The 72089-nt window shown below is 48.1% G+C and overlaps 1 protein-coding gene across 1 annotated transcript; it reads right to left on the bottom strand.

The window, feature by feature from the left end:
* Positions 1 to 37712: 37712 nt before the first annotated feature.
* aipl1 (aryl hydrocarbon receptor interacting protein-like 1) lies at positions 37713 to 62425 on the bottom strand. The gene is made up of 6 exons (XM_072469545.1): positions 62014 to 62425; positions 60246 to 60425; positions 56038 to 56226; positions 53695 to 53871; positions 46069 to 46210; positions 37713 to 39253 (listed from the first exon to the last, which is right to left on the bottom strand). Exons 1-6 carry the CDS (start codon positions 62107 to 62109, stop codon positions 39048 to 39050), a joined length of 990 nt encoding a protein of 329 aa, XP_072325646.1. The 5' UTR covers positions 62110 to 62425; the 3' UTR covers positions 37713 to 39047.
* Between the last annotated feature and the right edge of the window lie 9664 nt (positions 62426 to 72089).

The raw sequence follows: 72089 nt of genomic DNA, 5'->3' as shown, positions 1-72089 counted from the left end.
GTGCATAAGGGGTCAAAGCTTTAGGAACAATAGGAAATGGTTAAGCCTCTGGAAAAAGTCAGAAAAGAGTTGGCAAGGGAGGCTCCAGGTTTCATCTTTTGAGGCCTGGAGGAACCCCCCTGGTCCACGGGAAAATCTGAAGTAGAAAAAGCTGTTTCCATTAGCTGATTGTACAAAGGGCTAGATGACACAGGTTTAAGGTTTTGAGCAGGAGGTCAAAGGAAAATGTAATGAGGAACTGTTTTTTTTGACACAGCGAGTGAGAATCACTTGGAACTTGTTACCTAGAGAGGCGGTGGAATCAGAGTCAGTGAATGATTTAAAAAGGAAATTGGTGCACACAGGGATTGAGTGGGGGGTGGGGGGGGGGGGTGGGGGAGGAGTGACTGGATCGCGCTGCAGAGAGCTGGCATGGATTCAAAGGGCAGAAAGGTCTTTTTCTATGCCAATATGAATGTATGACCTTCAGGGTCTCTACTGGCCCACGACCTGCCACCGATCGGCTTGATCTGACATGGGGAGCCTACACTCCTCCCCCAGCTCTGACCTCCAGCTGCGGTGACAAATAAGGGGCGGGATTCTCCGACCCCCGCCAGGTCGGAGAATCGCCGGGGGTCGGCGTGAATCCAGCCCCCGCCGGCTGCCGAATTCTCCGGCGCCAGAGATTCGGTGGGGGCGGGAATCGCGCCGCACCGGTCAGTGGGGATCCACCCCCGGCGATTCTCTGACCCGAGATGGGCCGAAGTCCCGCTCGTTCTATGCAGGTCCCGCTGGCGTAAATTGGACTAGATCCCTTACCGGCGGGACCTGGCGGCGTGGGCGGGCTCCGGGGTCCTGGGGGGGGGGGGGACGCAAGGCGATCTGGCCCCGGGGGGTCCCCCCACGCTGGCCTGGCCCGCAATCGGGGCCCACCAATCCGCGGGCCGGCCTGTGCCGTGGGGGCACTCTATTCCTGCGCGCCGGCCGTGTCAGCCTCCGTGATGGCTGACGCGTAGGTTAAAACCCCCCCGCTGCGCATGCGTGGGGATGACGTCAGCAGCCGCTGATGCTCCCGCGCATGCGCGGACCTGCGCTGGCCGGCGGAGTCCCTTCGGCCCCGGCTGATGCGGCGCCAAAGGCCTTCCACGCCAGCCGACGGGGCGCCAACCACTCCGGGGCGGGCCTAGCCCCTGAAGGTGCGGAGGATTCACGCCACTCCGTCCCGCCGGGGCCCCCAGCCCCGCCGGGTATGGGAGAATCCTGCCCATGGTCCTGATGATGGTATTGGACAGAGGCTGCACACTTAGAGTAGGAAACGTCCAGCCCCGATTTCAGTTCCTTCGCTGACGAAAGTGGATCAGAGGGAAGTTTGACGTGCAAGATTATTTAATAATGAAGCTCCATGGTATTAATTCGGATAATTCCATTAACCAGCCCATCAACTGTTGAAGCCATAAGCAGGGCCTCCCTGTCAGCGCACATTTTGTTCGGAGCACAAGCCACAGCGACGTTAATTAGCATTTTCAAGTGAGAAGACTAGTTAAAGTTGTAAGTCTGCTAATTGGCTGATTTATAAAACATTTATGTTGCTAAAATGTCTACCCTCTGGGCAGATGTATGATGCAGAATTATTTAGCTTTCTTGGGCACGGGAGTGCTTTTGACAACACTGCCAAAACAAAAATGCCTCTTGTATCATCACGAAGGTTACTGGCCACCCGTCTTTATGGAGAGGTGAGGAGAATGAGAACAAAAAAACGGCAGATATACCCGAGAATCTTATCTGTTAAAAACAAGGATCTTGAGGTTATACTTGTGTGAAGAACAGTGCAAAAAAAAAAGCAGAGGAATTAATTTATAGAAACACGGCAAACGCTGTAAATCCGAAGACGCAAACAGGAAATGCTGAAAACTGGCAGAAGATCTATCAGCGTCTGCAAAGAAATTGCTTTGGGTATAACCCTTTGCCCCTGACAAGAAGTGGTGTGTTCTCCCGGTTGACTGCTGTGTGTTTCCTGACTGTTTTTTTAAACAACTGAGCCTGTATTCACTTGGAGCTCCTCTGCTGCTTATTCACTTTGTTGCTTAAAAATAGAAAGCAAAACATTTTAAAAGGTCTGCAACTTGGAAACATTGATATTCAGAGATGCAAGAAACACGGAAAGTTAGCATGCAGGTACAGCAAGCAATTAGGAAGGTAATTCTGGCTCACAATTCCGGGGGTTTAGAGGGACGAGGGGCGATCTCATTGCAAGACATTCAGAGGATGATGGAAAACTGTGCCACTTGTCAGAAATTTCAGTACAAACAACGAAAAGAACCATTGCTAATGGGCGAAATAATAACGATTCCGTGGCAGAAAGTGGGAGTGGATTTTTTCTTTCTGGCAGGAAAAGAACGCCCGTTAGTGATCCACTATTTCTCTAACTTTGCGGATGTAGTACAACTAGTCAACTCGTCATCAAGGCGTGTCATCAAACATACCAAGGACATATTTTCTTGTCATGGACTACCACAAGTTGTCATGAGCGACAATGGCCCATGTTTTAGCAATCATGAATGGACCAGAGATCGCACAGGGCTATGATTTTCGGCACATTAATCCAATTGGAAGGCTGAAAACGTGTTCACATTGTGAAGCAGCTGCTCAAAAAAAGCTATGGACAGCTGGGAAGATCCATATCTTGGGTTACTTAGCTCTAGAGCATCACCGTTGAATAATGGGTTATCACCTTCACAATTGTTGATGAATCTATAACTAAGAACTACCTTACCATATATTTCGCAGGAACCAACCAATCGGAAACTTGTGAAGAAACTCACATTTCAAAAAAGGAGGCAGAAGAGGTTTTATGATAGATCCACAAGATGTCTGAAACCGTTAGCAAAGAATGACACATCAGGGTAGAAGACCCTGATGGAGGTGGATGGTTGAAGTGTGCAAAGGGAGTAAGTACAACCATCTGGCCCGCAGTCACCGATGAAGGGCAGGCTCTAAGAAGAAGCAGGACAGCCTTACTGAAGGTTCAGCAACCCGCTGTTTCAGAACCACCGAATGATGTAGAAAACAATCTCAGGACACCTGAACAAACGCTACCCCAGCACGCAGAAACAGAACAGGCTGAAAATGTGCAAAGCACAAAAACACAGCAAGAGTCATCTTCAGAAACAGTTGAAAGCAAATCAAATTCACAAGCTCAACCAGTGCTTAGAAAGGCGACAAGACACAGATGAAAGCCAGAGAGATTGAATTTGTGATGGACATTGAACAAGTAAATAATTGAAGTATTATGCATATCATGGGCTGGATTCTTCAGTTCTGGGGCTATGTTCCCACGCCGGCGTGGGATCGGCAAGGAAAACTGGCACAAAACGGCCACCGATTCCCCGTTTTTCTGGGGGCTAGCAGGACGGCAGCGTAGAGCACCCGGCTCTAGCTGCCGATATGTCCGGAGAATTGCCAGGTCCATGGCCGCGCAAGCGTACGGCGGCGACCTGCAGCGGCCGCACCATGCTTCTTGGCGAAATAGTCCCCCCCTTTGGCCGCCTCGCGCACCCCGAACCGCCCCACCACAGTGCCTCCAGCCCCGAATAATGTCCCCCCCTGCCTGCGGATCGGCCCTCCCGTGACTGTGGCGGTGCTGGACTGAGTCTGCAGCCGCCACGCTGAGTTGCCGATGGGTGAGACCATGAGAGAGAGAGAGACCCACGCCGTCGGAAACTCGGCCGGTCAGGGGCGGAGCATCAGGGGGCGGGCCTCAATCGAGTACGCCGCGTTGGAGGGGGCTGAGCATCGCGAAAGTGGCGCAGCTCCCGATTTCATTGGGAATTTGGATTCTCCAGCCATTCGCCCAACATGATTTTGGCGTCGGCGACTGGAGAATCCAGCCCTGGATATATTGTGAATTGAATTTGAATAGGTATGTAAATATTGTTCATTTCCAAAGGAAAGGCGATGTGATGATATGCATAAGCAATCATGTAAGTATTAACAGATACGACCTCCAACCAACAGGTGGAAGAAAAGAACAACCACATGACACTGTTACCTCGGGGAGTCTGGAGATAGTCGTTGTAGTGGATAGTCGCATTGGTACTAGATTGGTTCTTAGATAATTATAACAGTAATATAATAGTTAATAGATTTTGATAGTTTTTCCTGTTGTTATCTGACCCATGTTATTGCTTAACAATAAACATTCAACTAGTCACCAACTAGACGTTCTCTAGTGCACTAATTCTGTCCGGCCAAGCACCAGAGCGTAACACCGACCTTCCGACTCAGGCTGCATAAGATCTGTGCAGGGCGGTGTGCTTCTGCAGTTTGCAGGATTGGATGTGAGGAGGCCACATCAATTTTTATGGCAGTAGATGCTAGAATACCAAGTAAGTCAGAGAGGTTCAGCCAAGCTTAAATGTATTTGACAGGCCAGGGACAAGATATATGTCCAAGGTAAGTGGCATTTGGAAGGAAGGGTGGGATTTTGGTGGGAGGGGGTGTTGAACCATGTTGGGCATTGGGGGGGGGGCAGTGGGGTTGGGTCAGGCCTCAGGGGAAGAGTCAGGTGAGGTCGGGCCTTGAGGAGACAGAGGTTGGACTTGTGGGAGAGGGTTTGCGGGGGGGTGGCAGATGTTAGTGGTGAGTCGGCTCAGGCCTAATGGGGGGGGAAGATCAGGGTGGGGTTGGGTAATACGTTACGTCTCAGGAATGGGAGTGGGAGGGGCCAAGGTTCGGTGAGTGTTGTATCAGTTCAGGCCTCAGCAGAGTTGGTCTTGTTGGATCAGACCTCAGATTGAAGGTGAGACTCGTTGGGTCAGGCCCTGTCCCGGGGGGGAGGGGGGGTGGGGGGCATTAGTGTCAGGAGTCAGGCCTTGAGGAGGGAGTGGTGTGTAGTTGGTGAGTGGAGGCTGTTTGCTGGAGGTTCAGGGGTGGAGGTGAATGGTTCAGTCAGAATCTATACAATAGTTACCCAGAAGTTAGATGTGGTTTTAATCCTAACTTTCTCTCGCTAAATATTGATGTAAGGCAGTCGGAACCGTTCCCCAGCACATCCTCTACCATTCCCCAGCACATCCCCTACCATTCCCCAGCACATCTCCAACCATTCCCCAGCACATCCCCTACCATTCCCCAGCACATCCCCTACCATTCCCCAGCACATCCCCTACCATTCCCCAGAACATCCCCTACCATTCCCCAGCACATCCCCTACCATTCCCCAGCACATCCCCGACCATTCCCCAGCACATCCCCGACCATTCCCCAGCACATCCTCTACCATTCCCCAGTACATCACTTATCATTCCCCAGTACATCCCCTATCATTCCCCAGCACATCCCCGACCATTCCCCAGCACATCCCCTACCATTCCCCAGCACATCCTCTACCATTCCCCAGCACATCCCCTACCATTCCCCAGTACATCCCCTATCATTCCCCAGCACATCCCTGACCATTCCCCAGCACATCCCCTACCATTCCCCGGCACATCCCCTAACATTCCTCAGTACATCCCCTATCATTCCCCAGTACATCCCCGACCATTCCCCAGTACATCCCCTACCGTTCCCCAGTACATCCCCTACCATTCCCCAGTACATCCCCTACCAATCCCCAACACATCTCCTACCATTCCCTAGTACACCCCCTACCATTCCCCAGCACATCACCTATCATTCTCCAGTACATCCCCTACCATTCCCCAGTACATCCCCTACCATTCCCCAGCACATCCCCTAAGATTCCTCAGTACATCCCCTATCATTCCCCAATACATCCCCTACCATTCCCCAGTACATCCCCTACCAATCCCCAACACATCTCCTACCATTCCCTAGTACACCCCCTACCATTCCCCAGCACATCACCTACCATTCCCCAGTACATCCCCTACCATTCCCCAGTACAGCCCCTACCATTCCCCAGCACATCCCCTCCATTACCCAACACATCCCCTATCATTCCCCAGTACACCCCTACCATTCCCCAGTACATCCCCTGCCATTCCCCAACACATCCCCCATCATTCCCCAGTACATCCCCTACCATTCCCCAGTACATCCCCTGCCATTCCCCAACACATCCCCCATCATTCCCCAGTACATCCCCCACCATTCCCTAGCACATCCCCTACCATTCCCGAGCACATCCCCTACCATTCCCCAACACATCCCCTATCATTCCCCAGTACAGCCCCTACCATTCCCCAGCACATCCCCTACCATTCCCCAACACATCCCCTAACATTCCTCAGTACATCCCCTACCATTCCCCAGTACATCCCCTGCCATTCCCCAGCACATCTCCTACCATTCCCCAGTACATTCCCTACTATTCCCCAGCACATCCCCTATTATTCCCCAGCACATCCCCTACCATTCCCCAGCACATCCCCTATTATTCCCCAGTACATCTCCTACCATTCCACAGTACATACCCTACCATTCCCCAGTACAACCCTTACATTCCCCAGCACATCCATTATCATTCCTCAATACATCCCCTACCATTCCCCAGCACATCCCCTACTATACCCCAGTACATCCCCTACCATTCCCCAGCATAGCCCCTACCATTTCCCAGTACATCCCATATCATTCACCAGTACATCCCCTACCATTCCCCAGCCCATCCCCTTCTATTCCCCAGTACATCTCCTACCATTCCCCAGTACATCCTCTAACATTCCCCAGTACATCCCCTACCATTCCCCAGTACATCCCCCACCATTCCCCAGCACATCCCTTACCATTCCCCAGTATATCCCCAAACATCCTCCAGCGCATCTTTGGTGTACAACCCCAAATATAACGCCCTGGATCTCAAACATTACAGGCCAGTTTCTCTCTCCCTAGATTCAGTCTGGCTGAGCATTTCCAGCACCTGTTTTTATTTCGATTTCCATCATCTGTAATATTTTGCTTTTGCAAGATTTAACACAAGTCCAGCATAGACCACAGCACCACTTTTGTTGGAATTGTATCCATCTTTCAAAAAGAGTGTAAAACAATATGAGGGAAAGGATTGGGAGTCGAGATTTGTGTAGAACGTAGAACATAGAACATACAGTGCAGAAGGAGGCCATTTGGCCCATCGAGTCTGCACCGACCCACTTAAGCCCTCACTTCAACCCTATCTCTTTAACCCAATAACCCCTCCTAATGTTTTTTTTTTGGACAGGGAGCTCCAGTTGAAGTGAAGCACCAAGAGGAATATGATTCACTGAATGGCCCCTGTCCATGTTGTAATCTCTGCCAGTCTGTGATTTTGGCATTCACCGGCGAGGAGTGGTGGTCATTATAGAAAACAGGAGCTCCTTTTCCGGCAGGCAAAGCCACGAGGGTTTGCAAAAGCAAAATGCCGCAGATGCTGGAAATCTGAAATAAAAGTCCTGGAAATGATACCTGACTAGCTGAATGTTTCTTTTTTTCGCTGAAGGACCTAAGTTTTTCTTCACACTGAAAATTTACACAGAACCACCAAATAATATTTCCAAAACACAACCAAGCTTTAAAAAACATTCGCCCATATTACCCTAATAAAATGTGGCTAGCATGACTTTTCGGAAATAACATAATACGGTAGTTTGTGAGTATGGGTTGAAGAGGGAAAGTTCAGAACCTTCAGGGCCCTCATACCTTTTCGAAAGTAAACTAACAGCCGAAGCAGAATTGTGTTTTGATGTTTCCATAAAAGCTACCAGATCGTGCTCACAGTGAGTCGCTCACAGTGAGTCAATGAGTTTAATGTTGTATAACAGGGGTGTTTATGCCATGTCAGGGAAAACACCAGGGTGATTGGTTCACAGTGGCTGAATAAGTTAAATCCCATTTTCCTAATGGATCCTGAGATTCGTGTGGCTGCTTTGGGGATTGAATTTTGCAACTCCGTCCATGATCCTGGGAAAATTGCAATTGAGTCACCTTATCATTTTATCATGTGATTATACATGCATGATATATATCCTTGATTTATGTTTTTTGTTAATCCTTTGCCATTCCAAGGTAGTCGGTTGGAGGCCACTGATGTTTAGCAGTGCTCAGGGGGATCAATGAGGTTAGCCGGACCAATAGCAGTCGCAAGTTAAGTCACATTGCATGTTGGTCAGAGGATTAGATGGGACTGGAGTGAGGCTATTGGAGTTTTAAAGTATGGTGCTGCGTGTCCCTTGAATTGGCCTCACCCACGAAGCGGAATCTTGAGGTTTGGCAGAAGTATGGAAATGAGAGCCTCAGGTTTGGCACAAGGTGCGGGTGGGGATGGGTGGTGTGTGCAAGGTGTGGTTTCCAAGTGAATTGCTGTCAGCCACTAGTGTGGGGAGGGGCTGGGAGTGGGCCTAACGGCATTGTTTTATGGGTGAGAGTGGGAAGCACCCCCACCCCCACCCCCTCCCCATCGAACTGATCTATTAATATTGGAATTGGTGTTTTTGATCTTTAGGTACGCATCATTGTGTCTGGATCATTTCGGTCTCCATATAATCTGTGCAGAACTAGAAACTGTTAGAACCCCCACGAGACCCACGGGTCGAACTAATTAATCTCCTTGTGGAGTCCGAGCTGCCTGCTGAGGGGCGGAGGCCAATCTGCAGGCTCGTTAATTCCACAGGACAGACCCTGCCCAGTAGGAGCTGGGATCCCAGGATAGTCCCGTCTGGGATTTGGACAGTTGCTTGTACATACTTTTCCGAAAGCAAGGGTTGAAAATAAATCGTTTTTGACTCTCCTTTCCGGATTCCTCCTCAACTACTGGAGAAACCAATGTAAAATGGGCAACAGGGAGGGGCCATTCACCTGACGGTGGAGGCCTGAGGTTTGCCAGGCATTGGGCTCAGGCCTGATCTGCACAAAGCCAGAGAGATCAGTGGCTCATTCTGTGATCTTGGACAGAAGGCCAGGAATTGAACAAAGACGGGTTAACAGAACATGTAAATGATTGGTGGATGCGATTCAATGTGGACACGTGTGAGGTACATTTTGGGAGGAATGGGAGCATACACTCAATGGAAAGACACTTGAGGATGACATAGAGGGTGACATAATGAATAAAGCAACCCAGGGGTTCACAAACGTAATTTGGTGAAAGTGAAAGTGCAGGTTGATAGAATCATAAAAAGCTAGCGACACGTGTTTAGTTAGGGACATGGAGTAGATCACAGGAGTAGTGGGGAATTTATACAAAGTATGGATTAGGCCTAAGGGCCATTTGTTCCACGAAAGGACATTACTAGTGAGGCTTTCGCTCAGAGAGGGTCTGTGTGACAGGGAGGGTTTTAGCGGCAGTGTGTGTTCTTTGTTTGGGGTGCACTCTGCTAATCCCCTGCTCCGCACATCACAGGCCGGGTTGTGGTCACTGGTGGAGGCAGGGGTGCAGTGCAGACTACATCATCTCGAAGGGGCTGGTGGAAAGGTTAGGGGTGGGAGGGGAACATGTTGAGGATGGCGCAGCAGTAGAACTCAGGGTGACCATTAAACCTGGTGGCATTGGATGGTCAAGGGAATCTTGATCTTGCTGACATTCTCGGTCTCTCCCCATCCCCTGGCAGAGACATGGATTTTGAACTGCAGCCGAGGGGAATCTGCCCCAGGAGAGCAGGGGCCAGCGGTGAGGTTCAAGTGCTGGTCGTCCGATAGGCTGCGGAGGTGGTGAGAAGGAGACCCCGCTGTCCTTTGAGGAGATGCCGGACCGCGTGTGCTGCCGATGATTCTGACTTACCAAGGAGCCTGTGCGCCACCTGTGCTAGATGGTGGCTTAGCTGGTGCCGCAAAAGCTCCTGGCCAAAGAGGACAGTACATGGGGTTGGGGTTTCATGGAGGGTGGGTTATTAGAGAGATGCTGACAGGTGGGGTGTTTTGGCATCTCAGGGATTGGGGTCTGATGAGATGAGTGAGGGACGAGAGTGATGCCAGGGGCGCAGAGGTTGTTCCTTACCCGAGCTGCTCTAAGGATGTTGTTCATCTTCTTTCGGCATTGTGTGCCATTCCTCCCGGTGAGGTTGGCAGCACTCAGCCTCAGCCACCGCATCCCAGGCCTTGTTCAGAATGGCGGGTTTGGGTCCCCGCCGCACCCTGGGCAAGAGGGTGTCCCTTCTCTCCTCAATGGTGCCCAGCATTCTGTCGATCTCCCATCTTCCTGGCTGGAACAGCCATCTCCTTGGCTGGAATGGCAATCTGTGGTGAGGGGAGCACTTAAAGGTTGCTCCAGCTTGTCGGGTTCTGAACGCGAATCCTGACCCCAGTGAATTGGACGCCAGAGTGACCAGGAAATGGGCGGGTTGCAAGTGGGCAGCATGCTGGCGCATTTGCGTAACCTGAATTTCTCCTGGCCGGCGCTCCTAGCAGGAGCACGCAGTTCCCACGATTCTACTCCAGGGCAGCGCTTGGTCTTCACAACAGAGAATCCAGTCGACTAGGGCTAGTTCCACTAAAGTATAAATGTAAAAAGGAGATTTAAAGGCTGTTTTTTAAAGTTCTAAAAGGGTTTGGACGGAATGAAAAGAGACACTCCGTACCTTTGGGGAGCCAGTGATAAGAGGTCACCAATTGACTCTCAGTAGTTCTGACCAAATGTACTCCTCTGACACCATTACCTCTTTGACTTGCCTCAAGAGGTCTCCTCACATGCAGCACGGTGGCGCAGTGGTTAGCATTGCTGCCTCACGGCGCCGAGGTCCCAGGTTCGATCCCGGGTCTGGGTCACTGTCCGTGTGGAGTTTGCACAATCTCCCTGTGTTTGCGTGGGTTTCGTCCCCACAACCCAAAGATGTGCACGGTAGGTGGATTGGCCACGCTAAATTACCCCTTAATTGGAAAAATGAATTGGGTGCACTTAATTTATAAAATAAAAGAGGTCTCCTCACTATTATACTGTCGGCTCCTTTGAACTACATAACATTCTCTCAAAGTAGCTCTCAAAGTGATTCTACTCCAGTGAAGCACAGTTTGCGCCATTAGCAAATGTGACAATCCCATGTCTACCACATTTACATAGAAGATATATTTGGACAATCATCACATGTGACGGCAGCTTGCAAGACAAAGAGGGAAAGTTGAATGCCAAAACTGCACAGTGGAACACTTCAAAAAAAAGAGGCAATATACACCAAACATACATCCCTGTACGTCATGGATAGTAACAAAGCTAGCTCATAAAATTGCTGAATATATATGAGGAGGCTGCTTGATTCTACATGATACTACTTTCTGACCGTGTATTTTCCAGCAAGATTGAACGTGGTTTTAACCATCTGCTGTGCTCTCAGATGAAGGCAAACAATTTTTACCTGCTTAAGGGATTATCTGGCAGAAAATCTCCAACAGATGAGGCACTGAAGCCACAGTCTAACATGTTCAGAGTCAGTTCCAACTTTTGCCAGCTGAGATTTAAATTGACAATCTGCTCACTCTCAGATGAATGATTCCATTGCCAACCCTACCCTGAGCCTCACCATATAGATTTTTGTACTGTGTTTTCCTGTTTCCAACAGCTGAATAAACTTTAATACTAATGTAATTTCCTTTGCCGAGTGCATTGTCACTAGGTACACTAATGCAATGATGGAGTTAGGAATGAATTATTGATTATATCCTTAATAAAAAGAAAAAGCCAATAAAGCGGATACTACACTACCTCTGTCAGAGACACAAGCGACATGAATGATTTATCGTCTCTGACTGCATTCTGTTGACCAGGGATGACTTGATACACAATGCTCAGTCGGGACCTATGTGAAAGTTTAATGAATGAGCAGCTTAACTAGGCGGAGAGTATTGTCAGGGGTCTTGAGTCCCCATTTCTATTGATGCTTGTTGGGGCCATGTATTGAAACTTATTCAGCATTAACATTGGAAGGTTCCAAGAGCTCAATGTGTATGTAACTGTTTTGTTTATCAGGCAGTTTAGTACCTTGTTGAGTTGCAAAAACTTGGTACCTTCATACTTGCAATTCCTTTTATTTCTATGCACATCGATTGTGCAGAATACAATATAAAAATTGAATATCCACACACCTTGAACTATATTGTCTTCCGTTTAGTCATCTTACAGCCATCAGGACTCAAAATTGAGATCAACAACTTTAGACTGTGATCTTTCTCCTCCATCTTAGCCCCTTCACTTTTTGTCTCAATGAAAAACACTCCTTCCCCATACCCATCCAGAGCACCTGGCCATCTCTTTCTTGTTCTTAAGATTGCTATACTTTTGTTGCAGTCTCTTCCAGCTACAGTATATTGTCTGACAGATTTGACCTCTCTTCAGTTCTGATGAAGAGCCAAACGGACTAGAAACTTTAACTCTGTTTCTCTCCCCACAGATGCTGCCAGACCTGTTGAGTTTTTTCAGCGTTCTTTGTTTGTTTCGGATTCCAACAACTAGCAGTATTTTGCCTAAATTCCTGGACTATTCTGTCGGTGTTTTTTTAATTTAGTGTACCCATTTATTTGTTTCCAATTAAGGGGCAATTTAGCGTGGCCAATCCACCTACCCTGCACATCTTTGGGTTGTGGGGGTGAGACCCATGCAGACACGGGGAGAATGTGCAAATGCCACACGGACAGTGACCTGGGGCCGGGGCCGGGATCGAACCCAGGTCCTCGCCGCCGTTAGGCAACAGTGCTAACCACTGCCCCACCAAGCCACCCTTATACTGTTGGTTTACACAAAACAATTTCTCATCCTTTTGGTCAACTGGTTTTAGATTCAGGGGTACAAAGGTTATGCTGTAACCTGCACAGATCTTCTTGGTAGAGAGAATTAGTTACCCCATGGATCTCGGGGAATATGAGTTCCTTCAATACGGCAGCAGGGCAATTGTTAACCTTTTCTGTTCTGTAACTAGAGCCGGCCAGTTAGGTACCAGCTAAATTGAAGGCCAGGAGCAAAGTACTGGTGCTGTGTAAATATTAGTGAAAATAAAGTTAAGTTTCGTTTGACTCACAAACTCGTGTTGGACTCTTCATGGCCTTCACAAAAGGTTCTATCACTGAATTGGCTCCGTGGAGGCTTGGATTGATAATCCAGAGAATGAGAGTTCAAATCCCAACATGGCCGTTCGAGAATTTCAATTCAGCTGAATGAGTTTGGAAATAAAGAGTTGATATCTGTGAAATTGACCATAAAAGCTGTTAGATTGCTATAAACATCCAGCCAGTTCACTGACGTCCTACGGGAGGTCGATTTGCTCAGTTGGTTGGATGGCTGATTTGTGATATAGAGCAATGCCAACAGCATGGGTTCACTTCCTGTACCGGCTGAGGTTACCTTGTAACCTTCTCAGCCTTGTCCCTCGCCTGAGGTGTGGTGACCCTCAGGTTAAATCACCACAAGTCAGCTCGCTCTCTCTCTCTCTCTCTCAAAGGGGACAGCAGCCTATAGTCCTCTGGGACTATAGAACATAGAACATAGAAAAATACAGCACAGAACAGGCCCTTCGGCCCACGACGTTGTGCCGAACCTTTGTCCTAGATTAATCATAGATTATCATTGAATTTACAGTGCAGAAGGAGGCCATTCGGCCCATTGTGTCTGCACCGGCTCTTGGAAAGAGCACCCTACCCAAAGTCAACACCTCCACCCAACACTAAGGGAAATTTTGGACACTAAGGGCAATTTATCATGGCCAATCCACCTAACTTGCACATTTTGGACTGTGGGAGGAAACCGGAGCACCCGGAGGAAACCCACGCAGACACGGGGAGGATGTGCAGACTCCACACAGACAGTGATCCAAGCCGGAATCGAACCTGGGACCCTGGAGCTGTGAAGCAATTGTGCTATCCACAATGCTACCGTGCTGCCCTTAAGAACAAATAAATCTACACTATATAATTTTACCATAATCCATGTACCTATCCAATAGCTGCTTGAAGGTCCCTAATGTTTCTGACTCAACTACTTCCACAGGCAGTGCATTCCATGCCCCCACTACTCTCTGGGTAAAGAACTTACCTCTGAATCCCCCCTATATCTTCCACCATTCACCTTAAATGTATGTCCCCTTGTAATGGTTTGTTCCGGGGGAAAAGTCTCTGACTGTCTACTCTATCTATTCCCCTGATCATCTTATAAACCTCTATCAAGTCGCCCCTCATCCTTCTCCGTTCTAATGAGAAAAGGCCTAGCACCCTCAACCTTTCCTCGTAAGACCTACTCTCCATTCCAGGCAACATCCTGGTAAATCTCCTTTGCACCTTTTCCAAAGCTTCCACATCCTTCCTAAAATGAGGCGACCAGAACTGTACACAGTACTCCAAATGTGGCCTTACCAAAGTTTTGTACAGCTGCATCATCACCTCACAGCTCTTAAATTCAATCCCTCTGTTAATGAATGCTAGCACACCATAAGCCTTCTTCACAGCTCTATCCACTTGAGTGGCAACTTTCAAAGATGTATGAACATAGACCCCAAGATCTCTCTGCTCCTCCACATTGCCAAGAACTCTACCGTTAACCCTGTATTCCGCATTCATATTTGTCCTTCCAAAATGGACAACCTCACACTTTTCAGGGTTAAACTTCATCTGCCACTTCTCAGCCCAGCTCTGCATCCTATCTATGTCTCTTTGCAGCCGACAACAGCCCTCCTCACTATCCACAACTCCACCAATCTTCGTATCATCTGCAAATTTACTGACCCACCCTTCAACTCCCTCATCCAAGTCATTAATGAAAATCACAAACAGCAGAGGACCCAGAACTGATCCCTGCGGTACGCCACTGGTAACTGGGATCCAGGCTGAATATTTGCCATCCACCACCACTCTCTGACTTCTAGCGGTTAGCCAGTTCGTTATCCAGCTGGCCAAATTTCCCACTATCCCATGCCTCCTTACTTTCTGCAGAAGCCTACCATGGGGAACCTTATCAAATGCCTTACTAAAATCCATGTACACTACATCCACTGCTTTACCTTCATCCACATGCTTGGTCACCTCCTCAAAGAATTCAATAAGACTTGTAAGGCAAGACCTACCCCTCACAAATCCGTGCTGACTATCCCTAATCAATCAGTGTCTTTCCAGATGCTCAGAAATCCTATCCTTCAGTACCCTTTCCATGACTTTGCCTACCACCGAAGTAAGGCTAGCTGGCCTGTAATTCCCAGGGTTATCTCTAGTCCCTTTTTTGAACAGGGGTACGACATCCACCACTCTCCAATCCCCTGGTACCACCCCTGTTGACAGTGAGGACAAAAAGATCATTGCCAACGGCTCTGCAATTTCATCTCTTGCTTCCCATAGAATCCTTGGATATATCCCGTCAGGCCCGGGGGACTTGTCTATCCTCAAGTTTTTCAAAATGCCCAACACATCTTCCTTCCTAACAAGTATTTCCTCGAGCTTACCAGTCTGTTTCACACTGTCCTCTCCAACAATATGGCCCCTCTCATTTGTAAATACAGAAGAAAAGTACTCGTTCAAGACCTCTCCTATCTCTTCAGACTCAATACACAATCTCCCGCTACTGTCCTTGATCGGACCTACCCTCGCTCTAGTCATTCTTATATTTCTCACATATGTGTAAAAGGCCTTGGGGTTTTCCTTGATTGTACCTGCCAAAGATTGTTCATGCCCTCTCTTAGCTCTCCTAATCCCTTTCTTCAGTTCCCTCCTGGCTATTTTGTATCCCTCCAACGCCCTGTCTGAACCTTGTTTCCTCAGCCTTACATAAGTCTCCTTTTTCCTCTTAACAAGACATTCAACCTCTCTTGTCAACCATGGTTCCTTCACTCGACCATCTCGTCCCTGCCTGACAGGGACATACATATCAAGGGCACGTAGTACCTGTTCCTTGAACAAGTTCCACATTTCACTTGTGTCCTTCCCTGACAGCCTATGTTCCCAACTTATGCACTTCAATTCTTGTCTGACAACATCGTATTTACCCTTCCCCCAATTGTAAACCTTGCCCTGTTGCACGGACCTATCCCTCTCCATTACTAAAGTGAAAGTCACAGAATAGTGGTCACTATCTCCAAAATGCTCCCCCACTAACAAATCTATCACTTGCCCTGGTTCATTACCAAGTATTAAATCCAATATTGCCCCTCCTCTGGTCGGACAATCTACATACTGTGTTAGAAAAACTTCCTGGACACGCTGCACAAACACCACCCCATCCAAACTATTTGATCTAAAGAGTTTCCACTCAATGTTTGGGAAGTTAAAGTCATCCATGACTACTACCCTGTGACTTCTGCACCTTTCCAAAATCTGTTTCCCAATCTGTTCCTCCACATCTCTGCTACTATTGGGGGGCCTATAGAAAACTCCTAACAGGGTGACTGCTCCTTTCCTATTTCTGACTTCAACCCATACTACCTCAGTAGGCTGATACTCCTCGAACTGCCTTTCTGCAGCTGTTATACTATCTCTAATTAGCAATGCCACCTCCCCCCCCCCCCCACCTCTTCTACCCCCCTCCCTAATCTTATTGAAACATCTATAACCAGGGACCTCCAACAACCATTTCTGCCCCTCTTCTATCCAAGTTTCCGTGATGGCCACCACATCGTAGTCCCAAGTACCGATCCATGCCTTAAGTTCACCCACCTTATTCCTGATCCTTCTTGCGTTGAAGTATACACACTTCTACCCATCTCCGTGCCTGCAAGTACTCTCCTTTGTCAGTGTTCCCTTCCTCATTACACGCTTTGGCGTCCTGAATATCGGCTACCTTAGTTGCTGGACTACAAACCCAGTTCCCATTCCCCTGCCAAATTAGTTCAAACCCTCCCGAAGAGTATTAGAAAACCTCCCTCCCAGGATATTGGTGCCCCTCTGGTTCAGATGCAACCCGTCCTGCTTGTACAGGTCCCACCTTCCCCAGAATGCGATCCAATTATCCAAATACCTGAAGCCCTCCCTCCTGCACCATTCCTGCAGCCACGTGTTCAGCTGCACTCTCTCCCTATTCCTAGCCTCGCTATCACGTGGCACCGGCAACAAACCAGCGATGACAACTCTGTCTGTCCTGGCTTTTAACTTCCAGCCTAACTCCCTAAACTTGTTTATTACCTCCACACCCCTTTTCCTACCTACGTCGTTGGTACCAATGTGCACCACGACTTCTGGCTGCTCACCCTGCCCCTTAAGGATCCCGAAGACACGATCCGAGACATCCCTGGCCCTGGCACCCGGGAGGCAACATACTTTCCGGGAATCTCGCTCGCGACCACAGAATCTCCTATCTATTCCCCTAACCATTGAATCTCCTACAACTATTGCTTTTCTATTCTCCCCCCTTCCCTTCTGAGCCCCAGAGCCAGACTCAGTGCCAGAGACCTGGCCGCTAGGGCCTTCCCCCGGTAGGTCATCCCCCCCAACAGCATCCAAAACGGTATACTTGTTTTGAAGGGGAACGGCCACGAGGGATCCCTGCACTGTCTGCCTATCGTGACGTTCATCGGCCTATATGTGACTACAATCGTGCACTCTTAACAACATCCTGAGGTGATCTATCAGATGGTGGCGTGGTGATAATGTCGCTGGACTAGTAGGCCAGAGGCCATGCTCTGAGGACTTGGGTTCAAATATCACCATGGTAACTGGTAAAATTTTAAATTCAATGAATAAATCTGGAATATGAAACTCGTTTCAGTAACTCTCATCGATTGTTGTCAAAACCCATCTGGTTCACTAGAGTCCTTCAGGGAAGGAGGCCTGCCGTCCTTACCCGGTTTGACCTACATATGACTCTGGACCCACAGCATGGCAGTCGACTCTTAACTGAACTCTGCAGCGGCCTAGCAATCCACTCAGTTCAAGGGCAATTAGGGATGGGCAACAAATAATGGCCCAGCCAGTGGCACCCCCACCCCCACGTGAAAGAATAAGAAAATAACAATCAATTTTACGAGAGGGATGGACAATAAATGTTGACCTTGCCTATAATGTTGCATCCCAAGGAGATATAACACAGAAGGAAGAATCAGTGGAATCGGGCACACGGCCAGATAGTAACAGTGCCAGCTGTGGTTTGTATTGAGCTCAGGGACAAAGGATGCCTGTGCGCATCGTACGGTTGACTGACTTCTAATGTTATGAGCATCACTTCTGGCATTACATTATTAAGAGAATTGAGTGAGTTTGTAAAGTTCTTGGCAGGACAAGTGAATATTTTTTCTAAAGTGACTTCCACATCAGGCTGCAGTTACAGTGTAAAGTCTAAATTTTGTGAGGCTGTCTATTCGAGGAGGTCACGCAACATTTGCCAGGAGTTAGATTGTAATCCAACATCCAAATTGCATCATCGTTTTTGCACCTAAACTGCTTTGTTTCTGCCTAAATATAACAGCTTTATTTTATATAACAGCATGAATAAAATTGGTCTTATTAGCTTTTAAAAGATCGACCTCTAATTAACAAGGGTGTGAAATATAAGCAGGAACATCACAAAGTGGATCATCGAAGCAGGAGTAAGCCATACCCACTCAAGCCCATTCCACTCTGGAATGATCATGCTGACCCCAGCCTTAACTCTGCCCACAACCTGCATTGTCCCTACAGCCCTGAGTACCCTTGCCTAACAAACATTTATCATTTTGAGATTTTCAATGGACACCACCCCTGGCCTCAACCTCTTTTCACAGGAGAGAGCTCCAGATAGTTTTTTATTAATTCAGCGGATGTGGGCATTGCTGGCTAGGCCAGCATTTATTGCTCATCTATAATTACACTTGGGAAGGTGGTGGGAAGATATAATTCTTGAACTGTTGCAGTCTTTGTGGTGTAGGTACATCCGCAGTGCTGTTAGGGAAGGGGTTCCAGGATTTTGACCCAGCGACAGTGATGGAATGGAAATATATGTTTTGTCTGCATTAGAGCATGGCTTTGGACAGCAAGAGAGCGCTAAAGTTGATGTTTGGTGACTGAGGGAGTTTGGTGAGGGGAGAACAAGTTGATCCTTTCCTTTTTCTACCTTTCCTCAGAAAGAAGAGTGGCAGCCTTTTGTAAGTAGGACCTGGTGAGTATTTCTGCTGTCCTTAACTAGGGGAAGCAAAAGTAAAGGGAGTGATTTCAGGCTACGTCATGGCAGGACAGCTCAACCACGTGGAATGCTCCTCCTTTGCGACAAAGGAAGTCATGGACACTTCCAGTGTCCAGAGTGACCAAATGTCTCCAGTTGGAGCTGGAGCGGTGACTGGAGTCACTGAGGAGCATCCGCAAGGATGAGATCTTCATGGATGGCACGTTCAGTGAGGTGATCACACCGCAGGTAAGAGTGCACAGGCAAAAAGGTACTGAGTGACACCCAGACTTGCAAAAGCACTGGTCAGGTAATGTAAGAGACCCCTGGGTCCATCTCCCCCTTTAACAGCCTTTCCATTTTGGATTCTGTTGGGCAAAGTGGTTTCCCAGGGGAATGCAGCAAGAGCCAGGTCCACGGCATGATGAGTGGCTCAGCTATACAGGGTGGAAAGGAAAGAGTGCAAGAGCAATAGCGATAGGAGATTCTATCCTACGGGGAAAAGGTAGACCTTTCTGCAGCTGCAAATGTGACACCAGGATGGCATGTTGCCTCCCTGGTGTCAGGGTCAAGGGTGTCACTGAATGGCTGGCAGACTTTCTGAAGGGGAAGCTGAAAAGCCACAGGTTGTGGTCCATATCGGTACCAACAACGTTGATGAGGATAAAAGGTCCTGAAAACAAAAAATAGGGAGCTAGGAAACAAATTAAAAAGCAGGTGCTCAAAGGTAGCAATCACAGGATTGCTCCGAATGCCATCTACTAGCAACATCAGGAATAGGAGAGTAGACCAGATGAATGCGTGGCTGGAGAGGTGGTGTAGGAGGGAAGGATTTAGACCTGAGGCATTGGGACCGATTCTGGGAAGATGGCAACCGTGCAAGCTGGACAGGTTACACCCCAGCCACACCGGGACCAATATTCTCGCAGGAATCTTCACTAGTACTGTTTGGGAGGGTTTAAACTGGAGTGGCAGTGGAATGGGAACCTGAGCGGGGAGATACAAGAGAGGGAAACAAAGATAGAAATGAAACACAGAAAAGTAGGAAGCAAAAGGGGAAGGCAGAGAAATCAGTGCAATAATGAGAGAAAATATTGGCTCAGAAAATCTAGATATAGAATCAGTCTGGGTGGAGGTAAGAAGAAACAAGAGGTGGAAAACATTAGTGGGAGTTGTCTATAGGCCTCCAACCAATAGTGGTAAATTAGGGGATGGAATTAAACAGGAAATTAAAAGTGCATGGATCAAGAGTGCCACAGTAATCATGGGTGACTGAAATCTACATTTGAATGGACAAGCCAAATTAGCAACAATATTATGGCGGATTAATTCCTGGAGTGGATCTTTTTTTAGACCAGCATGTCGAGGAACCAACAAGGGAAAATGCGATCCTGAATTTGGTATTATACAATGAGAAAGGGTTAATTAATAATCTTGTTGTGCAGGTCCTTTAGGGAAGAGTGACCATAACATGATAGGATTCTTTGTTAGGGTGGAAAGTGAAGGAGTCCAACCTGAAACTAGGGTCTAAACAAAGGAAACTGCGAAGGCATAAGACATGATATGGCAAAGATAGATTGTGGAACTTCTTTAAAAGTTAGGCAATGGCTAATATTTAAGGAACTAATGTAAGAATTGCAACAGTTATATATTCCTTTCTGGCGTAAAAGCGTGACAAAAAAAGTTATCCCAACCACGGTGAACAAAAGAAATTAAGGATAGTTTTAGATCCAAAGAGGAGTCATATGAAGTTGCCAGAAAAAGTAAGCACCCTGAGGGTTGGGAGAAGTTCAGGATTCAGCAAAGGAGGACAAAGAGGAGAAAAGACTTGCTTGAGGTGTGGTGATCCTCAGGTTAACTCACCACCAGTCAGCTCTCCCCCTCAAAAGGGAAAGCAGCCTATGGTTATTTTTATTGATATTTAAGAGGAGAAAAGTATGAGAGTAAGCATGCAAGTCACATAAAAGTGGACTGCAAAAGTTTCTATAGGTGTGTAAAAAGAAACAGATCAGTGAAGACAAAGATAGGCCCCTTACTGCTCAAAACCAGAGAATTTATAATTGAGAACAAGGAAATAGCAGAGCAATTAAACAACTACTTTATTTCTATCTTCAAAGAGGAAGACACAAATAACTTATCAAAAATTTGAGGGAACTAAGAGTCCAGTGTGCTGAAGGAATTGCAGGAAATTAGCATCACTGAAGAAAAAGTGCTGGAGAAATTAACTGGACTGAATGGCGATAGACACCCAGAGCTTTATAATCTACACGCCAGGGTACACAAGGAGGTGACCATGGAAATGGTGGATGCGTTGGTTGTCATCTTCCAAAATTCTGTACACTAAATCACTGGCTTTGAAAGCAGACCAAGGCAGGCCAGCAGCACAGTTCAATTCCTGTACCAGCCTCCCCGAACAGGCGCCGGAATGTGGCGACTAGGGGCTTTTCACAGTAACTTCATTTGAAGCCTACTTGTGACAATAAGCGATTTTCATTTCATTTCATTTCTACCACTGTTATTTTTTTTTTAAGTGTGCAGATTCTACAGCACAAGAGCAACAGTGACTACACTTCAAAAGATGGCTTTGAGTGTGTGGCCACCTTGCCCTGAGAATGTGAAAGATGCTACAAGTTCTTCCTTAGCATTACTTATATGCCCTTGTTGGCCTCCTCTTTTTAAAATAAATTTAGAGTCCCCAATTCATTTTTTCCAATTAAGGGGCAATTTAGCGTGGTCAATCCCCCTATGCTGCACATCTTTGGGTTGTGGGGCGAAACCCATGCAAACACGGGGGGAATGGGCAAACTCCACACAAACAGTGACCCAGAGCCAGGATCGAACCTGGGACCTCGGTGCCGTGAGGCAGCAGTGTCTACTCACTGCGCCACCGTGCTGCCCAATTGGCCCCCTCTTTAATGCAGAGCTAGACCTTATTTTTATGGGACCATGAATAATTTAAGTGAGAGAGAGAAAGCATTGAAACAATCACATACTTGATGGAGCAGCTTCTGTTACGATGCTTATGTGTCCTGTGCTTAATGCTTCCTATGAGGAAATTAAACTGCCATCATCTGATAGTCACGAAAATCTCATTCTCTAAATGTAACATGATCTGCCTCCTGAAAGGATGGAATTACAATTCTGTCAGTCTAATTTTATCCCTCCGCCCCAATATGGTCAATGAAAACATTCAGGATAATGAATTAATGAAATAGCATACCTTGTTACGGGGTGTGCACTGCCCTCTAGTGAGTAAGTGGAGCATTTATTGCATTGAGAGAAGACAATTGTCTGAAATGTCTCTTGCAACAAAATAGTATAATTTCCCTTTGCTTTTTAATGCCAGATATGGTTTAACCTCAGTGGCCCTTCTTGCGGATGCACCTCATGTTCTCTACCGTGTAGAGTACACCATTATCCAGTTGGATGAATGAAAACTAGACACAAACAGGCAACATTGACTGTACATCAATTATTAGAATGTCCTTTATGTGTGAATTGGGCCCTGGTATACACCACTGTGAACTCTTTTATCGTTGAAAAGTGGGCTAAATAGGTGCTCTTACCAGATTAAGACTCCAGCTCAGAACCAGAGTTAATGGGAGGCACAGTGGTTAACACTGCTGCCTCACAGTGCCAGGGACCTGGGTTCGATTCCAACCTTGGGTGGCTGTGTGGAGTTTGTACGTTCTGCCTGTGTCTGCGTGGGTTTCCTCTGGGAGTTCCGGTTGGGTGGATTTGCCTTGCTAAATTGCCCCTTAGGGTGTGGTTGCAGGAAGAGAACTGAGGATTGGGCCTAGGCGGTGCAGACCCGATGGACAGAATAGCCATCCTTCTGCATTGTAGGGATTCTATGATTCTATGATGTGTAAGTTAACCATGGGTGCTGATGAAAGGTCACCACCCTAAAACGTTAAATCTGGTTCTCTCTCTCTCTGCAGACGCTGATTGATCTGATGAATATTTCCAGCGTTTTCTGTTTTTATTCCAGATTTCCAGTGTCTGGAATATTTTGCTTTCCTCACCATTTTTATAATCATTGGACCACGCAAGTAAATAAATCAATAAGCAGAAAGCAGATTTTTTTTCCCATATCCTGTACATGAGTTGTGAATCGCAATAGAACAATGTGCAGCTTTGCATTATATCTGAGGGCATGATTTTGGCTGGGGTAAGTGGCACACTTCAATGTTTGTTTACAGAGGCTTTTCACACCCTGAAGTGATCAGATACACATGACTGTCCAAATGGCAGGTTCTTACATATTATAGCATGTATTTAACTACTCTTTATCCTTTAATACCCTAAAGGTCATTTGTATCCAGCCACTTGCCAACAGTTGGTGCTGGTGTTCCAGAAAATAAATGGAACTAGTTTTTGCTCAATTCGATCTTGGATGGAATAGAATGACCAGTACATTGCCTCTTGCATTTAAAATACGTACAGGTAAATAATTGTTTGTAGATTAGTGAGATCTTACTTTGCACAGGTAGCCTTGTGGATAGCACAATTGCTTCACAGCTCCAGGGTCCCAGGTTCGATTCCGGCTTGGGTCACTGTCTGTGCGGAGTCTGCACATCCTCCCCGTGTGTGCGTGGGTTTCCTCCGGGTGCTCCGGTTTCCTCCCACAGTCCAAAGATGTGCAGGTTAGGTGGATTGGCCATGATAAATTGCTCTTAGTGTCCAAAATTGCCCTTAGTGTTGGGTGGGGTTACTGGGTTATGGGGCTAGGGTGGAGGTGTTGACCTTGGGTAGGGTGCTCTTTCCAAGAGCCGGTGCAGACTCGATGGGCCGAATGGCCTCCTTCTGCACTGTAAAATTCTAAAAAAAAAAATCTAAATTCTATCAAGAAGACAATAATAGACATTGCTGGATCCTAAAAGGAAATCTCTCTTCCTGTTAGTAAATAGACAATGACAAAAAAGCAAAATAGGAAATGACTGAACACATTGGCAGTAAGGTGGTCAATGTCTCCAGTTTAGTAAGGTCAATAAGTTAAAGTCACTCTAATTTATAGAAGACTTCACTGATGCAAAATGGATTATTTGACTGTCTCACTGATGAAATCTTGTGACTTGTACATTCAAACATGAACCATTTACTGGTAGACTTTTATTTTCAGATCCTAGTTACTATCATGCATGGTGCTTCTTCCATGCAGCTAGGTAGCTTCAAGACTGTTCTCTCTGAGTCAATTGGCATGTGAATCATACCATGGGTGGTGCTGTACTCCAGTCCCACATTAACCTTTGCTCTGCCAAGCACTTTTATATTATAATGTTCCAATATCACAAAACTCAATAGGGCATCTAGGAGATTGGAGGATCTATCCAGCAGGCGGATAATGCTACTGCTGATTTCGTTAGCTTCTGCCTAAGGTATAGAGGAAAATCATCATCAAAATAGTGATATTGTAAAAGAACCATTTTCCCCAGTTACGTTCAAATCCATTCCACACAAAAGCAAGAGCCTATCACACCTCATAAAAGCCGCATAGTTTCAAAGAGGTGAAGTGAAAATGAATTGGACAGCAACCCTAACGTTGAATTCTCATAAATGATTAATACTGAGTCACTTCAAACTCTCAGGCTCTCAAGGAAATAATGTGTAGTTCAAGGAAAGCACATTCACTGAATGTTTCGTTGCTGCGAATTAATCAACTCTAATATGTACATTAAGCTATTTAATAGTTATGTTTAAATGTTGCAAAAACAGCTATTGTGTTCTTGAAATAAAACCAGAAAGTGCTGAAAGTGCCGTCAGGTCCAGCAACATTTGTGGAGAGAGCATGAGTTATTTTAGGTCAATGACTGGTTGAGCAAAGATCACTGACCTGAAAAGTTAACCCTGTTTCTCTTTTCACAGATGCTGCCAGACCGGATCCATGCTTCCAGCACCTACTCTTTCAGTTTGGAATTTCCAGCATTTTACAATATTTGGCTTTTCTTGAATGTGTGTTGAAAGAGTTCGATTTTGCCCACAGCTTTACCAAACCAAAGCAGGCCGATCGGCGGTCACTGTTTTCTCCGGATAGCCCCAGGATGAGCTACTTTGTCCCTATGCAGGCAAATAAAGTTCTTTGTTCATAATACTCATCTCTGACTTTCCTTCGCATTTAATTTGTCTAATGTGTCATATGTGAGGTACAGCACAGAGATACGATGGGAATCACCTTGGAGAAACGTCCCTGTTAAATGTCTAAATATTAATTATAAATGCATTAGAGAGAAATGTCCAAGGTATTTCTATTACTACCAATATTAGCTGTAATATAGATGGTGTGGCATTACTGCAGCTGCCATAGCTATGATGCTGACTGAATGGCATTTGACAGAACATGTGCAAGATTCGGAGTAACGTGATAACGGCATTGTCAAACAAGCATCTTTTCTGCTATGCTTCAAAAGCATTTTTCATACTTACAATAAAACAGAACACGGACACATATCTTTTGTTCAATTTGCCAGTCAGTATTTTCCATTTTGAGGGGAGGCAGGACATTGATAAAAGTACATGAAAATCCCACTGAATGTAAAGTTGTTCTGCCAACATGGGTTATTTCAAATTCAGTTACTGAACATTTTTTCAAGTTGGGCAAAAGCAGACTAGGCAGTAGAGGCAATGACTACAAAATCCCTGAACAATGTTATTGCATTACTTATGAATTGTGTCTGAGGGCAGGATTTTCCACAAAGGTCCCAATGGTAGGTATCTTTCCCAATAATGAGATTAGAAGGCAATTTGGATAGTAATCAGGTGTGAATAGCTTATGAGGAAACAGCTTAAAGACGATTGGGGAGGTCAATGAAGTATACATATGTAAATGTATAGTCAAGGAAGTTGATAGGGGCAGACAGCCGAGTATACAGAAGGCAAAATCAAAGAGGAACAAAGGTTTCATTGGCCTGACGATCAGAAGGCAGAGAGACAGTTAACAGCTAGCAGTCTCAGAAAGAAGATAGGCCCATTACCAGCCGCAACGCCTGAAAGTTAGTCTTCCAGCTGGCAGCCTAGAGGTCAATTTTATATGAAACAAGCCTCTAAATCTCAGAGCCGAGGCAGTGCAGAAAACCTTTGTAGCGGCAGTTTTAAATATCTTTTGGAACAGACTTAAGTATCATCCCTGTATTGTGTGGTAACTATAAACTGGTTATTTAATTTGGATGTTGTTTGAAGAACAGGGGTAGTCTTACGGAGTCGTGGCTATATTCTGTAACAAGGAGTATGTTCCATAGAAACTTTGTGTGTTGAGCAATTCATACATCTTAATTGCATGAAATTGGAATAGTGCTGCTTGTTTGTATTTGTCTTTACTTTGATACATAGGGCATGATTCTCCGATTGCCAACGCCAAAATCGCATTCGCCGATTGGCCAGAAATCCCTTTTGATGGCAAAATTGGGGGCAACGCCGTTTTGCGGATGCTCCACTCCCTCCAAAATGGCGTCATCGCTGTGTATGTCATACGCCGTTGGGATGGCCTCAGGACGTCATCTGAAGGCTCTCCCTCGATGCTTCGCCTCCGATGGGCCGACTTGCCGACAGTGTGGATCACTTGTGGTCTGAAGTTTCGTCAACCTCGCGTGGCGGCTGCGGACTGTGTCCAGCGCCGCCACAGTCGAGGGTGGGGGGAGCCATTCCGCTGGTCGGGGGGCATCGGCGGGGGCTGGGGGGACTGTGGGGGGTGGTCCAGGGTGGTCCAAGAAAATACATAATTGGGCAACACAATGTAAATATCCAGACACTGGCATCGGGTGAAGCATACATGAGCGTATATTAATCAGGTCAGTCCATAAGACAGTCGTTTAGGAGTCTGGTAACAGCGGGGAAGAAGCTGTTTTCGAATCTGTGTTCTTAGGCTTTTGTATCTCCTGCCCGATGGAAGAAGTTCGAAGAGTGAGTAAGCCGGGTGGGAGATGTCGTGTTTGGTGGTCCGATGCGGCTGTAAATTATACAACTCTGTTTTATTGTCTAATCAACGGTAACAACTAACTACTGGCTTGGGTCCGTGCTTCACCAGCTAACCTGTGGACCCAGCCCTATCACTATCTTAGTGAGGCACTCAGCCCATGGTCTATGTCTGAGTGACGCGCTGTGAGCTCTGTGCTCTGAGCTATCTCCTGGTAGAACGAGCGGGAACTGTGGTGTTCCCTGTTTTATAGTGCGTATGCTCTCACTGGTGATTGGCTGCGACATTATGTATGTACTGGTTGGTCCAACTGCCTGCCCATCAATGTGTCTGTGATTGCACCATGATATGCTGATGTGGATAACATGACATCCCCCCCTTTCACAAAGGATATGTGCCTACATGATAATAAATAGAAATGTGTACTGAGTGCATCTGAGTATGTGTGTGCAATATTTACAACATGTACATGAGGCTAAACTACATAGATGAGGAAGGTGTCAGGTGCAACAGAGCAACAACGATGTACCAATAACAGAACAAATGCAATCAACAAACGACGAGAGAAAACTTCTGGAACAATGAACGACAAGAAAAGAAAAATTGTTAACAGTACTGTAAAACAGTTCAGTGAGTCCAATGTGCTAACAGGCTCATAAGTCAAGTCTCGCAGGTGGGCGACGAATTCGGGTTGACCGCCTCAAGGGTGGGTCAGGATCCACCGGCTGAGGAATGGGCCTGGCCACAGGCGAGAGAGGAAGAGGCAGAGTGGCAGGAAGCTCAACAAAGTCGACATCAGGGACAACAGGAGGGCGTGGCACCGGTGCATGATCTCGTAGCGAGCGTGGAACCAGACGAAGGGTCCGCCGATCACGCTGGCGAATGGAGCCATCAGGTATGCGAACCAGGAACGAGCGGGGAGCCACGTGGCGGAGAACCTCGGCGGTTACTGACCAGCCACCCTCCGGTAGGTGTATGCGGACGTTGTCTCCAGGCACCAGGGCAGGAAGATCAGTCGCCCGAGCGTCATGTGTCACCTTCTGCTGAGCACGCTGCTGTCGCATCCTCCGCAGTACTGGAGAATGGTCGGGTTCAGGAACATGAATGGGCGGCACAGTGGTCCTGAGGGTGCGACCCATCAACAGCTGGGCTGGTGAGAGGCCTGTGGTCAGTGGGGCCGAGCGATAGGCCAGCAGGGCTAAACAGAAGTCAGATCCGGCATCAGCAGCCTTGCAGAGGAGCCACTTCAAAATGTGGACGCCCTTTTCCGCCTTTCCATTCGACTGGGGATGCAAGGGACTGGACGTCACGTGCGTGAAGTTGTTTGAAGTGGCAAAGGAAGACCATTCTTTGTCGCAAAGCAAGGCCCGTTGTCAGACATGACGGTGAGCGGAATTCCATGGCAAGCAAAGGTTTCTTTGCATGCCCGGATGACAGCTGATGATGTCATGTCGTGCAGGCATATGACCTCCAGATAATTTGAAAAATAGTCAATTATAATGACGTAGTCCCTGCCGAGCGCATGAAAGATGTCCACACCCACCTTCGCCCAGGGGGACATGGCCAACTCATGGGGCTGAAGTGTCTCAGGGGGTTGCGCTGGCTGAAACCTCTGGCAGGTGGGGCAGTTGAGCACCATGTTGGCGATGTCGTCGCTGATGCCCGGCCAATACACCGCCTCTTGGGCCCTCCGCCTGCACTTTTCAACTCCAAGATGGCCTTCGTGCAGTTGTTCGAGGACAAGCCGGTGCATGCTGTGTGGGATCACGATCCGGTCCAACTTCAGGAGGACACCATCAATGACGGCCAAGTCGTCCCGAACATTGTAGAATTGTGGGCACTGCTCCTTGAGCCACCCTTCCGTCATGTGGCGCATTACAGGCTGTAGAAGCGGGTCAGCCGCAGTCTCACGGCGAATGTGGGCCAGACGTGCGTCAGTGGCCGGCAGATTGGCCGATGTGAAGGCTACTTGTGCGTCGACCTGACAAATGAACCCCTCCGATTCGGGCGGTGTGTTAACCGCCCTGGACAGAGCATCTGCGATGATGAGGTCCTTCCCCGAGGTGTAGGCAAATTGGAAGTCGTACCTCCGGAGCTTGAGCAGAATGCACTGGAGGCGAGGGGTCATATCGTTGAGGTCATTCTGAATGATGCCGACCAGGGGGCGATGGTCGGTCTCCACAGTGAACTGCGGAAGACCAAACACATAATCGTGAAATTTGTCGATGCCGGTCAACAGGCCTAGGCACTCCTTTTCAATCTGCGCATGGCGCTGTTCTGTGGGGGTCATGGCCCGCGACGCATAGGCGACCGGGGCCCATGGTGCAGTGTCGTCCTGTTCCAGGAGTACCGCCCCAATGCCGGACTGGCTGGCATCAGTTGAGATCTTCGTTTCCCGTATGGTATCGAAAAATGACAGTAACGGGGCGGTGGTGAGCTTGACCTTGAGCTCCTCCCATTCACTCTAGTGGGCGGGCAGCCACTGGAATTCCGTTGTCTTTTTGACCAGGTGGCGAACAGCCGTCATGTGCGAGGCAAGTTTAGGAATAAACTTCCCCAGGAAGTTGACCATCCCGAGAAAGCGTAGCACTGCCTTCTTGTCTGTCAGCTACTGCATGGCTGCAATAGCTGCCACTTTGTCAGCATCCGGCCGCACCCCTGACCGGGAGATGCGATGGAACACCTCGGAGGCCGAGATGATGCCGAACGGCATCCTATTGTAGCAGTATCTGCCAAATGGAGTGTTGAAAGTGCACAGCTTCCTGCTGGACTGATCCAATTGAATCTGCCAAAAACCCTTTGAGGCATCAAGCTTGGTGAATATTTTTGCCCGAGCCATTTCGCTCGTGATTTCTTCTCATTTGGGTATGGGGTAGTGTTCCCTCATAATGTTATTATTCAAATCTTTTGGGTCGATACAGATCCGGAGCTCGCCGGAGGGCTTCTTGACGCACACCATGGAGCTGACCCATGGCGTTGGCTCTGTGACCCGGGAAAGCACTCCTTGGTCCTGCAGGTCCTGCAGCTGCTGCTTGAGGCGGTTCTTGAGTGGTGCTGGGACTCTATGAGGTGCGTGGATAACCGGGGTGGCGTCCGGTTTGAGCCGTATTCTATACGTGTAGGGCAGTGTGCCCACGCCCTCGAAAACCTCCTGGTTGTGCGTGAGGAGTGAGTGGAGCTGCGCCCTAAAGTCTGCAGCCGGGAAGTCGGATGTGCCTTCTGGAGACAGAGTGTGTACCCGCTGAACGAGTTGGAGGACCTTGCACGCCTGTGCGCCTAACAGAGAGTCCTTCGAGGATCCAACTATTTCAAAAGACAATGTGGCTTTATGTGAGTTGTGTGTAACCTCGAGCTGGCAGGACCCTGTGGGCGGGATGATGTTTCCATTATAGTCAACCAGCTGACAGTGGGATGGCAGAATCGGTGGTTTAACCTTCAAGGTCTGGAAGGCTGACCATGTAAGTAGATTGGCGGAGGCACCAGTGTCCAAGCGAAATGTGATCTGTGATCGGTTAACCGTTAGGGTGGCGCACCACTCACCGCCCGGATCAATGCTGTGCACTTGCATTGGCTGGTGGTTCCGACTTGGGGACATCCGGATCTTGTGGATTACCGCAACGCGGAAGGGTTCCCTGTCTTCGGTATCACTGGTCTGCATGTTGTCAGGATATGACTCAGTATATGAGGGCTGAATAGCCCGCACGTCCCTGCGAGGCTGGCGGAATTGTTGAGAGTTGGCAGGTTGAGCTGCTCGACAGCAGGCAGCATAGTGGCCCATCCTGCCACAGCGGAGGCATTGTCGCGCTTTGGCCGGACATTGCCGCTTTAAGTGGGCGGAGCCACAGTTGCCGCACGTCGTGACATCATGGCATTTGTTGTGCCACTGCTCATGTGCGGTGCGGTCTTGCGTAGAGCCGCTGGCACAGGGTATCCGAGATAACCCCAAAAACTATCTGATCCTGTATCATGGAGTCGGAGGTGGCCTCATAGCCGCAGGACTGCGCGAGGATACGGAGGTGTGTCAAGTAAGATTGAAAAGGCTCATCCTTACCCTGCAGGCGCTGCTGGAAGAGGTACCTCTCGAAGCTCTCACTGACTTCCACGCTGAAGAGTTCCTCGAATTTTAGAAGCACCGTCTTGTATTTTGTCTTGTCCTCGCCTTCCGTGAATGCCAGGGAGTTGTAGATGTGGATGGCGTGTTGCCCCGCCGTGGAGAGGAGGAGGGCGATCTTCCTGGTGTCTGATGCTTTCTCCCTGTCTGTGACTTTGAGGAAGAGCTGGAAGCGCTGTTTAAACAGCTTCCAGTTGACGCCAAAATTTCCAGCGATTCGGAGCGGCTGCGGCGGGCTGATGTTGTCCATGGAGCAGGATGGTGGATTTCTGAAAGGGTGCAGGTAGGTCTCACAGTCGCTGGTTAGCTTCCACTACTGGTATCATGTCGTGTTGGGTGTTCCGATGCACAAATGATCCAACACGGCTGTAGATGGTACAATCTGTTTAATTGTCTTAAACAATAACAACTACTAACTGTTGGCTGACGTTCGTGCTTCACCAGCTAACCTGTGGACCCAGCCCTATCACTATCTTGGTGAGGCACTCAGCACATAGTCTATGTCTGAGTGGCACACTGCGAGCTCTGTGCTCTGAGCTATCTCCTGGTAGAATGAGCGGGAACTGTGGTGTTCCCTGTTTTATAGTGCGTGTGCTCTCACTGGTGATTGGCTGCGATGTTGCGTGTGTGTTGGTTGGTCCAACTACCTGTCCATCAGTGTGTGTGTGATTGCACCATAATATGCTGATGTGGATGTCATGACAGGAGGGGTCTTTGATTATGCTGCCCTGTTTTTCCACAGCAGCGGGAGGTGTAGACAGAGTCAATGGATGGGAGGCAGGTTTGTGTGATGGACTGGGCGGTGTTCACGACTCTCTGAAGTATCTCGAGGCCTTGGGCCAAGCAGTTGCCATACCAGGCTGTGATGCAGTCAGATATGATGCTTTCTATGGTGCATTGGTAAAAGTTGGTAAGTGTCAGTGTGGACATGCCGAATTTCCTTAGTTTCCTGAGGGTTAGAGTCACCTACGTCTCCATCATGTTCAGTTAATATAGTGCACCCTGGTGTGTCCTTACAATTCTGCTTATGCTTTTGCAGTATCCTTTTCAGATGTTTTAGTTGTTTTTTTAAATAGGCAAACTCAGCATATATCTGTTCTAGTGTTACCGTATTTGCCACTCGTATCACAGGCAAGTTACTCTGTGAACTATCGATCTCTTCCCCTATCTCATGCCTACCACCTCTGTCTTCCTCCACTACTTCTACCACCTGATACACTTGTTCCTTCCTACTTTCTTTTCTATGATGATGTATTTTCAACATATTTATGTGGCATAATCAGTCCCTCTACCTACAGTCTGGAGTATCTATTAGACAAGTCACCTTGCTCACCCTCCGAACTACCTTACAGCAGAAATTTTGCTTTCAGAAGTTCACCTTGCAATGGCAATAATACCAGTACCTCATCTCCAGCTTGCAATGCACCAGCATCTCCCCAATATATGAATGGTGCAGGTGTGACACATAGAAAGCAGGGAGCTCATTTAAAGAAAGATTTAAAGTGATGAGTTTACTTTGCTCAAATTGTCCTTGAAGATTTACACTGACGCAAACACTTAGTGACAGAGCCTTGTTTAAGCCTCTTTTCCTGTGACTTAAAATCCTATGATAAAGTGGTTGCAAGCATACGACAGCTGTTACACAGCTCTGCATAATTTCTGGAATAAGGTATCAGTGGATAGTTTACATTATAGAACCTCTTAAATTCTTCCATGTTATAAATCTAGTTTTGATTCACAATTATATTTATAGCAGGGTCGAAGTGTGTGCTAGATTGAGTGTTTAATGAAGCAAATCGACACTGAGATCTGCATTAACATTACGCATTTGATCTGCAAATATCAACAAGCATTTGTTCAAAATATTTTTTTTTTCTGCATAACCCTTCAAAGGGGAAAGCAGCCTATGGTCATCTGGGACTATGGCAACTTTACCTTACTTTTATCCTTGCTTAATTTTAATTATATACCCTCCTTTTCCTTTTATACTGTACTTGCATACTGAGCGATATCTCTCTCTCTCTCTCTCTCTCATCTCTGCTGTAACTCCCTATTCAAATGTGTGCAGGCATGTCCCTGATGCCTCCTTTACTTCCTCCAGCTGTATAGTTACACCTCCAGTGATGCTGGATAGGCACAGACGTTGAAGGTAACAATTCATTTCCCAGTACCATCGACGCCCAGCACGCAGAGGGGGAGAGTGGGCAAATTTCTGATTGTCATGCACGTAACACAACACAAAAGAAAGTTCAGATTTCTTTTTGTTTCATTCTCCCTTGTGATTATAGTTAATTGCTGCTATTTGATATTTCCCTTTTCCTGCAGTAACAATACAGCCAAGTGGTTCAGTTTATAATCCTTGGACCCCAACGTGCCAACAGTATGATGGATCGATTGAACAAAAAACAGCAATAAAGAAAATGATTATGAATCAGACTCTGGTGGGCTAATATTTACTAGAAAAGCATTTGAAACAGGTGAGTCGGATAACCCTGCAAGGATAGTTAGAGTTAACACTAAATCATCAGCCAATTGTGCAGTCATCATTTGACTGCTGCCTAAAGACGTTAGCATTGCGCACGTAACAGGACAACCCGAGTTATTCAGTTTGGAAAAGGTGACTTCATACTGCCATATCTTAATGAGCTCTGATTATGTTCATTGGGGCGGCACAGCGGCACGGTGGCTAGCACTGCTGCCTCACGGCTCCAGGGACAGGGGTTCAATTCCAGCCTTGGGTAACTGTGTGGAGTTTGTACATTCTCCCCGTATCTGCGTGGGTTTCCTCCGGGTGCTCCGGTTTCCTCTCACAGTCCAAAGATGTGCAGGTTAGGTAGATTGGACATGATAAATTGTCCCTTAGTGTCCAAAGGTTTAGGTGGGATTACTTGGTTATGGGAGAGGGCAGGGGTGTGGGCCAAGATAGGATGCTCTTTCAGAGAGTCGGTGCAGACTCGATGGGCTGAATGGCCTCCTTCTGCACTGTAGGGATTCTATGATGATTACGTTTCTGTGTAGATGATTTCCTGAAACCTGGGGTTGGATTCTCCGATCCCCGACGCCGAAATCGCGTTCGGCGATGGAGCAGAGAATCCCCGATGACGCCGAAATCGCGTTCGGCGATGGAGCAGAGAATCCCCGATGACGCCGAAATCAGGGGCGGCGCCGCTTTCCCGATTTTCTGCCCCCTGAAAAGTGGCGTACTCGCAGAATACGCCGTGCGCCGTATCCATGGTCTCCGTACGTTGGCTGAGGCCCGCCCCAATGCCTCGCCCTCGACCAGCCGAGTTCCCAACGGTGTGGGATACGTGTGGGCTCACCTGTCCGGAATTCAGCGTGGCGGCTGCGGAGTCAGTCGAGCACCACCACAGTTGGGGGAGGGCTGATCCACGGTCAGAGGTTGACATATTCGGGATTGGGGGCACTGTGGTGGGGTGGTCTGGGGCACCCAAGCCGGTCGAAGGGGGGTACTATTTTGCGGACCGGGTCCGCGTGCGGCATCCGCCATGAAGCACGGAGCCACCGCTGCAGGCCGCCACCATGCGCATGCGCGGCCATGGACCCGGTAACTCTCCAGGCCGTATTGGCAGCTAGAGCTGCGAGCCTAGCTACTAGCCCCACCCCAGAACAGGGAATCGGTGGCCGCTTTCGCCAGTTTTCCTGGCGTAAAAGGCCACCGATTTCACGCTGGCGTGGGGACTAGTCTTCAGAACGGAGAATCCAGCCCCTGGTGTTCACTGAACAGTTTGCTGCGACGTGGGGACCTTAGATCTGTTCTGGATGGATGGGCTAAGAATGAGCTGAACTGTGTTCATCATCTGTATCTGTCGTGTGACTTTGTGATCATGCCACAAGGACAAGTTAAACATTGCGCGGGGGGGAGGGGAGTCTGATCGCAGCCTGCAGTTTGGACGAATGTACCGTAAAAGTACATCTCTGGATAAATTTCTAATTTTAAAATGAAAAGTGTTCGACGATGCATCGGTCATTAGACCAAAAGAAAAATACTCTCGTCCCCAGATTTCACATTGACTTTTCATTGTAGAAGCTGCATCTTTCTATCTCATTCTTTGCTTCACTATAATTCAACCCATTTCCGAAGAGTCACCTGTCACATTTGTTTTAATTGTTTTGCTGCACACCATTGATCTTAATCATGAAATGAGATTATTTCTTGATACTGCTCACCAACAGATACATTTATTATGTAGTTATTACCATGAGTATAAATGAAGAGCATCTCACATTACTTTGTCACGTAGATATAAATTAACAGGGTAAATGCATAATTCTGACAGTTCAAGAGAATACATCCTTGTTACTTTCCTGAGCTGAAATAGCTCTATTGTAATACTCAAAGTTTTTTAAAATAAATTTAGAGGAGCCAATTATTTTTCTTCTCCAATTAAGGGGCGATTTAGCGTGGCCAATCCACCTAATCAGCACATCTTTTGGTTGTGGGGGTGAAACCCACGCAGACATGGGGAGAATGTGCAAACTCCGCACGGACAGTGACCCAGGGCCGGGATTCGAACCCGGGTCCTCAGCCCCGCAGTCCCAGTGCTAACCACTACATGCCGCCATAATACTCAAAGTTAAATAAATAAAGTGGACGCTATTACAGCACAGAAAGGAAAGCATAGGCCTGTTTTTAAAAACACACAAATCTAAAATAAGAGCAGGATTCATTCACATGCAGTAGTTGGCAGCTAATGGCTCAATCATATCACTATCTTTCTCAACCCAATTCAGCCAGTTGAACCAGGAACAATGATTAAATATTAATTGGTCCCCCGTGGAATTGCTCGTGGGCATTGGCATTTCTGATTGGAATTGTATAAAATCCCAGCAGCGGAGGTCCCTTGTTCAGAAAAGGATTGTACCAAGATTGAGTCCCAGGTTTTTGTCTGAGCCAGCAAAGCCTGATCAACTTCATTCAAAATTTCAGTGAAGACATTTCAGTGCTCCATTAACTTTTCAGTTTTGTAGTGAAATAGATGTTCCGGCCGTTCACTTCAGCGGAGCCTTCCAGTCCTGCAATGGCGCACCATTGCGACGGGTTTCCCAGCGGCATGGGGTGGATTCAATGGGAACTCCCATTGATAACGACGGGACCAGAAGATCCTGTTACCAACCAATGGGGGGCCGCCTCCTGCTGCTGAGAAACATGCCGGGAAGGGGGGGGGGGTTGTTGGGATGGGGGGGGGGGGGGGGGTGGTGAGGCCGGAGAATCCCGCCCTGTGTGTTTGCTCTGAGTGTGCCGTGGAATGTGATTCTCGGGCCTATTTCTGATTTGGGTTTGTAAAAAAAAAAATTATATAGCATTCATATTGTGACTTCCGCAAACTCAGAACAAGCTCTTTACAGTTGATTCAAGTACTTTTATTTTTGAGTGCATTTACTGCTACAAGGTGGGCAAATGCCCAGCCAATTTTCATATTTAAACACTTCCTTAACTTTTTGTGATAAATTGAAATTTCCTAGAAAACGCACTAAGTCACCTGTGGTCACCCGCAAGTGTTACTCCACAAACATGCAGGTTCTTTTAATACAGCTGTCAAGTGACTGTATTAGCAATATTATATATCACTGTCATTTATACAGTGGGCGTAGAAACAAGGGTGGCATGGTAGCACAGTGGGTAGCACTGTTGCTTCACAGCTCCAGGGTCTCGGGTTCGATTCCCGTCTTGGGTCACTGTCTTTGCGGAGTCTGCATGTTCTCCACGTGTCTGCGTGGGTTTCCTCTGGGTGCTCCGGTTTCCTCCCACAAGTTCCGAAAGACGTGCTGTTAGGTAATTTGGACATTCAGAATTCTCCCTCAGTGTACCCAAACAGGCGCCGGAGTGTGGCGACTAGGGGATTTTCACAGTAACTTCAGTGTTAATGTATGCCTACTTCTGACACTAACTAAGATTATTATTGAATATTTGAGTTGAAATCTGGGGCGTCATTCTCCGACCGCTCCGCCGGGTCGGAGAATGGCCGTTGGCCGCCGTGAATCCCGCCCCCGCCCCCGCCGAAGTCTCCGCTCCCGGAGATTGGGCGGGGGCGGGAATCCGGCCGCGCCGGTTGGCGGGACCCCCCGCTGGATTCTCCGGCCCGGATGGGCCGAAGTCCCGCCCAGAAATTGCCTGTCCCGCCGGCATAAATCAAACCTGGTATTTACCGGCGGGACCAGGCGGCGTGGGCGGGCTCCGGGGTCCGGGGGGGGGCGCGGGGCGATCTGACCCCGGGGGGTGCCACCACGGTGGCCTGGCCCGCGATCGGGGCCCACCGATCCGCGGGCGGGCCTGTGCCGTGGGGGCACTCTTTCCCTTCCGCCTCCGCTACGGCCTCCACCATGGCGGAGGCGGAAGAGACTCTCCCCACTGCGCATGCGCGGGAAACTGACAGCGGCCGCTGACGCTCCCGCGCATGCGCTGGGAAACTGACAGCGGCCGCTGACGCTCCCGCGCATGCGCCGCATTTCCGCGCCAGCTGGCGGGGCAACAAACGCCATTTCCGCCAGCTGGTGGGGCGGAAATCCCTCCGGCGTCGGCCTAGCCCCTCAATGTTGGGGCTAGGCCGCCAAAGATGCGGAGACTTCCGCACCTTCTTGCCGGCGCGATGCCCGTCTGATTGGCGCCGGCTTTGGCGCCAGTCGGCGGGCATCCCGCCGTTGGGGGAGAATTTCGCCCCTGGTGTATCCTGGCCTCTGTATTCTATGAATAATTGGTTTAAGATCACACATGATGAAACAATGGATAATGAGAAGGGGATATTTATTTTGAGTGTTAACACAAAATAAAGCAGTTTCTCTCAATCCTCAATTGAATCGACTTCTGAGTACATTCTACGCATCAGATTACAGGTTGATACATTTTTTTTCATCCATTTCCCTTCCTTATGACTCGTTGCAATTCTCCCAACCTCAAAACAGGAAGTCATGGGTCAAAACTCATTAACTGAACTTGAGACTTGTTGATATTTATCATTTATTTTACCACAATGATCAGATTTTTTTTGTGAGGATCTTCAATCCACTGCATATTTCATTTACTTTCTCAAAGACTGTGATTTTAAGGAGCTTTTCAAGCACGACCAAAAGATCAGGGGCGAAATTCTCCTACCCGCCCCGCCACATTTCTGCGCTGACCGGCCGGCGGGAGTCTCCGTAACACCGGCCGGTCAATGGGGTTTCCCATTGTGGGGCAGCCCCACGCCGTCGGGAAACCCCCCGGTGCCGGCAGAACGGAGACTCCCGCCGGCGGAGAATGACGCCCCAGAGCCGGAATTCTCCGGCTGTTCGTTGGCGGCGGGATTCTCTGCTTACCACCGGCAGCGCAGCCCCGTCTGTGGGTGTATCAGCAGTGTGGGATGGCTGCAGTGGGAATTCCCATTGACAGACGGGAGCAGGGAATCCCACCGCCAGCGAACGGTGCGTCGCCTCCTGCTGTCAATAAGCAAGCAGCTAGGAGGTCGGAGAATCCTGCCCCAGGTGACATTGCTTATGGGGAGGAGGTCTTGTGGTGCAGTGGGTAGCTTCCCTGTCCCGGGGCCAGAAGCTCTGGAGTGAGGTGCACTCCAGGATTTGATGGCAATGGAAGGTGCATTCATAATATGGCCAAATCAATTATGGGCCTGTAAATCTTTCCAATGTGCCTATGGAAGGCGATAAGGGCGGGAAGGTCTCCGCCATGCCCCTCCAGCCGCAGCCTCTGGCAAGCTCTTCCAGGGAAATCTGGCTACGGAAACAGTCGTAAGCGCAGGCTTTGACTACCTCATGTGCGACAATCATGAGAAAGAGAAGAGTCTCTTATGGAGATTATTATGGTGTTCCATTAACATGAGCCTAACCTGGCAGGCACACTTACTGCTATAGTTCTTGCCATTTACACTTCGCCCAGAAATATTTTACAAAATTTACTTCATGTAAAATTTATTGTCACATGTTTAAAATAGCTTTATCGTGTAACAAGATTTCTTTAATAGAAAATGAAACAGCCCACTTTAAGGAAAGCCTACCCCCAAAAAAGATGTCAACAAGGATCTGTCGTGCTTCATTGATTTCAATGATGCATTATAAAAGACACGACAAATTCATTTGTGAAACATCCTTTTAAATTGTAGCTTCTCTTCCTCTTCCTTATCCCTCATTCTGGAATCAAGGATCAGTAGTTGTTTTTTCACTTGCTTGGTCATTCCACTATCGTACTCGAGAACTTTTCCAAAGTCTGCTTTGGCCTCTTCTTTATTCCATACCTCTGCGTGAGCTTTGCCCCTGAGAAAGTAGGCTTTTACACTGCCTGGTAAAAGGAAGATAGAAATTCACAAGATTATGAAAGATGGGGGTAAAATTACATTGTAGACTTGGTATTAATTTGTGGAGGTTCATTGTACATTATCTAGCAGCCGTGCTCAGACTTAAAAACAAGACAACTGTTCCTGTATTCTTTCTGTTTCTCACTCACAAATTCTATGTTTTTGTTGAAAGCAAATTACTGTGGGTGCTGGAATCTGAAACACAAACAGAAAACACTGGACAATCTCAGCAGGTCTGACAGTATCTGTGGAGAGAGAAGGGAGCTAACGTTTTGAGTCTGGTTGACTCCTTGTCAAACCTGGAGAGACTAGGAAATAGGGTCAGATGTATCCTGTTGTGGGGCAGTGGGAGTGGAGTACTGGGGCTGAATAGGGGGCCAGCGATAGCTGGAGATTGACAAAGATGTCGTGGACAGAAAGACACAAGGAATGTAAATGGAGGTGATTATGGCTCAGAAGGGTGCTGATGGCGGCACATAAAGATGTGCAAATGGCAGAACAAAGGTGAGCAGTGTGTCAAAGGGCAACTAGGCCAAAGTGGGGTGGGGGGAGGGGGGACAATGGTGAGGGAAAAACAGATCGATGGAAGAATCTCCACCTGTCGCTGGCGGGAAGTTTCACATCGGCCTCGTTGGTCAGATCGCAGCCAGTATTGAAAGGCTAAAAAATGAGCCCCACGAGAATCTCGACATTAGTGGCTCCCTTACCGTCTGATTTGCCAGACTTGTGCCACAGCTGCTCACCGCTAACAAGGGGGAGCCACTTTTGAGCGCTCCCTTACCGCTCATTGAAAGTCAACACACCAGCATGGCAGCGCCCCGACCTGGCCTGGCTTCGCGACAGTGTGAATGAGAGTCAGGTCACCCTGTTCCCCCAAGGAGGTTGGAGGACCAGCGACAGCATCAGCAATGCTGCCTGGGAGGCAGTGACAGCTGCTGTCATTGCAGACAACATGACCGGGGGGCTGCCGTCCAATGTTGGAAGAAGACAAATGACGTCCAACGAGCTGCAAGGGTACGTTCCCACCTCTCTCCTGGCATCAGTTCTGCCTGTAACCATTCAAATTCCCAAACCCCCCTCCTCTTCCCCCAATCCACTATCTGGCACTTCGTACCCTCCCAACATCCGATCTTCAAGCATGTTCCTCATGATGTCCTGGCACCCACCAGCACAACCCCTTCATGCCCAGGTGTGGTGCCCACACATGCCACCTGCTATAGACACCCTGGCCCATCAAGCGTGTGGCTCACAATGCCCTCTCTTTGCCCCCGCAGAAGAAGTTAGACCATAATAAGCGAGAAAGGGCCAAGACGGAAGGAGGAGTACCAGAGATTTGAGTCCTCACCCCCTGTGAGGAACGGACCCTGGAAGTCGCGAGGATGCCCAAGGAGAGAACGGTCACGGACAGCGGGCAGCCCCTTCACCCAGATAACCTGTCTAAAGTGAGTTGTTCATGTCTGACAAAGTTATCCTTCCCTTTTACCGACCACGTGTCCATTGTCTTGCAGGATCATCACCTGATGAGGCTGGGCCATCCGGAATCATGCCCCTTTGCCACCCAAGAGAACACATCGGAGGAGAGCTCTGAGGAGACCACTGGCAATGCATCACAACTATCACCCGCACCTTCCACCAGCGCAAAGAGCCATACCTCGGTGAGCGACAATAGTGGACAGTCTTCGGGGACACAGACTGGTGAGCACTACTGAGCTGCTGATGCACATCGGGTGGAGGCAGGAACATCCAAGGGAGTCAGCAGTCGGTATTCTGCTGGATCCCAGGACAAGCTGGGTGCCAGACAGATGTCAGGCCTCTGTACCAGGTTCTCCCAGAGCTGATGCAGGTGATAGGGCTCAGCCGTGACATTCAGGAGGGGGTGTCAGCGACATTCCAGTGACTACAAGGCTGATTGGAGGAATCTCAAAGGTTTCAGGCACAGGAGACGGTGCCGACAGTGCCTGGCACCGAGGCCAACACTGCTAAGGTGACAACCGCAGTGGAAAACCTGGAGCGCGACATCTGGCTCTTGAGTGGTGGTGTCCAAGGCATGTCTCAGTCTGTGATGACCATATCTGAGGGCCTCGACGTCATGTCACAGTCTACGGGGGATGTGTCCTGACACAGGTGGACATTACCGAGCTCTCTAGAGTGTGGCCCAGTCACTGAGGAGCATCACTGAGTGCATCAACGCCATGGTGCAGACAATGGGCATTCTCCAGGACTGGCTAGGCTAGATTACTCAGAGGCTTCTGGGGCTCACTCCAGCTGCCCCTCCATTCCGTGGAGTCCCCCGGAGTCCTTTTGGCATCTTCATTGAGGAGGAGGCGCTGGAGCCCAACCCGGGGCCTGCCACGGCGGTCTCCAGTTCTTCCGATCCCCCCCCCCCCCCCCCCCCCCCCCCCCCCGATACCGGCTCATCTCAAGGGTAGGGGGAAGAACAGGGTGGCATGGAGATGCCAGTGACACCAGTAATTTGGCTCCGCTCCCTCCAAAGGCCATGTGGCACAGCAGACAGAAGGCTGCCTCCAACACTGATGTGCATCCTGGGAATACACTTTGACACAGCAGTAGAGCATGAAAGACCAAGAAGAGGAGCACTGAGTGGACACTGACGTGGTCATTATCTGTAGCTGGGCGAATGGAGATCTGTCACAGTAAAATGTTCACTACTAAAACATGTGTTAAAGCACGGTGACACAGTGGTTATTTCTGTTGCCTCACAGCACCAGGGACCTGGGTTCAATTCTGGATTTGGGTAACTGTCTTTGTGGAGTCTGCCCGTTCTCCCCGTGTCTGCGTGGGTTTCCTCCGGGTGCTCCAGTTTCCTTCCACAGCCCAAAGATGTGCAGGTTAGATGGGGTTATGGGGATAGGGCGAGGAAGTGGGCCTTGGTAGGGGACTCTTTCAGAGGATCGGTGCAGAGTCGATGGGCCGAATGGCCTCTTTCTGTACTGTAGGAATTCTATGATTCTATGTCGCACCTTCACTGGTGTCATCAACCATGTCCTGAGCGGGTACTCCTTGACCACTCCCCACGAGCCAACCCATTACCCTGGGATGTTCCTCAAAGACACGAGGGATCTCCAATTGCCCCAGCATATAGGTGTACATATAGTCATGTACACTTCTAGGGTAGCAAGCACACAGTGCATGATTCAGAGGCAGTGACCGCACACAATCTGAACATTCAGGGTGTAGAACCCCATCCTGTTAATGTAGTACTCTCTCTGATGCCCTGGTGCTCACAGGGTGACACGCATGCCATCGATCGCCCCATGGACCTGGGGCATTCCAATGATGGTGGATGATTCTGCAGTCCGGGCATCTTGGTGGGCCTGGTCTAGCTCGAAGGTGATAGAGTCTGATGCCCATACGGGGCATACAGAGCATCCTTCACCTCCAGGATGCACCTTTGGGCGGAATATTGGGATATTCCCGCTCAAGCCCTGGAATTACCTGGTGACGGAGAGGTTTAGAGCTGCAGTGACCTTCGTGGCCACTGGGAGCGGCTGTTCTGTTCCTCCACAGAGCACCATGTCCGCTTGGTCATGCACAGGTGCCGCATTGTCTCTCTGCTGAGACAGAGTCTTCTGTAGCATATACTGTCCTTCAGCTCATAGAATGACCAATGATGCCTGTCCACCTTGGACAGTCACTGGTCTCCCCTTCTGAGTCACTTCTCAGTCTGATGGGTCTTCAGGGTGTGCCTGAACATAAAGTGCCACCTCCAGCCTCTGTTGGCATTGCTGCCATCGACGGCATCTGCCCGCCTCAGATGCCACAAGCTCAGCGAGGGCAGCATCCGTAGGATCCACACCAGTAAACATTGTTTTATCTGGAAGGAATTGGAGGAGGAGAAAGACTGACTATCAGTCCGGACTTGCATCGCGGGACCATCAAGCTTCCCCCACCCTTACCATGATTGTCCCGCCTTCTCTCAGATGCCATCCATCAAGCAAGTTGCGCTGACAAACCTTGATCTGCACACTCACCCCTGGCCACATCAGGAGCCCCTAGAGCCCAGGCCTCTGCCAGGAACATTAGGGAGGTGGTGCTCAGATGTCGTTCGCTCATCCACACACTTACCCTTTGGCCACAAGAGGATTCCCAATGCTGAAGCCCTGCTCTTTATTGTTTGATTGTTGGAAGCTGTCTCTATGGTGCTGACGTTCCTAGAGTTCAGACACACTGTTTAGGCATCAAAGATTGCTGGACATGCAGTATCATCCTCTGAGACATTGCACCCAATGCTTTCGAGGATGCACTTGAAAATTAAAAGGCTGGATCCTCCAGTCCCCTAGCCTGTTTCTTGGCCGTTTGCTGGCAGCGCGATTCTATCTTCCCGCTACTTGTTAATGGGATTTCCCATTGTAACAACCCCACGCCGCCGCAAAACCTGCTGGCGGGGCTGAGCTGTCGGCGCAAAAATTGAATCGCAACAACTGGAGAATTCCAGCCCAGGAGTGTGAAGTGTTCCCACAACTAACAAGGTAATTCGTCATTGGAAATATCCTTCCACTGTGAAGTTAGAGGCTACTTACAGTCAAAGGGAGTGAAATTAACTTTCAGGAGAGAAGCAGCAGCAGGGCTCTGTACTGGGAGAGTTTGGTAGGACAGACAGGCTGCTGCTGTGGTTGCCCTTGTTATGGGTCTCCACAATATTTAATGTGGCTTGAAGGCCTCACAGATACAAAGCCCCTCAACCCCCCCTCGCCCAGGGGCGAACTCCAACCTGGAACGCTTCAGCCCCCGACCAAGCCCAATCCCCATGAAGGCCCGGTGCCCTTGAGCTGCAGAACGGAAAATGGAAACGGCTACTCACCTCCTCCCCTCCCCTCAGCAGGCATTGCGCCAGCTGCACGTTTTTAAAAAAGAGTGCTAAATGACACTCGTATGACTTCCCGCTGGGGAGTCGAGTAATTTCTGTGAGGTTGCTGCATTCAACTCCAATCTCCTTAATGAGAATGAAATAAATGCAAATTAAGGTTAATGATATTCTCGCCATTTCTGGTGTGATCTGAACTCGCCATCGGGATTGGACCGGGTGAATCACAAAATGGTTAGCACCCGGCGGAGTCTCGGTTTTTGCCCTCTCCCGCTATTCACCCGGCATGCCCGAATCTGAACCAGGCGCAACGCGGTCTCTGAATCATACCGGGTGTGTAACGTGGTGGAGACCTTGGAAGTGGTGGTGTTCCTATGACCTCACTGCTGTTGCTCTTCTCGTTGATGTCGATGCAGGGCCAGGAAGGGACGGGGCCGACAGTTTCATGCCATGGAAACAGTTTTGTGACAGAAACTGAGTAACTGCTTTTGTGATCCGTCAAATCAGGATTACGATAAACATCTGGGGCGTGATTCCCTGATATCGGCGCAATGTCCGCCGACCGGCGCCAAAAACGATGCAAATCAGTCCGGCATCGCGCTGCCCCAAAGGTGCGGAAGTCTCTGCATCTTGAGCGGCCGAGCCCTCACCTTGAGGGGCTAGGCCCGAGCCGGACTGATTTCCACCCCGCCAGCTGGCGGTAAAGGCCTTTGGTGCCCCGCCAGCTGGCGCGAAACTGACTATGCCGGGCGGCGCATGCGCGGGAGAGTCAGCGGCCGCTCACGGCATCCCCGCGCATGCGCAGTGGAGGGGGTCTCTTCCGCCTCCGCCATGAAGGAAAAGAGTGCCCCCACAGCACAGGCCCGCCCGCGGATTGGTGGGCCCCGATCGCGGGCCAGGCCACCGTGGGGGCACCCCCCGGGGCCAGATCGCCCCGCGCCCCCCCTCCCCCAGGACCCCGGAGCCCGCCCGCGCCGCCGTCCCCTGCCGTCCCAAAGGTGGTTCAATCCACGCCGGCTGGCGGGGCTTCGGCCCATCGCGGACCGGAGAATCGCCGGGGTATTCCCGCAGACCGGCGCGGCGCGATTCCCGCCCCCGCCGAATCTCCGGTGGCGGAGAATTCGCGACACGGCGGGGGCGGGATTCACGCCGGTCCCCGGCGATTCTCCGACCCGGTGGGGGGTCAGAGAATCGCGCCCCTGGGATCTGATAGGCTGAGGGACAGTGGTCACCAGGATCTCACTGGTCAAAGTTGTGAGATTTGATTGCTTAAAATTGCAATGAGCCCTGAAATCTGTTTGGCCCAAGGGACACTACATCATTCATCTCATATAATCTTACCTATGTAAAATCATGAATGATATCAATTGATCTTTTCCGATACATTCTGTGAAAAGTTCCTGATATCATAAATAAACATGTGGAATGAAAATCAGAGTTGAGATCAGAAAGCATTGATCACACAAAGAGCAGTGGAACTCTGCAATGCTGCACTGTTGAGATTAAGTCAACCGAACATTTCAAAATTGAGATTCGACAATGATCATGAGGATGATGTAACCAAGATGGTAGGTGAAGTAATGATCGAACTGAGTGGTGGAACAGGTTCAAGGAGCTAAACGGTCTATATTCCTGTGTTCTTATATTTAGCCGACATGTATAAGACGTAAAATTATAAGAATGGTGTCTCTCTGGAATGAAGTTGAGGCTTTAGGCATTGTAAACTTTGGGTCTTGGTAATGGAAGTTCCAATCCCAATTCTACCCTCTGTACCAAACCCTCCTTGAACTTCCGCGAATCACAGGCACATGACCATCAAATTAAGGGCTAACGTCATTCGATGTGAGAAATATTCGGTGCAGTTTTAATGAATTTTAACATAACAGTGTTCAATATCCTCATTGTTATGCTGCCATGTTTACTGCAAAGTTGAATAATGAGTTTCCGTGTCTTACCTCAGTGATTTGCCCATACCTGGATGCTTGTTGAGGATATCGGTTGTTTGCTCCAGCACTTCATAGTATTCTTCCATCTTTAAAAGACACTGGCAGTAGTTCAAGACTAATGTGACAATCATCTTCTCCAACTTGAGCCACTGAATCTCCCAGGGCTTGTGCTACAATTAAAAATAGACGTTATTCTCCAACATCTTGTTTACAGTAACATTGCTTTATATTTTGGGGCCCTCTATTGATTGGGAGTGCAAAATGCAGTGCTTATTATTTATTCCTTAACATTTTCAATTCATGAATACATTTAGATGTATAATTACGTGGTAAAATAATTGTACAGACATCGTGATGCAGCTTATAATATGATCTCTAAGTTATCAAAACATCAAGGAGACAGGAAGAGGTGGTGGTGGAGTGGGGATTCGGAGCGGAATACTTTGGCTGTGGGCCTTTCATTGAGCACTAACAATACACTGACATATTTAGCTACAGGAAGCATGATGCAGGTTGACACGAGTTAACCATCTTTTCTTGACCCATAAGTGTTTATTTTCATTTGGCACTCCCTCTAGTGGTCTGATCTAGGGCTAACCAAAGAAAATACAGACAGAAAAGGTTACAGAGGTAAGTTAGCCCGAAACAAGGGCATTCCCCTTGCAGCCTCAGTAACCATATAAACTAAAAGTAAAATGTTCTCTTCTTCAAATGGCAGATTACTTATTGCCCCTCAAAATATGTAACACAGCAGTCGGTGCGCACAATGCAGTTTACAATTTAACATTGGCCAGTGGTTAAGGCTTTAGAAGCACATAGTATTTTTAATGCAGAATGCTAACATATGAATATTGTAATATAATGCTAATGGGATAGACAGAGCAAAATATGGCAGATGTATGGCACGTAGGTATCTATTTAAATGTACCTAGTGTAGCATTTACATTGTAGCCAGTAAAAAACATGTAAAAGTGGAAATTTCATCTGTTTCCTCTGTGGTATCAGGTGAGCAATTTTAATATCAGGAAAACTTTATTTAAATTTAAGTTCTTTAATCAAACTTACTAATACAGGCCTGGATTTTCATCAGCAGAATTCCCAGCCTTGCGAATCCGGCCTTTGAAATCATAGAATCCCTATAGTGCAGAAGGAGACCATTCGGCCCATCAAGTCTCCACCGAGCCTCCAATAGAGCACCCTACCTAGGCCCACAGCCCCACCCAAACCCCTTAACTCCACCTAACTTTTGGATACTAAGGGGCAATTTAGCATGGTCACTCCACCTAACCTGCACATCGTTGGGCTGTGGGAGGAAACCGGAGCACCCGGAGGAAACCTACGTGGACACGGAAGAATGTGCAAACTCCACACAGTCACCCAAAGGCGGAATTGAACCCGGGTCCCTGGTGCTGTGAGGCAGTAGTGCTAACCACTGTGTCACCATGCCGCTTATACTTGGTCTGGGGTTGGACTAGATTCGAAGTCAGGGTGGGCGTCGCTGGAAGTAGTGAGAAGGATATCAGCTGCAGAGGCATGTTGGGTGAGCACTTGCCTTGTGGCTCCAGCACTATTTCCAAAAATTTAAAAAGTAAATAAAATATAAAACCTCCCTCCAGCCCTAACCCCCATTCCAACCACCCACGCACATCCTATGCCAACCCATGCTACCTCATTCCTTGTACCCACATACTATTCCCTCGTGCCCTCCATGTCACCCCATGACCCACGACAATTACCACGGAGGGTGGAACATTTAAGCCTAACTTCGCTATATTGGAAAAACCCAGTTACTATATTAACATTCCTTCAGCTACATAAAGCCTTATAACAACAAATGTTTAATTCAAGTCCACAATCCCTCATAACAACAAGTACTGGAACTCATAATCCCATGTCAAAGAGTCCAGAACCAGTTGGAGCTGTCAGTCAAACTGAAATGGCAGGCACCGTCCTGTGATAATGGATGATTGTCAAATGAGTCATGCAGCACTAATCAAGTAATTAAAAACCCTCAACCTTATGTCAACTGACAGAGTGAGATAGAAATAAATGATTTTTTTTACACTCCAGAGCTTTTATTAAAGGTTTAAAAAGTAGACTTTTAAATGCCTTGTCAGCTCCCCTTCCAAAGCTGCTTTCGGCACATTGACATGAACTCTGTCACTTTTGACAGGTCCTCTTGACAAGTACTTTTGACACTTCAGTTTGGCAGGTCTGTCGAGAGTTCCAATGAGTTTGACAGTTAATGACAAATGCACTTTTCATGCACCTTCATGTCAGTTTTTACTTCCGCCAAAGAGCACCTTAATCTCCAACAAAGGGACCCTAGGAACAGGATATTTGCATTTCATGCCCATCTCTAACTTTCCTGATAAGGGATGGGCCTTTGTGATAATTTGTGAAACTGAGTGGCTTTCTAGGATGGCTTCAGAGTACTTTACAAATCAACCATCCTACTTAGACTCTAGTCACATATATGTCAGAGTAAGTGGGGGTGTGGAGTGAGGATGGCAATCTTTATCGACCATTTTTCCAGTGTTAGCCCACAAATCATCAAATATTGAATTAAATTTCACAATTTGCCATGGTGGAATTCAAATAAGCAATCTCTGGGTTATAGTAACACACCCACCATATTACCATACCCATCTATTTAAATCATACCTAACTATACTTACTATATTACCGCAAGCCCTACAATTGTTATTCTCACTATATTACACACCCGTCCATTACCATACTCGTGAGAGGCGCACGGTCAGTGAAGGGAGACTTCGACCGGAGTGAGACAGAGACCGAGCATATATGGGAATTTGTTTCAAAATGGGATTGGTAAATCTTTTTCAAGTTGAATTTTAGAGTAAGATTCAGATGGGCTAGAACTAACAACCTGGCACTAACAACATTTAAGTAAGTTAAATAGCTTAAATAAACAATCCAGTTAAACTGCCTTAGTGGCAGTGAAAGCCCTTGCCTGAATAGGACCTGGGGCAGCGGGTGATCGAGCGGGTAATCCGACCGGACAGTCTGCCCCTCTTCCATGTCCATGTTCACAGCTGGGTGTCCCTGGAAAGAGAGCATGCAATGTCCACGGGCACCATAGAGGCCTTCCGAGCCTGTGGGCGCCACAGGGGGTGGAGTGTTTTATTGACTCCTTTAATTGCACTTTAATTTGATGTTCTTAAGTTTCTGTTGATCTCTGTTTGGTTCGGCCAGTGCCCCTTTTGCTTTGTCTCTAAGTTTGTTTCTTTTCATATATTTGGTTAACCTAAAATAATTGAATAGGATCCGAATAGATGTTCATTACTGCAGCAGGAAGTTAAGCTAGAGAGTGACTCTTCACTGCTCTATATAAGAAAGGGACTTTTAACATACAAGGTCAGCAAGAGGCACACAGTCAGTGAGGGGAGACTTCATCCTGAGCAAGACAGCAGCCGAATGAGTATATTTTGGAATTAGTTTCAGAAGTGTGAATTCAGCGCATGGGTAAAAGAGGGGCTTTAGGTCAGGTTCACTGCAAGAAATGCGAGTTAGAATAGTGATCTGGGAGTTGGGTAATTACGGAAGTTACCGAAGGAAGGGAAAGAGCTGCTCTTTTGCTTTCTAACCTTCTCAGCGTTCAGAAAGTGGTTTTACTCCGCTACTGGCGAAGGAACTACTTATTTGGTGATGTCTGGTAAGTGACTAAGGTTTATTCTATCCCGAAGGTTCAAAATAATCTAGCAACTGTTGGCAGGGTTAATAAAATAGATACAAACAGAAGTAAAATACATAATTAATTAAATAGTTAATTAGAACACATTAAGGATGGTAGGATAGCTGATATGTCACACAGCTGCAGCATGTGGGAGCTCCTGGATGCCAGATTAATACAGGACAAACACATCTGTGGTAAGTGTTTGAAGTTCGAGCAGCAGGAGGTAATGAGTGGCGAGCCATAGGAATCAGTGCTGGGGCCTCAGCTGTTTCCAATTTATATAAGTTACTTGGCGGAAGGGGTGATCGCCAAATTTAGTGATGACACAAAGATAAATAGGAAAATAATTTGGGAAGAGGATGTAAGGAGGCTACAAAAAGATACGCCCAAAACGGCGCAAATCAGTCGGGCATCGCGCCGCCCCAAAGGTGCGGATGCTCCTCATCTTGGGGGGCCGAGCCCCAACCTTGAGGGGCTAGGCCCGCGCCGGACTAATTTCCGCCCCGCCAGCTGGCGGAAAAGGCCTTTGGTGCCCCGCCAGCTGGCGCGGAAATGACATCTCCGGGTGGCGGATGCGCGGGACTGCTAGCGGCTGCTGACGGCATTCCCGCGCATGCGCAGTGGAGGGCGTCTCTTCTGCCTCCGCCATGGTGGAGACCGTGGCGAAGGCGGAAGGAAAAGAGTGCCCCCACGGCACAGGCCCGCCCGCGGATTGGTGGGCCCCGATCGCGGGCCAGGCCACTGTGTGGGCATCCCCCGGGGCCAGATCGCCCCGCGCCCCCCCCAAGGACCCCGGAGCCCGCCTGCGCCGCCTTGTCCCGCCGGTGAGGTAGGTGGTTTAATCTATGCCGGCGGGACAGGCATTTTAGCAGCGGGACTTCGGGTCCATCCGGCCCGGAGAATCGCAGGAGGGGGGCCCGCCAACCAGCGCGGCATGATTCCCGCCCCCGCCGAATATCCGGCGGGGGGGGGGGGGTCGGAGAATCTCGCCCCAGGAATCCCAATCGGGCGGAGAATCCCATGGCAGGGCAGCAAAGTCGCGAGTCTCCATACTCTCCTCGTCAGCCATAGCAGGGGCCATAGCAGGCTTCCCAACGGCCCAGTCAGGCTTCCCACCTCAAATCGCCAGGACCATCCAAATAGCCATTAGAACTGTTTCACATATCAGTGCTAGGCAGGATGATCCATTCCCCTGCCAGCTAAGATGCTCCTGCCCCCCAAGCCAAGGGTCCCGCTTGTATGAATTGGTACAAGTCCTGAGGAGTGTGGACCTGGTGGCTTGCAGTCTGATGGGAGGCAAAATGATAAGTACCCTCCCAACAATTGCCACCATGATGCCGAGGGGAATCCTTCCTGAGAGGTGGGGGTCAGGGGGCCTTGCGCTGGGCCTGAGGGGCTCAGGCAGGAGGTCTTCCCTGGGATGGGTGCTCCTTTGGCTGCTGTTCCCATCTGCGACCTTTAAAACCCATTAAACACTCACTCAGTATGTAAAAAAAGTCAAGTGCCCATAATTCAGCGAAAGTGTTCTCATCTGTAGTCATAAACCATTTAAACAGTCAGTCAGTGAGTAAAAGGTCAAATGTTCCCATAATAAAGTGGAAATGTGCTCATTTGTACCCCTGTGCCATTTGAACAGTCACTCTTTGTCTCATAAATACGCATCCCTAATAATAAAGTGAAAGTGTTCTTAACTGCATCCCTAAGCCCTTTAAACAATAAGTCAGTTAGTAAGAGATAAAGTTTTCTAATAATAAAATGTAAGTGTTCCCCATCTGTACCCCTAAACCTTTTACAAAGTTCGTCAGTATGCAAAGTTTAAATGTCTGTAAGATGAAGGTAAACATAATCCCTTTAAAGTGGTGGAAATCCTTTAAAGTGGTTTTCACACAGTCAATTTCATTGCCTATTGAAGTCACTCTGTATGGCTAGGCGGCTGAATGCTTTGAACTGGATTGTTTACATTGAAATTGACACTCCATTGCCTGCTAAAAGTATTGTGATTGACAGCTCACTGGACCTTCAAAGTGTAAAGTCAGATTGTTTATTTTCATAGCTCTGCAGGAATCCATTAAGTCAGGATAGCAGCTGTTTATTCTTTTTATGAGTCTGCCACTTTGTTTGGGAGGAAAGAACAGCTGTTTGGGCTGCCATTTCACTTTCAATGAAGCACTCAAAATACATTGTGGGTGCTTCTACACTTCAGGGACTGCAACGGTTCAAGAAGGCAGCTCACCACTACCTTCTAAAGTGCAACTAGAAATGGGCAATACATTCTAGCTTAACCAGCAATGCCTACATCCCATAACTGAATTTTTAAAAAAACATTGCAAGAGCCTATTCACGACAAGAGGTAAGTGCATTCCAATCACTAAGTGCATTCCAATCACTCAAACATGTGATTGAAATGCACTTACCTCTCTTTGATGTGGTTGGTGTTTGTAAACATTGGGGTTTCAGTGCTTAGAGTCAGTCATCCATGAAGGGAGATGAATGAATCAAGGCTGCTGCTGTTTTGTGGAAGCAGTCAATCACAGCCCACTCTTAGAAATGAATGAATGGCTTTTAGCTAATGGATCTGAGGGGGTTAACCAGAGGTCACAGCTGTTCTCCTTCCAGGAAGGGACACCTGGAGCTTTGAGTAAGTGTTATAGCTGTTATTTCTTTCACTGTCCCTGCCTGGGCTGCTCTCCAGCTTTCATACAGGAGTCTCTTTTCTGGGAGAAGGTGGAGTCTATGGAGGTATCCCTTTAGTCAGGGGGTCCCTGTGGGGGACCCCTTTAGTTGGGGGCCTTTGTGGGGGTTCCTTTAGTTAGCAGGTCTCTTTCCGGGGGTTCCTTTAGTTGGGATTTCTGTGAGGTTCCCTGTAGTTGGAGGGTCTCTGTGGCAGGTTCCTTTAGCTGTGGGTGTCCCAGAGGTGGAGGGAGGATCTCCCTATTAAGGCAGTCTCTGGGGAATACTTTGATTTGGGCATTTTCTGGGGGGGGGGTGGGTCTGGTAGAAGAGAGGTGGGCAGGTAGTGTGCATTATGGGGGGGGGGGGGTGGCCCTCAGAAGAACTTTGGAGGCAGGGCAGCCCCCTTCAGGAGTTATCCCCTTGGCATACCGGATACCGGAAGGTCCATCACATCAGGCTCATGTTTGGTGAGGCCTGTAATAATTACCCCCCACCCACCCCCGCCACCTTGTGATTCTCAACCGGAGAATATAGTGCCGGGCCAGTTACAAGGATGCAAATAAGTCATTAAGACCCATTGCATTCATTTATATTCTCCCACTGTGGGGGGTGATTGGGTGGGGGGAGTCGGAGCATTGCGTTCGGATCGGAACCCGTCAACACCCGGCACCAATCCTGATTTTTTTTTTTCATCCTCCACTGCATCGGGGACGCCGCTGCGGGTCACAGTGAATCCAGGCCGTATACTTTAAAATTCACCAGACTTGCAACCTGCAGTTGAATTTTGTGCCTCCTGTTCTGGCGTGGAAACCATGTGGATCCAGTTTTAGTCACCTGCATACATGTGTCAGGGAGCCAAACTGTTCCATAATAGCAAGTGAATACACAAAACTGATGTTGCATCGATAGTAGCTCCACCTGTCCAAGTTTCTAACGACACGCCATACAACTATGTCATGGCAGCAGATATCAATGCCCAAATTAATCTCTAGCAGACGTACCAGGAGAGTTTGTGTCACTGGGAGGGAGCTCACAACATAAATCAGAGGAGCACTGCACTAAGGCTGTTTGAGAATTCAGTTCAATTCAGTTCAGCTTGTTAACCTTGCTGATATCAATAACGGCAAGCCAATAGCAAATAATGCCATCAGCACTCGGGATTTAACAAATATATGGGAATCAATAGAAATAGACAAAGCAACATGTGAACTGCAATTCATTGTGGCTAAATTAGTTGTTATAGTGTCACCCTGAATGGGTTTTCACTTTTTAAATGTTAGATACCTTGACTTGTAGATTCTTTAAGCAGATAACGGCCTCCCGATACTTTGCTAATGCCTCTCCATACTTGCCGAGTTTAAACATTTTGTTTCCCGTTCCGTGAAGAAGCGGCACAGCCTTAAGTTTCTCATCATCATTCATGGCCCATGATTCTCGTTTGTAAGCACTTGGCGACTCGATCTAAAATTTAAAAATACATTCTACTTCCACAATAAAAGTTGTGTGTCCATGGTTATTTGCAAAGCAAGCAAACTGAAAACATTTTTATAATTTATTTGAATAGTGAACTATAAGATATAGTTTTCATCTTTAAAAAAAATTGCATGCATTTCATTACTCAATTTTGGTGCACTTTGGGTCACACCTTTTGCCTGTTATAAATTTCTATTGTCCACCTACATTCCTAATTCAGTGTTTCTCTGTCAAATTTCTTGACCAGTTTCTTGCGAGATTGAGTCTCTTCAGGATCATACTTGCTGGAGTTTAGAACAACGAGGGGGGAGTGGGGGATCTCATAGAAACCTATAAAATTCTGACAGGGCTAGACAGGTAGGTCTAGACAGGGAAGCAAAGTGGCACTGTGGTTAGCATTGTTGCCTCACAGTGCCAGGGACCCAAGTTCAATTCCGGTCTCGGGTGACTGGCTGTGTGGAGTTTGCACTTTCTCCCTGTGTCTGCGTGATTTTCCTTTGGGGACACCAGGGGCGAAATTCTCTGTAATCGGCGCAACGTCCGCCGACCGACGCCAAAAACGGCGCAAATCAGTCCGGCATCGCGCCGCCCCAAAGGTGCGGAATCCTCCGCATCTTGAGCAGCCGAGCCCTAACCTTGAGGGGCTAGGCTCGCGCCAGACTGATTTCCGCCCCACCAGCTGGCGGGAAAGGCCTTTGGTGCCATTGCCAGGCGGCGCATGCGCGGGAGCGTCAGCGGCCGCTCACGGCATCCTCGCGCATGCGCAGTGGAGGGGGTCTCTTCCGCCTCCGCCATGGTGGAGACCATGGCGAAGGCGGAAGGAAAAGAGTGCCCCCACGGCACAGGCCCGCCCGCGGATCGGCGGGCCCCGATCGCGGGCCAGGCCACCATGGGGGCACCCCCCCCCCCCCCCCCGGGCCAGATCGCCCCACCCCCCCCCCCCCCCCCCAGGTCCCGGGAGCCCGTCCCGCTGGTAAGAGAGGTGGTTTAATCCACGCCGGCGGGACAGGCATTCTAGCAGCGGGACTTCGGCCCATCCGGGCCGGAGAATCGCCGGGGGGGGGGGGGGGGCCCGCCAACCGGCGCGCCGCGATTCCCGCCCCCTCTGAATCGGAGAATTCGGCAACCGGCGGGGGCGGGATTCACGCCAGCCCCCGGCGATTCTCCGACCCGGTGGGGGGTCGGAGAATCTCGCCCCGGTTTCCTCCCACCGTCCAAAGATGTGCAGGTTAGGTGGATTGGTCATGATAAATTACCCCTTAGTGTCCAAAGATTAGGTGGGGTTACTGGGAAACGGGGATAGAGTTAGAGCAAGAGCATGGGTAGGGTGCTCTTTCCACAGGTCGGTGCAGACTCAACGGGTCGAATGGCCTCCTTCTGCACTGTGGGGATTCTATGAAACTCTTAAAAGTAAAGATGCAGGGAAGTTGTTTCCAATAGTAGAGGTGTCCAGAACCAAGGGTCAGAGTCTGAGGTTATGGGGTAGATTTAGGACTGAGATGAGGAGAAATGTTTTCATCAAGAGAGTTGTGAGCTTATGGAATTCAACCACAGAAATTAGTTGAGGCCAAAACATAAGGGGCGAAATTCAACTAATTGGATCAAAGTCCCACAGAGAGCGTGTTTAGCTGTGTGTTTCCTGGCGGTCGCAGTGCCAAGAAACACATGGCTATACAGCATGACTCACATTGTATAAGTGGCTCAGCAGAGGGCACACGGCCGAGGCCGCACATAGCCCTGTTTTGCACACTGAGGAGCTCCGCTCGCTCGATCTCCCCAGTGTACTGAGAGATCGGGATTTAATTTTTAAATGGCATCCCGATCTCCGAGCCCTGAAAGTGACCCCCGGCTCCCCCCCCAACCTGAGCGCACTAGGGGAGGGTCCCCGGCATCCCCCACCCAACCCGAACGCACTATGGGAGGGTCCCGGCCTCCCCCATCCACCGGGGTCGAGATCAAACCCGGGTCCTCAGTGCTGTGAGTCAGCAGTGCTAACCACTGTGCCACCATGCCGCCCGATCCCTGACAACGGAAATAAGAAAAGCCTTCAATGGAAAAGAGGAAGAGAGATCAAATAATCTACTGAAAGGACTAACTTTACTGCTTGTGTTCAATTGCCATGTGAGAGGTAGAAATAAATAGAACAGGCTTAACCTTCAACAGCTCAATAACAAAGATGAGTGGCTGCGGTTCTTTCTGCAATTCATCCAGATCGTCATATCCCAGGCTGTGATAGGCAAACATATTGGCAAGACCACAGGTATGAATGTGCCAGCTTGTTGGGTCTTTTCCTTCTACGATCAAACGCAGGCTCTTCGCTACAGTTGGATACAGACCGGTGTGCTGTCATTGGGAAAAACAATTGTCCCAGTTTAAATATTTTTAACAATAGCCAATTGACGCACTTTCACAGATAGTAAAATACAATAAAAGAGACATTCAACAGAAGTCAGAAAGTCATAATTCGGGAAAGGAGAAACTGTAATGTGCTGTTGGGAACGGTTCTGGAAGAACTATTCGACTATTTAAGTATTCTATTCCTCTCTCACCTCTTCACTATGGCTTACCACCTAATATTGCTCGAGGTCAGTTAGCTCAGTTGGCTCGTGATGCAGAGCAGCGCCAATAACGTAGGTTTAATTCCTGTGCCAGCTGAGGTTATTCATGAAAGTCCAACTTTCTCCATTTTGCCCCTCGTCTGAGGTGTGGTGATCCTTAGGTTAAATCACCACCAGTTAGCTCTCAAAGGGGAGACCATCCTCTGTGGTTACATTTAATGTTGCTCCATTTTGAAATGTTATTTTCCTCTTTTGCTGTACGCCTATCTGGCAATAATAACAGGCAAATGGTTAAAACCATTGTTGCTGTTTTAACTGCTTCCTCCAGCACTCCAGAATTCATGGAAAGGGGAAAATTCTGCAATGTTTCCACATGGTGTAGCAATCCAGCCAAGCATGGCTTGTAAGTGGCCTGTGTATTGTTAAAGCTATCTTGGACTGAATTTTCAGGCCCTGCTAAGGGTGGGAACAGAGGTGGAACCGGCACAAAGATAATGGAGCTGGCCAGTGTGGTATTTTCCCAGCACCGACCATTTCAGAACCTTGTTAAGGGCATTGAAAGGATGCTGACTGGCATTTTCCAGTTGGTCTCAAGTTTTCCGATGCAGAGGCGGCGTCTATCAGTAGGCCGAGGATGAGCACTGCAGGCGGACCTGGGGCCCTCCATGTCTGCCTTTGTGCATTTACAGCCAAAGGCCCCCCACCATAGACACACACACACACACACACACAGTAGAGATCTGGCAATCTCACCTTCTGTGTCTCACCTCTACAAAACATACTGAGTGGGGAAAAATAAAAAATAGATGTAGGTGTTGATGCTATCATGCATATATTGGTGGCCAGCATAAGACGACAATAATGACTGCTTGGAGAAATACGACATATATGGGACAGAATTTTCTGATTTTTTTTTTAAGGTGTCGGTCCTGGCATGGAAACCAGGGAGAATCCCGCCGGCACTGATGGATAAACTCATCGTATATTCAGCCTCTTTCAAAATATATAATTTTCCATGTGTTTCACGCCTCACTTGTGGCGGCTTCTCTCTGATCTGCTTGCCCCGGGAAAACTCTATCTTTGTAATCAGTGGGGTGCTCCTTTCAAACGCCTCCCCAGCACTTCTTCCATGTTCGGTCGAGGGGATTGCTACCAGGAAGACAGAATCGCATTTCACTGGGGGAGCCCTCACCAAATCTCTGGATGGTGTCCAGCAGAGGCGTGACATCCTGTAGCCACGATCGGCCGGATATCCAGCAAGCAAGGTCACCAAACCAGCCTAGGAGGCTTGGCCGGGATGGTGAGTGGCAGCTCGCTCCATAAGAGGCGGGGCTACAGTGCCAAAAGAAGATGAATGCCCTTTGCGCAGACAGGGTATGTCTGCCTCCTCTTGTTTCCCGTTAACACACCCATCACATCTCTCTCCAAGCCACACCACTGGGTCCCAACAACCTCATGCGCCCGAAGGGAAGAGGATCAGTGGGAGCGCAGTCTAGGGCATTCCGCCTGGGAGACCCTGGGGGCGTCAATCCCATCTGACACCCCCCACTCTCTGTGAGCAATACATCTCCTGCCCCGCACACCAAGGAGGCTAGCACTGCAACACCTGTGCTGCGCAAGAGCAGGTCCAGACCCTCTAGGTCTAGGCTCTCCATGGGATGCCCGCCAAGGTCATCTCAAGAAATAGGGTATGGAAGGCAGCAGGCCGACTCAACCTCAGCTGTGGATCCTGGCATATACTTAGACGTAGCGGAAGAATGAGGAAGAGTAAGAACCCATCGGCATCCAGTGGACATGGGTGAACCTAGGCACCAGTAGAGATAAGTCAGAATTGTAATAGTGCACTTGTATTAAAAAATTACTTTGTTCACCGATACGGATCCACCACAATGGCATGTCATGGTGCCAAGTTTCACAAACCCCCATGTCAATTTGGTGCTTCATTCCTGTGCAGTGAGAGAATGGCAAAGTTACACTGATGGCGCAGTAAAGCCCCCCATCCCCACCACTGTCAACTCCCCATCCATAGAACTTTCATCCCCCACACCCCACAGCAGCACCCAGTCCACTCATGTCTGCCACCATTCTCTACTTATGAGGATGCCAAGGACCGAAAATGTGAGAGAGTCTGTCCGCCTCATCAGTAGGTGGAGACAAATACCAGGACTCCTGACCTCAGAGGAGACAGCAGCAGCTGAGAAGTTTAATTCAGCCTCTCTGAGCCCCTAGATCACCCTGGTTAGCACACTGGGCTAAATCGCTGGCTTTTAAAGCAGATCAAGGCAGGCCAGCAGCACGGTTCGATTCCCGTACCAGCCTCCCCGAACAGGCGCCGGAATGGGGTGACTAGGGGCTCTTCACAGTAACTTCATTGAAGCCTACTTGTGATAAGAAGTGATTTTCATTTCATTTCATTTCAGTGGCAGGTCATGTTCTGCTCGCTCTCAGGCAGAAGTCAAATATTTTGCAGAGGATAAGAGGAGCATGGCTCCGTCCACACTGCAAGTCATCATCATTCTCCTGCAGCATCCAGCCAATCACTTTCGTGCCCTGCCCATGAATGTAACCACCATCCCGATGATATCCCACAGGCACCAGAGTAGTGGGAAGATGTCAGAACCCACGGTGGAATAGATCTTCAAACCCGGGTCCTGGTCATCCCCAAACTGAGAGGCTATGAGGTCGTCCCTAGCCCTGCACCCCAGATGGATCATGGCCATTGCCTGAGATCCTTCCTCAACCTTCTCTGTGGGTTGCCCCTTGCCATCCCCCTCGATATCCTCCTCATCTGGGGATATGTGGCACTTTTCCAGCTCGGCCAGCGAGAATCCCGTTTCTAGATTCTGGTTGTTATTTTGTGCCCTAGTCACTGTTTTCGCTGACGGCTAACATAGGCTGAAAAGTGCCCCAATGGCCTCAGTGACTGAGGGGAAGGGTAGGCTGAACTTAAAAATAGGTCAGGGAGAAAACTTTCATAGTCTGCTCATCTTTGGAGTATATTCGTACTATTCTTTACAGCCCTTGATTTTGTACAAAGAATATCTCCTCCTTTCTCAGCTAGTTTTTCCTTCCCTTCACAATGTTGACTCTTTAATGAAATATAATGTACGAACACTGTTTCCTCACCCATTCTTCACGTGTGGGCTTTGACACATTAGTACTGGCAGGCTTCTCAAGCACAGTTCCTTCTGCAAGAATAGTCTGCCCAAGTCACTAGCTTGCCGGCACCCTGTTAAAAATTCTGATTTGTTACTTCTGCTTAACGAAATAAAATAAATTAGCATGATCTCAGACCGCACGGAGTTTAATTAAAACAATTCTTCACTGGAAAATGTTACCTCGCTGTCTTAAAGTTACAGAGCCTGATGTAAAGGATATTTGGCTGGGATCCCAGATTTATTTTCAGCACAAAGGAACTTGCAATGATTTACTTTCCTAACCTTAAATCATTGAAATGTTGTTTATCCCTTTGGGGGGGCAGGGAAGAATCTGTGTACAGGTTTTTAAGCATTTTTTAAAATGTTCTCATTCACCTTTTCGAATACCACGCTATATTAAGTGGCCATGAATCATCCTTCCACGGGTATAGTGTCCATATGTTGGCAGCTTAGCTTAATCTGCTTACTCCTGCCTAAGGATGCGAATTAATGACTAAACAGAAAAATGGATTGCGGAGCATTGTGACAGGCAGCATTATTCATCTGAAGATTAATGAAAAACACTAAGGGACTTCATTTCCTTCAGAGAGTATGCCATCCATTCAGTGCTTTCCCACCCAAAATCTACTCAGCTGGCTGCACTTACAATGACATCACACCAGAACTCTGCAACCTCCCCGATCCTCATGGATGACAGTAAAATTTCCCAGACTTCCAGTTTAAACATATTGCCGAAAATGATTTCCATTGGCTTGCCAACTTGCTTGCTGTCATCAATGACCGTTCGGTCTCCATCGCATCTGATAGTCCGAAAATGGAATGTGACCTAGTGCAACAAAGAATAAAGACAGTTATATTTTACTTTGCTGTCAAGGACATTTGGATAGAAATGAAATGAAAATTGCTTATTGTCACAAGTAGGCTTCAAATGAAGTTACTGTGAAAAGCCCCTAGTCGCCACATTCCGGCGCCTGTTCGGGGAGGCTGTTATGGGAATTGAACCATGCTGCTGGCCTGCCTTGGTCTGCTTTCAAAGCCAGCGATTTAGCCCTGTGCTGAACAGTCCCTTATTAGATAATTAGAAAGAAATTATTAGATTGTAAATATTTTATCTCTCTGGGGGTACTTTGCTCCTTGCAAGTGCACTGGTTGATAAGTTCATGTCAAGTTACTTCCTGTGCCGTTTTGGCACAGTTGCTACTTAATTTATTTCAAGTGAGTCAGCAGATCTGGATGATGAATGCGATTTCCGTAGTGATACTGTCACTGGGCTAGTGATCCAGAAACACAGGCAAATGCCCTGGGGGCACGGGTTCAAACCCCACCATTCCACTATTGGAATTTAAGTTCCATTAATGAATTCTGGAATGAAAGGTTAGTCTCAGTACCATGGAACTATCGTCGTAGAATCCCGACAGTGCGAAAGGAGGTTATTCGGCCCATCAAATCTGCGCCGACCCTCTGAAAGAGCACCCTACCTAAGCAACATCCTCATCCTATCACTGTGACCCCACCTAACCTGCACATCTTTAGACTAATTGGACACACGGAGGAAACCCACAGAGACACAGGGAGAACGTGCAAACTCCGCGCCGACAGTCACCCAAGGCCGGAATAGAAACATGGGCCCTGACATTGTGAGGCAGCTGTGCTAACCACTGTGCCACCATGCTGTCCATGTCAGTCGTCATTAAATACCCATCTGGTTCATTTTCAAGGAAGGAAATCTGCCATCCTTACCTGGGCTGACCTACTTCTGACTCCAGACCCCGTAGGGATGTGGTTGACTCTTGGGTGCCCTCTGAAGTAGCCTGGCAAGCCATTTCAAGGGCAATTAGGGGAAGGGCAACAAATGCTGGCCTTGCCAGTGGCATCCACATGCCATGAAAAAAACGCAAAGAAATCTTACATGACCGTAAGTACCTGAACATGACAGGAAACACTCAGTCCCATAATAATTACATTTTGTTTTCCAGGCATTTCATATGGTGATAGTTTATCTAAAATGTATAGGATTACTTTTTACATCAAGGTTAGACTAAAATGTTTCTGCAGTAGTTTGGTGTAGAAGAATTAACTGTTTTCCAGTTCTAAAGCTTTTTTATTTTAAAAAAATCAATATCGGATTCACTCCTTTTGTATCATCAATGAAAATCCATAGTCAAAATGAATTTGAATTGAATTGCTAGAATGTAATGGAATATGTTGCCTAGATCATGCCAAAATTATATTAAATCAAATAATATTAATATATGGAAATGAAAATACCAATATCATCATAGTGGTAAATCAATACAATACACTGCAACAAATATTCTCCCTTTATTATGTTGTCTGTACATACACTGCCTTTGATTCAATGTTATATGCCATAATATCTTCAGTAAATAATATTTAAATGCAGTTGAACTTACTTTGGATCCTGTGAGAAGTTTTGGGAGCTCTCCGGTTCCTCCATGGAGAATTGTCTTTTTAATACCTTCAACGTTTGTCAGGTATGTTTCCTCCATGATTGGTCTTCACGGAATGTGGTATAGGATTGCAGTTTACACTCTCAGTAAACTGGGCTTCATGTGCGAAGATTACCTGGTGATCCTGGCTTTATAAACAAGAGTAAACAGCTGCGGAGCCAATAGCTAGGAGCAGGAATGTAACAAGGCACTCTAATTGATTAAGAATATTCCTGTTACATAATTCTTGATCCTCTTAATGGTAGGGCTGAATTTTCTGGGAGAAATTGGCATGCATCTTAATTCTGATTTAGCCACAAGGGGATGAAATTTGGATATTGAAGAACTCAAATGAAATTTTCAGGTCTGATTAGACACTGCAATTCACTTCAGCACACTTGAACAAAGGAGGGGATGTGGGAGAGGCTGAGTCTCTTGATCCTGATCCCTTATCCAGTGACGCCATTCAGCAAATGTTTGTGTGTGGGCTTTGGGTAAGTAAGTGCCCCATGGAACTCAGTTGTGGTCACTACACTGTTGAATTGTATGCTGAAGGTGATTATTCCCCTTTGACTCAAACATTTCTCGGGATAAATCATTGGAGGAAGGGTGGATGGGTGGGGTGGGAAAGGGTTGGGGGGGATATATATTGGGAGAGAAACCTATAATATAAAACTCAAACTGGGTGCCTTCCAATGTGTGCTGCCTGCAAATAACCTACCGTTAAATTTGGTTCTGTACCCTTACGTAAATTGATCCCAGTTATCAGTTGTACCTTTTTTTAATGCACATCTCCACACACATGGCACAGTGCAGGCTGTTTGGATGACTCAGCGCATTAATATACTCAGCTGTGATTGTGGATATTCTTGTCCTGATCTCTATTACATTTGTATTCTTTACTGATCATCTAAATAATTTGGCTTCTATAATTTAGATTATTTTCAGCTGTGAGTCTTATCTCCTCAGTTTTGAATGTATCCCAGATAAGTTTCTGATAACAAGAACAAAACTGTGAACAGAAAATATTTTTAAAATTATTTTCGTTATTGCAGTTATCCGCCGGCGCCGCAGGATTTTTCTTCCACCTTTGGGAGATTAGTACATGGATGTCAATTTACATTTCCGCTAATAAGCACATTGATTGAACAAACGAACTGTTAATATGGGATGGGATGGTGATATAATGCTTATATGAACACATAAACCAGACTCCAACAAAACTTCAAATCGTTGCAATCCATATGTTGTTTTGTTTGTCATTAACATCTACGCGATCGAACGGCCTTGTTGTGCCCCAACCCAATGATGTGACAAGGCCATTAGGTCTCGCGAGAGGCCTCTCCCAAGATTTGCGACATTCAAAATGCCTCACGAGATCTGATAAGGGGCGTCATTCTCCGACCCCCCACCGGGTCGGAGTATCGGCGGAGGCTGGCGTGAATCCCGCCCCCGCCGGTTGCCGAAGTCTCCGGCACCGGAGGTTCGGCAGGGGCGGGAATCGCGCCGCACCGGTTGGCGGGGCCCCCCGCTCGATTCTCCGGCCCGGATGGGCCGAAGTCCCGCCGATAAATTGCCTGTCCCGCCGACGTGGATTAAACCACCTTTTGAACGGCGGGACAAGGCGGCGTGGGCGGGCTCCGGGGTCCTGGGGGGGGGCGCGGGGCGATCTGGCCCCGGGGGTGCCCCCACGGTGGCCTGGCCCGCGATCGGGGCCCACCGATCCGCGGGCGGGCCTGTGCCGTGGGGGCACTCTTTCCCTTCCGCCTCCGCCACGGTCTCCACCATGGCGGAAGCGGAAGAGACTCCCTCCACTGCGCATGCGTGGGAAACTGTCAGCGGCCGCTGACGCTCCCGCGCATGCGCCGCCCGGGGATGTCATTTCCGCGCCAGCTGGCGGGGCAACAAAGGCCATTTCCGCCAGCTGGCGGGGCGGAAATTCCTCCGGCGCCGGCCTAGCCCCTCAATGTTGGGGCTCGGCCCCCAAAGATGCGGAGCATTCCGCACCTTTGGGGCGGCGCGATGCCCGTCTGATTGGCGCCGTGTTGGGCGCCAGTCGGCGGACATCGCGCCATTTCGGGAGAATTTCGCCCAAGAAGACGTCGCAATCTGAATCTTGCCCTCACTGGGCGAGATCCAGATATACATATTTAAATGGATGCAGCAAGAATGAAATGGCAGGAGGACCTGGGGACCAAAATAGGGTGGGGACTCTGGAGTGAAGCACTGCGTGGGGTCAACTCCACCTCCACGTGTACAAGGCTCAGCCTGATGCAACTAAAAGTGGTGCATTGAGCCCACTTAACAAGAACCCGTATGAGAAAAACGGCTCATGAAATATGTCGCCACCCAATTCCCCCGACGCCCGAGAATGAACGCCCGTACATGGGAGATCTCGCCATTGTGCAGTTTAATACTGGTCCACACAAACATTGACCAGGCTTAACGGCACCTGAGGGAGGATCACCCAAGCCATTGGAGACCCCGAGGTGGTCAAGGGCAAGGCAGGGTGGCACCCTGCTCTCCCCCAGCACGTTGGCAGTGCAACGGTGGCACTGCCAAGGTGTCCAGGTGGCACTGCCAGACTGGCAGGGGTACTGGGAGTGAAAGGGTGACAGTGTGCCAGGGTGGTACTGCCAAGGGCCGTGACCTGAGGGGGTCCATGCCAATGAAAGGGGTTGTGGTGGGAAATGATGGGTGGGGGGGGGGGGGGGGGTGAAGGGTGGATTTGAAGGGGTCTCCTGAAGGTTTGGGGGGTGAAAGGTGCTGGTCCTGAGAGGGGAGGGGCCCGAAATGGAGTCCAAAAATCGGGACCCTCAGCAACCCCATAACAGGGTGGGGGGGGGGTAATGCGCATGTGTGCCCAATCTCTGAGCAGTCGGTCTTGCCAGCGAGTTCAGCTCCCCATTGCTTTTTTTTAATAAAAGTTTTTTATTGGATTTTTGAACAAAGTATGTTTGCCGTTCTGTACACAGGATATGATATGTATATATAGAAGAGAAGGCCACATACACACAAATCATGAAGGGAGAGGAGAAAAGAAAAAAAAAACAGTAACAACACGAGGGAAGTACAAAATCAAATAATGTAACTGGTGCGGTATTATGCACCCGCCCAGCCGCAGCAACTCTGTACACTTGGCAAAATTCTTTACACACATAAGTAGGCATCTGTTTGTGGCGGGGGAGGGGTGGGTAGATGTACAATTGGGTGCCGGAGAGACAATTCCGGAGGGCAATCCTTGAATGGGTCTGGTGCTGGTGTTGTCCCTTGCTTCACCCGGATGGATTTCGCTGCCGTTGTCGTTGTCCTGTCCCCCCCCGTCCCCCCCCGTGGTTCACCTTTCCTTCCTCTGGGATTTAGCTGCCCCCCTCCCCCGCCCCCCAGCCTCCTCTCCCGGTCTATCTCTCCCTTTCATGCTTTGGCAACTTTCCCCTGGTTCTTGGCTACCTGGCTATTCTTCTGCTTGTTTGTTGGCCACAAACAGTTCCTGGAGCAATTGAGTGAATGACTCCCACGTCCTTAGGAAGCCGCCGTCTGACCCTCGGATGGTGAATTTGATTTTCTCCATTTGGAGAGATTCTGAGAGGTCGGACAGCCAGTCTGCAGCTTTGGGTGGTGCTGCTGACCGCCAGCTGAACAGTACTCTACGGCGGGCGATCAAGGAGGCAAAGGCGAGGGCGTCCACCCTCCTCCCCAGGAATAGATCTGGCTGGTCTGATACGCCGAAGACCGCCACTTTCGGGCATGGTTCCACCCTCACCCCCAGCACTTTGGACATTGCCTCGAAGAAGGCTGTCCAGTACTCCACAAGTCTGGGGCAAGACCAGAACATGTGGGCGTGGTTGGCCGGGCCTCCTTGGCACCGTTCACATCTATCCTCCACCTCCGGGAAGAACCTTCTCATACGGGTTCTTGTTAAGTGGGCTCTATGTACCACTTTTAGTTGCGTCAGGCTGAGCCTTGTACACGTGGAGGTGGAGTTGACCCCACGCAGTGCTTCGCTCCAGAGTCCCCACCCTATGTCGGTCCCCAGGTCCTCCTCCCATTTCATTCTTGCTACGTCCAGTACGGTGTCGGCCCCTTCTACCAGTCGGTCATACATGTCGCTACAGTTTCCTTTCTCTAGTATGCTTGCGTCCAGTAACTCTTCCAGTAGTATCTGTCGTGGCGGTTGTGGATAAGTCCTTGTCTCCTTTCGTAGGATGTTTTTGAGTTGCAGGTACCTTAGCTCGTTCCCCCTGGCGAGCTGGAATTTCTCTGACAGTTCGTCCAGTGTTGCGATCTTGCCATCCGTGTATAGGTCCCTGACTGTCAGTGTCCCTCCATCCTGCCACCACCTTTTGAAGGTGGCGTCAGTCAGTGCTGGTGTGAACCTATGGTTGTAGCAGATGGGAGCTTTGTCTGACATTTTGGTCAGGCCAAATTGCTGCCGTAATTGGTTCCAGGATTGGACGGTAGCTATCACCACCGGGCTGCTGGAGTGTTTTTTGGGTGGGGATGGGAGTGTTGCTGTGGCGAGGGCCCGGAGGGAGGTCCCCTTGCAGGAGGCCTCTTCCGCCCGCACCCACTCGGCTTCTGGCTCCTTGATCCATCCCCTTATTAGCTCCCCATTGCTTAAAACATTTCTAATTGTGGACTAGACCAGGGAGAAACCCTCCAAAAATAACTTAAGTGTGGGTAAATATCTTTTTTTAATAAACTTTAGTGTCACAAGTAGGCTTACATTAACACTGCAATGAAGTTACTGTGAAAAGCCACATTCCGGCGCCTGTTTGGGTACCCAGAGGGAGAATTCAGAATGTCCGAATTACCTCACAGCACGTCTTTCGGGACTTGTGGGCGAAAACTGGAGCGCTTGGAGGAAACCCACGCAGACACAGGGAGAACATGCAGACTCTGCAACATCGGTGTGGATCTCACCGAAAAAGCCGGCGAGAATCACCCTGCTAAACTCACCCAAAATGGCACTTGGAAATGGTTTTGTTAAATCACGCCCAAAGAATTCTCTTTCTCCTATAGTCTTTCAAACAGCGAGAGCTAATTGACGTGACCTACTTCTTCGAAGGTTCCAAACAAATCAACTCACCTGGTTATCTCCGAATGTATTCATCCGCTTTACCTCAGGAGAAGGGTTTTTGATGAGGGATCTGCTATATAAAAAAATCTCCCAATGCAGTTTTTAGAGATTCAATTAAATGAAACTGGCAGATGATGGCACGTGAAATTATGATCAAATGTTTGCTGCATCATACACAAAGTAGCTCCTGTAAATATTTGATTATATAGGGCGGAACGGTGGCACAGTGGTTAGCAATGCTGTCTCACAGCACCAGGGACCCGAGTTCAATCCCGGCTTGGGTGACCATGTGGAGTTTTCACCTTCTCCTCTTGTCTGCGTGGGTTTCTTCTGGGTGCTCCGGTTTCCTCGCACAGCCCAAAGATGTGTAGGTTAGGTGGATTGGCCATGCTACATTGCCCCTTTGTGTCCTAAGACATGCAGGCAAGATGGGGTTATGGGTTAGGGTGGGGAGTGGGCCTAAGTGGGATGCTCCTTCAGAGGGTCGCCACAGACCCGAATGGCCGACTGGCCTTCTGTACGAATGCGCAGTTTGAATTCTATCATTCTGATTGCCTTCCTATTACACGTTTCCATTGCTGGTGGTTTTAGGAAACAATATCATCAGTAAAAGTAGTTAGCCATGTGTAGGAACTACAATATCATTAAGTATAATTATTTTTTCACAATTACCGTTTCATTTTCAAATGCTTTTTGAGCTATATAGACATAATACAGGTCTTTTACTTTAAACAGTTTAAGTCTGACATAATTGTGGTGCTATGCATCACTGTATATACACAAGGGGTTAATGTAAATACACTACGACTAAGTAACCACTGGAGGGAGCACCAGAGATGTCATGACATGCAGACGTACAGCCAATGGGTCATTATAACAGGACACAAGCAATGGGTAGTCAGGACACCCAGAGGTGGCATTACCACAAGGGGGCACTTCACAACCCATATAAAAGGACAGGGCACACATGTTCTATCTCTTTCCACAGACAGGCATCTAGAGAGTACATCAGGGTTGATCAGCAGCATCACACCCAGCATGTGGCTTAGAGCAGGCTGGTTTAGATAGACTGAGTTACTACAGTTAGATTAGCAGGAGAGTCAAACTCATTTAAGAACTGTGTTAATAGTTCAATAAACGTATTGAACTCATTACAAAGTCTGGACCTTCCTTTGTCAAAGCATACATCAAGGAAGCAGCTTATGCTGCACGAAGAAGCATAACACAACAATAATGTCCCGAAGTTATTTGCAAATGGTTTTGGATAACTGTTCTTCTGGGCTTCTTTGCAGTGAAGGTGCAGAGTGCATATTATATACAACAATGTAACTCGTGGCCTGAAATTTGCAATTACCCGGTCCCTTTTTTTTCTTATCTCTCTGGATGACTTGAGCTTTATTGATATGGTAATTGGGAAATGTGGCCAAGGATTTGATGCTTTTAGCAATTCACCAAAATGGGTTGATTTAATTTCACGCTGTTGCCGGGCATTCAATGCATGAGAACAATAAATGGTCTTTTCCAGTCCCCTCAGCAGAATTGTGTAGCCGCTTGTATGGATTTCACAGCAGTTAAGCACAAAAATCCATTGTAAATTTAACAACAGTTTCTAATCATATTACAAACTTAATGGTAACTATTAAATTACAAATAAAATACAACAATAACAATGATGTCCATTTATATAGAAAATAGGAGCAGGAGTAGGCCATTTGGCCCTTCCAGCAGCCTGCTATGCCATTCAATATGATCATGGCTGATTCTCCATCTCAACATCATAATCCCACGCTCTCCCCTTTAGAGTGTCGCCTTTAGAGCTCTTTTAACACAGTCAGGTATCCCAAGGTAAAAGTGTTATCACAAAAATAATGGACCCATGCCACAAAAGGAGATTTTAGACACTGATGGCTAAAAGCTTGGTCAAAGAGTTAGGTTTTAAGAAATGCTTTAAAGAAGGCAAGAAATGTTTAAAGAGGGAATTTCATCGCTCATGCCCTTGGTAATTGAAGGCAAAGCTGGCAACAGTGGAACAACTAAAATTGCAGATGCCCAAGAGGCCACAGAGATCTTGAAGCCTTATAAGGCTTGAGGAGGAACATAGGAACATAGGAGCAATGTAGGAACATAGGAATTAGGAACAGAAGTAGGCAATACAGCCCTTCGAGCTTGCTCTGCCATTAAATCAGATCATGGCTGATCACTTCCTGGTCTCAAATCCGCCTCCCTGCCTGTTGCCCATATCCCTTTAACACGTTTTTTAAAATCAGAAATATATTTATCTCCTTCTTGAAACCATTTAATGACTTTGATTCCATTGCAGTATGCGGCAACGAGTTCCACAAATTCACCACCCTCTGTGAGAAGTAGTTCCTCCTCATCTCAGTTCTAAATCTACCGCCTCTCAACCTATATCTGTGACTTCTCATTCTAGATTGCCCCACAAGTGGGAACATTTGGTCTACATTTAACTTGTCAATCCTATTTAGTATTTTATACACCTCGATCAGGTCGCCTCTCATCCTTCTAAACTCCAGTGAGTATGAGCCCAAACGGTTTAATCTCTCCTCATACATCAGCCCTTTCATCCGCAGAATCAATCTGGTGAACCTGCTCTGAAGTGCCTCCAATGCCACTGCATCCTTCCTCAAATAAGGAGAGCAAAACTGGACACGGTACTCCAGATGTGGTCTCGCCAACACCCTATACGATTGCAACACTTCTCTACTTTTATACTCCAGTCCTTTTGCAATAAACGCCAACATTCCATTTGTCTTTTTAATTACATGCTGTACCTGCAATTCATGAACACAGACACCCAGATCCCTCTGCCTATCCGCATCTTGATTTTCAGATATAGAGAAGGGATGAGACCATCAATGGATTCGAACACAAGGATGCAAACTTTAGAATTGAACATTTTCAGACTGAGAGTTCAGCAAGAGCAGGAATGATCGGTGAATGAGACTTGGTGAACGTTAGGATATAAGCAGCAGAATTTTGGATGGGTTCTAGGTTATAGAGACAGTTGTAAGGCACAAAAAGAGGCCCTTAGGCCAGTGGAAGATAGTGGGTGGCCAGACAAGCTTTAGAATTGGTAAGTCTGGAGATCATAAAGATATGCAGCTAGTTCTTTTTATCTTAACATTAGCAACACTTGTGTTTTCTGGTCAGAACCTCCATTATCTTTTCTTAAAGCAGGTATGAAAGCAGAATCCGAAGGTCAGTTCTGAGAATAACTTCAGAAACTCTCCAATCCAGAGCGTAGAAATCTGCTTTCTCGAGTACATCCTTTCTGGTGATGGTGTCTGGTTTGATAGCATCATTTCTGCAGAGAAAGGATGTCAAATTGAACAACCACTAACATCCAAGTCAGCCCTGAACTTCCCTACCATGATCCTAAAAACCCATGGTCTTTCTGTCACACTCTAACTAGAACTTGAGTAACCCGTCAGATGAAGCACATACATAGCTGATACCAGGGGTAGGACTTTAGATGTACTTTGAGTGTAAAGCCCCAAAAAGTGGCACCGGCTGGGATACCCAACATGACCCTGCCTGCTTCCGGGATTTATTGGAGCATGTTTGCAGGTGAGTGGGAAATTACCATGGCTCTGTTAGGTGAATAATTTCAATATGGAAAGCACAGAAATTAATTGGGAATTCAACCCAGCATTCTGACTTTAAACAGCCAGTGCATGGGTTTCCTGATCTGTGAGGAACTGACCAGAGTGAATAAGGGGAGAGTCTTTGAACAATGAAACTGACAGGCTAGACAGTCTTTGATCAGTGTAACTGCATAGCTGCTGTCCTGCCAATGTGAAAGAGTTGTTCTCACAGCATTTATTCTGAGAGCCCATTTCACTCCTACACATGTGATTTCCAACTTTATGGAAGTCATTTTACCGACCTTTGACTTCAGTCATTTTGACTTTCCTGCTGTCCCCTGTCTTTCCAGCATGAGAGCAACTTGGGCAGCTATTGCACGGTCCTCTAAAGACAACAGGAATAGTCACACCAACACTAAAAGCAGCAGCAGCAGAAGGAGCAGCAATTTGCTGGTCCACATGACAGAAGATAAAGACACACAGCTCCAACTTAAAGGAGGCAAATGTCCCTCGCACATGGCATGCAGGTGGAAGATCAGCTGCCTGAACATAATAGTGCAACAGCGTTTCAGGTCAGGCCCTCAGAGAAGGTCATAGGGACATAGCAGCATAGAACTCAGGTGCAGTAGTAGGCAATTCAGCCCTTTGAGCTTGCTCTGCCATTTAGTAAAATCATAGCTGATCTGGTTAATATATACTTACATATATATCTAGTGATATAATTTGCTGATATCTTCAGCCTCCTAGAACAAGACTTCCTTCAAAGAGGACCAGGTGGGCATGCATTCCCATTGGCTGTCAAGGTCAATGGAGCCCTGAATTCCTTTGCCTCTGATCTGGATCTGTCTGTGGCATCTACAGGATCTCACAATCTGCTGCTAACAAGTAGTCTCCCTAGTTACTCATGCCTTGTTATCCAAGGCCATCGCTCATGAACATTGCCATGGATGAGGCCAGTCAAACACAGAGGGCTGTGAGTTTTACTGTGGTGGCTGGCTTGTCACAGGTGTAAGGAACCATCGAAGATAAGAGCAAACTGCGGATGCTGGAATCTGAAACAAAAACAGAAAATGCTGGAAAATCTCAGCAGGTGACCAGCTTTGACAAAGTGTAATTCAGACTCAAAACAGTAGCTCCCTTTTCTCTCCACAGATGCTGCCAGACCTGCTGAGATTGTCCAGTATTTTCTGTTTTTGTAAGGAATCATCGACTGTATGCATGCGGCAAAAAATGCACCCTCGGGTCAACCGAAAACCTTCATCTGTTGCAAGGGATTTATTTCACTCAATATTGCTCATTTGTGACCACCAGAAGATTACCGTGCATGTCTTTGCAAAATTTCAACCATTCTGCAG

Source organism: Scyliorhinus torazame, chromosome 12 (genome assembly GCF_047496885.1).
Source record: "Scyliorhinus torazame isolate Kashiwa2021f chromosome 12, sScyTor2.1, whole genome shotgun sequence".
In the NCBI taxonomy this organism is placed as follows: domain Eukaryota; kingdom Metazoa; phylum Chordata; class Chondrichthyes; order Carcharhiniformes; family Scyliorhinidae; genus Scyliorhinus; species Scyliorhinus torazame.
The sequence above is the reverse complement of the archived record's forward strand: the minus strand, read 5'-3'. Positions and strand labels throughout refer to the sequence as shown.

Coding starts and splice junctions, on each gene's coding strand:
- aipl1 (XM_072469545.1), bottom strand. CDS start 62,109: ATGGAGGAAACATACCTGACAAACGTTGAAGGTATTAAAAAGACAATT. Junction 60,426..62,013: donor AACTTCTCACAGGATCCAAA/GTAAGTTCAACT, acceptor TTGTTGCACTAG/GTCACATTCCATTTTCGGAC. Junction 56,227..60,245: donor AGTTCTGGTGTGATGTCATT/GTAAGTGCAGCC, acceptor TCCCAATGACAG/CACACCGGTCTGTATCCAAC.